The sequence below is a fragment of the Nansenia antarctica genome, assembly GCF_963989245.1.
Source record: "Nansenia antarctica genome assembly, chromosome: 8".
Classification (NCBI taxonomy): domain Eukaryota; kingdom Metazoa; phylum Chordata; class Actinopteri; order Argentiniformes; family Microstomatidae; genus Nansenia; species Nansenia antarctica.
In genome coordinates this window covers 33,094,435-33,166,523 of record NC_137678.1, presented here as the reverse complement: position 1 = coordinate 33,166,523, position 72,089 = coordinate 33,094,435, and the positions used below count along the sequence as shown (strand labels likewise).

The window sequence follows — 72,089 nt, the reverse complement described above, 5'->3', positions numbered from 1 at the left end:
TAGCTTCTGGGCTCTTGTCACATCATTGGATAGTATACTATTGGATTCGGATGTTTCTCAGATAATAGTTTATCATACGTCCATCATTACGTTTCCCAGTTCTGTACCGTGCCCTGCATGGATCATAACAGCAGATCAAAACAATATTATGCCAACAATGCAGCATCTGTGATGCATGAAACGCTCAAATAAAAGTGAAAAACATTCAAGACACAAGAACATAGTGTTATGGTAGTTTTGTGATGGCATGCTTATGTCTCTCGCTGTGTTACCGTGGCATTGTGACTTGATCGTTATCAAAAAAGTAAACCTCGAAGCAACTTACACAGAGAGCGTTGTACATAGGTTTTTAATAGATTACAGCTGTTTATCAGTTTAGAGACGTGCATGTGTGAGTTAAGTGAGTGTGTGTGTGTCACAGCATAGCTGTAGTAAGTCTGTCAGTGGTGTTCCTTTGTCTTTCTTTCAAGCATCCCAAGCTACTTGAGAAAGGTTTTTTCACATAGCCTGGTTAACCCTGTGTGTGTGTGGGTGTGTGTGTGTGTGTGTGTGTGTGTGTGTGTGTGTGCGTGTTTGTCTGTGTGTCTGTGTGTGCATGTGCGTGTGTGCATTTGCTAAGGACAGAACTTCTAGTAACAACTATGTAAAGATTGTGTTCATAAAGGTGCTTTCTGTGTCGGTTGATACTCTGTGATCAGGTTTTAATCAGCCAGGCAAGAGAACTTCTCTTTTTTTTCAAAACTGGATGGTTTAGTTTCTTCGCTGGCTTTCTTAAAGGTATGGTAGCTATACTGTTTATATTGTAGAAGAAAAGGCCTACTCTCAAAGTACTCCAATACCATAAATGTTGTATGTGTGTGTGTCCCAGCCAGGTGTGTATCCCAGGGGCCTTGTTGTCTTGACTGATTCAGTGACTCTGATCATTAAGGGCCATTCTCTTTTCTCCAAGCTGTCACTGTGTTTGTCTTGCTTAATGGCTAATCTTTCTCTCTCTCTCTCTCTCTCTCTCTCTCTCTCTCTCTCTCTCTCTCTCTCTCTCTCTCTCTCTCTCTCTCTCTCCCAGGTGTGTGCCTCCCTCCCCGCGCCCCACCACGGCCCTCACCTGTGTGCTGCGGTGCTTCCCCTGCGAGCCGTCCTGGGCTGGCAGCCCCTTCCTGCACCGCCCCCCCACCCCGCCCAGCAGCACCAACAGCGTGGCCCCGACAGTGACCGCTCCGTCTGCCCTCTCCGCCGCCGCCATGACGCGCTCCAAGACCTTCCAGGCCTACCTCCCCACCTGCCACCGCACCTACAGCTGCATCCACTGCCGAGCGCACATGGCCAATCACGACGAGCTCATTTCCAAGGTAAACTAAACAATCACAGACCTCTAATTCAGTGAGGTCTTCACCGTGGCGGTGGTTCCTGATAAAAAAGGACAAAGATGGCGGAAGTTGTGTGTGTGTGTGTGTGTGTGTGTGTGTGTGTGTCTGTGTGTGTGTGTGTGTGTCTGTGTGTGTGTGTATGTGTGTGTTTTGTTGGTGTGCACGAGTCCATTGTCAGACATCAGATAGGACACCATGCATGCCTTCTCCATAGTCAGACATCAGATAGGACACCATGCATGCCTTCTCCATAGTCAGACATCAGATAGGACATAGGACTATATCTAGGACTATATCTTTCCCAGGCAAATGCTACGAGCATAAACATTGACGCCATTGTCGACAAACCGGTTAGTTTGCCGGCAACAGCAGACATCCAGGATTCAGACGTGGCTAGCAAAACAATGGGTAGATATGCTAATAACATTACCCCCCCACCTATCTTCCACCAACTAGCCAGGGAACACAGAGGCCTCCCCCACCCGGTGACGAACCCCCCCCCACCACCCGGTGACGAACACAGAGGCCTCACCCACCCGGTGACGAACCCCCCCTCCCCCCTCCCTCCCCCACCCGACGACGACCCCCCCCTTCTCCACCCGGAGACTCTACGACGAAACCGTTGAACAATGGGCGCCCCCCCCCCACCCCCCAATCCTCAACGTGACGATGACCAAAATGGTGGTGACTATTTCCAAGTCAAAGACATAAACTCTCTATTTGGACACAGCAGTAAGGGCCTGCATATTGTTCACCTTAATGTGAACAGTCTTGTGCCTAAACTGGACCAAATCAGAGAAATGTTCCATGACAGCAAGGTTCATATTTTGAGCTTCTCTGAGACCAAGTTTGATGAATCCATCAAAGACCCAGAGATTGAAATAGTTAACTACACAGTCATCAGAAACGACAGGAACAGGTATGGGGGTGGTGTCTGCATGTACATTCACAACGATATTATCTTTAACACCCGTGATGACCTGAATCGTGACGAATTAGAATCTGTTTGGGTTGAAATTATCTTTAACAAAGCAAAACCGGTGCTGGTTGGTACTATCTACAGACCTCCCGATCAGAGTGATTTCTATGATATTCTTGAGGGGTGCTTGGATGACGTTGACTGTGTGGAAAAGATTCTTATTGGAGATTTGAACACGGACATGCTCAGAAATGAAGCATCCGTTTTCAAATCCTTCACTAGGTTTTCTGAATTACACGGTCTCCGTCAACAAATTACCAAACCCACTAGGGTGTGTATTTCTACTCAAACCACCATAGATCTCATTCTAACATCGGATGAGTCCAAAATCTCCAAGAGTGGGGTTATTGTATGTGGGCTAAGTGATCATTACATGATCTTTTGCACTCGTAAAAAACAAAAACCCAAGGCTGGCGGTCATAAAACTATAACCACTAGATCCCTTAAATCCTATTCTAGTGAGGCCTTAAACCATAAACTGGAGAATCAAGACTGGTTTGATGAACTAAAATGCACACAGGTTGAAGAGGCATGGCTAGGTTTCAAAACCAAATTCCTAAATATTATTGACAGTATAGCCCCCATGAGAACCACCAGGGTTAAAACCCGATCGGAACCATGGATGAATTCGGACATTCTAAATGCTATGAAAGTCAGAGACCTAAAATGCTCTGAAGTTCAAAAATGCAAATCAAAATTAGTGAAACACTTAAACGAAGATCACAAAACCCACTTTGAGAAAATTAAAAAACAATGCAACAAACTATGCAATCAGGTAATTACCATGACCAAATCTGCTAAGAAAGAATACCTCGATAACAAAATCGAAGAAAACTTAAACAAACCACGTGACCTTTGGAAGCTACTTAATAGCCAACTAGGTTGCAGTCAAAAACTCAAAACCAGGTCTACAAACATCAGCATCAAATCTGGTGATTCTCTCCTTACAGACAAGCTGGATGTGGCTAAGTGCTTAAACACTTTCTTTACAACCATAGCCACTAAATTAGTTAACAATCTACCACCCCACTCAGGGCGTTATGGTGTAGAGCACATCCGTGAGTTCTACAATAAACTGGGTGTACGCAATGATGATTTTAAACTCTCCATGGTGTCAAACGATGAGGTGTTTAAAAAGCTAGGCGCTCTACACTCAGAAAAGGCCACGGGCCATGACAATATTCCAGCCAGATTTCTAAAAGACTCAGCTGCCTCCATTACCCCAATCATCACCCACATAATAAACCTCTCCATCAAACAGGGACACGTCCCCCTTGACTTTAAAATAGCAAGGGTAACCCCACTGTATAAAAAAGGAAGCAAATTAGACCCAGGCAACTACCGACCTGTTTCTATTCTTAATTCCATCTCGAAACTTATGGAAAAAATAGTTTATGAACAGGTCGATAGGTACCTTACCGAAAAAAAGCTGATGTATGAATTTCAATCAGGATTCAGAACATCCCATTCCACTGACACATGCCTTCTCTATTTGAACGACCACATCAACCATGAGGTGGACTCGGGCAAGTACTGCGGCATGGTCATGCTGGACCTCCAGAAGGCCTTCGACACAGTAGATCACCACATATTGTTAGATAAACTGAAAGCAATTGGGTTCGATAGAACATCGGTGAGCTGGATGCAATCCTACTTAGAGGGGAGGGAACAGGTGGTTAGTGTGAACGGAACACTGTCCCCCCCCCTCCCAGTGACCTGCGGCGTTCCACAAGGAAGCATTTTGGGACCTTTACTGTTCCTAATATATGTGAATGACATGTCATCAGCATGTGATTGCAATTTGTTCCTGTTCGCGGATGACTCGGCTCTGCTGGTCTCTGACAGGGACATATTGCAGGTGGAAAAAGCGCTAAGCACTGAACTGAGTAGAATCTGCATCTGGCTAGCTGACAATAAACTATCAATACACCTAGGTAAAACTGAAACCATCCTATACGGATCCCCATCTAAACTCAGAAAGGCTGAAAATTTTAAAATAAAAGTGGGTAACATTAATATCACAAGAAAAGAGGATATTACATACCTGGGCTCCATCTTAGAGGCAAATCTTTCCGGAGATAAAATGGCAGCAAAAGTAATCAAAAAAGTGAACCATAGAACTAGATTCTTGTACAGGATATCCTCACTTGTCAGTAAAAACACACTGAGGACCCTATCAGGAGCTCTCATTCAATGTCACTTCGACTATGCCGTAACATCATGGTACTATAGAACCACAAAGGCCCATAAAACAAGACTCCAGACAGCCCAAAATAAACTGGTTAGGCTTCTGCTAGGCCTCAACCCTAGGACACATCTAACCGCTGCTCATTTTTTGAGCCTTGATTGGCTACGAGTAGTTGACAGAGTGCAGCAGCTTGCACTGGGCCTGGTCTTCAAGATACGCTACACCACAAAGACACCCAAGTACCTGTCAACATACTTCCAAAAAGTGAACAACGTCCACACATACAACACCAGAGGAAGCTCCACGAACCACGTTCAACCGCGTTGCACCACAAACAAGGGGTTAAACTCGTTTGCAAACTATGCAGTAAAAATGTGGAACGCCCTTCCTATAATCTTAAAGGAGTGCAAAACACTGCCCACCTTCAAAACCACTCTCAAAAAACATTTACAGGAGGCTGCAATCCGTAACTGGACCCTCTAAATCAAAAATCAGATTAAAAGACCCGAACTACCCACTGTACATACTTTGTGTTTTGTCCCCCGCCCCCACCTGTGGTGTATGTCCCCACCTGTCCTACCCGCTGTACATACCTTATGTTTTGTTGTATTGTTCTTCCCATGATGGATGTGTGTTTATCTTGTAGATAGTAATAGTTATTTGTCTGTATTATCTTGTAGATAGTACTAGCTTTTTTGTCTGTCTTACATGTAACGATGAATTGAGAATCAAGGACCCCAATTGAAATAAGCCAGTGGCTTTCTTGGGTTTTTATCCTGTTAGTTGACCTTGTATGTAATATGTACTTTCATGTACCTACTTCTGCAAATCTTCTAATAAAGTTTTCAATCAATCAAACATTGCACAAAGGTATGAAGGGATGGAAACAAATCTGCTCACCTGCAATTCAGATTCAGCACCAGAGGACAAGGAGTAGGTCTCATCCTCAGCCTCATGACTCACTGTTGTCTGATGCTGCCTCCCTTTCTCATCTTCAACCTAAAGAAGGGGAGAGACAGTACTCTCAAAAAGTTACAGTTTAACAGTGAACTGAAATAACGCATCTCAATAGTCTGTTATGGCTTCCTCTCCTTGTCCCCTAGATGCCCTATGATGTGAAAGCACAAGCCAACATATTAGTTGTTATCAGTGATGCCGGTAACGCGATACTAAGTATCGCGATACTCTAATCTGATTACTTTCCCCAGTAACGAGTATTCTATCGCGATACTATTTCCAAATCAGTAATCTGATTAAAGTTACTTATTCGAGTGACTGTGCGTTACTATTGCGTTACTACCTCATAACTTAGGCTAAATGCAGTATTTCTTTGTAATGTTCGATAGTAAACAAACATTTATTGCTTTTCTCGCGTCTTGGGGAGTGACGTCAGTGATCACGTTTTCAACACGAGGTGCAGCAGAATCGCTCACGTGTATCACCACGCTGATTGCACAGTGTAAACAGAAGCGTATAATGGAGCGAGAACAGAGATATGCGTTAAATAGCTGGAAATATAGGGATTATTTTGAGTTTGTGTCAGCAAAGGATGACAAGAACATAAATGTTCGTTGTACACTCTGTGCTGGAAAGAAAATATTGTCCTGTGGTAAAACCACAACATCAAATTTAAAGAAACATTTGGAATCTCTGCACAGCACAGTCAAGCTCGCGGAGAAAGTCCCAGAGACCGCGGCCTCGACTTCTGCGGGAGGTCCCACACCGCTCAAGCAACAAAAGCTGGACTTCAGTAGGCCTACAAAATCACAACCTGTAAGTGTGGGAGAGTTGAATAAATTGGTCGGGCGGTATGTTGTAGAGGAAATGCTGCCCATAAACACAGTTGACTCGCCCTCTTTCCGTGCCATCATTAACAAGATCCCCACTACTACCAATGCCGAGCTACCTCACAGAACATCTTTTTCTTCGTACTTGGAGAAGGAGTATGCAGAGATGGAAAAACATCTGAAGGCTGCGCTGAACGAGGTCGACTATGTGTCAACTACAGCGGACATTTGGACAGCTAACAATAGGAGCTATATGGGAGTAACGCTCCACTGGATTAGTAGATCCACATTAGACCGCAACAAGGCTGCATTGGCGTGTAGGAGAATCCGCGGTAGACACACGTATGATGTTATTGGTGCAGAAATCGAAAACATTCACTCTTCATATGGACTAATCAACAAAGTAGTAGCAACAGTGACAGATAATGGATCTAACTTTGTCAAGGCATTTCAAGTCTATCAGCCTGCTGTCACAGAGTCCGATGATGAGACGGTGGAGGAGGCCACGGATGATGTCACTTTTTTAGATGTGTCAGAAATCCTATCAGCTGAGGATGATAGTGATGGCCAGCTGATTCTTCCCCCGCACCAAAGGTGTGCTTCACATACCCTCAACCTTATTTCTACAAGTGATGTGGAGAAGTACATCACTTCCAAACCAGAGAGCAAGGCTGTGTATAGGAGCAGCACAGCAAAATGCACAGCTCTCTGGACGAAAGCAAGCCGATCTACCGTTGCGTCAGAAACGGTGGAGGAGGTTAACAAAAGAAAGCTCCTGGTACCGACATCCACAAGGTGGAATTCCTTTTACGAAGCCATAAAGAGAATCGCAGAAATCCCCATGAATGAGCTGACTACTCTGTGCAACAAGCTGGGAGTGAAGTGCTTCAAAGACCAGGAGTACCAGTACCTGCATGAGTACTGTACCGTCATGAAGCCTCTAACTATAGCACTGGATATCCTACAAGGTGACTGTCCGTATGGGACTTTACTGCCCACACTTGAAGTCCTGATGCAGAAGACCCTTGCTGTGAAAGACACCCTATCCAAGATGACTGCAGGCCTTCCAGATGCCATAGTGCAGGTATGCTATGTTGTTCCATCTTAAAGATAAATAAATACATTTTCATTGCACTATTCATGAACATGGAGCAGAGTCACACCATACTGCAGTATGTAGGTTGTCAGTTGCACAAACTAATTGCATACATAATTAGTAAATAAAGGTATAAATAATAGACCTTATAGGCTACAACTAGATAATAATAAACATATCAAATTATATCTTTCAGGCTATCCAGACTCGTTTTGCCAGTGTGCTGGACAACAAAGATGCCCTTCTCGCAGCTGCTAGTTGTCCAAAATTCAAACTCCGATGGCTGAGAGATGAAGGTAGGAGGGAGCAAGTAAAGGAGCTTCTCACAGCAGAATGTCGCAAAACTGCTCCTGCAGCACAGAGCCCTGCCAGTGTACCCACCACGACTGCCAACCAAGGCGAGATGGACTTTTTTGCTTTTGAGGCGGAGCCAGAGGAGACCTACTCGGCAGAAAAGGAAGTCATGGACTACTTGAGGTCAGGGCATGAGCTTCAGATTCTGAATCAGTATCCAAACATTAAGAACATTTTCTTGAAGTATAACACTCCAACCCCATCTAGCGCTCCTGTAGAGCGGCTCTTTAGTCTGGGAGGTTTGGTGCTCACGCCTAGAAGGAACAGACTTTCTGACAAGAGGTTTGAGAAGCTTCTGTTAATGAGATACAACCACTGGTTTACTCGCCCCTTTCCACTGTTTCACTCATAGTGTGTTCATGGCCTCCATAGCGTGTTCATGGCCTCCATAGCGTGTTCATGGCCTCCATAGCGTGTTCATGGCCTCCTTCCAGTCTTGACAGCTGAGTTCACTCTTCATTGATAAACTCAGACTCACCCAGTTTAGGATTAGGATTATATTAGGATCATATCTGAATGGTCAGGGTAGGTTTTAGGTTTTGTGAAACCACTCCTTGCTAGTTACTGTGTTAAATAAAGATTATATTTATTTTATTGTTTAAAAACAAGTATTTATGTTGGGTGAGGCAAAGAAAGACTCTTTATTTTGTTGTTTTAAGTTATTGTTTAAAGTTTAATTATGTAATTTAAGTTACTGTTAAAATAAAGTGAGTTTTGGCAAAACCAGTTTTCATTTTTATGTTGCGGGGGGGGGGGGGGGGGTCGGGTGCCTAGGCAGCTGCCAATAGTAACTAAAAAAGTAACTAGTAATCTAACTTAGTTACTTTTTAAATCAAGTAATCAGTAAAGTAACTAGATTACTTTTTAAAGGAGTAATCAGTAATCAGTAATCAGAATACTTTTTCAAAGTAACTGTGGCAACACTGGTTGTTATCTTGTTGTCCTGTGTGTTTTCAGTGCAGGTTAAGGCGAGGAGACTAGAAGGGGGAAACCACTTTGGTAGAATGAGATGAACCCTCTTAGTAGGGTCTGTCAGTGGTAGAATGAGATGAACCCTCTTAGTAGGGTCTGTCAGTGGTAGAATGAGATGAACCCTCTTAGTAGGGTCTGTCAGTGGCAGGGTCTGACCTGGGCAGGAGTCTCTGTGTTGGCTGTGGTGCGGACCCCGTCCCCAGAGGTCATGAACAATGATTCAGTGAATGTAATGTCCTCCTGAATGGGAGTCTGTGAAGTCATAGAAAATAGCTGCTTCAGAATTGCTGGTCACTGCATCTACTATTAGAATTGTTGAATTTCCGAAATTAATTTACCAGCCGTCTCTGGAACCTTGTTGTGTTGGGCCGCCTCTCACAATCCCTTCGTGGACCAGTATGAAGCTATAAATAGAGCACTCAATGTAATGTGAGGAGATACTGTATTGTATGCATAGTTAACGAAATAAACATTTAATTTCATTTTCTGTAGCTTGTCCTTTCCATACATTTGACATACATACAGAACCCAATTACATACTCCAAATATAAGTTAGTTGAGTAAACACAGAGTGTCAGAAAATGACATGATAATAATAATAATAATAATAATAATTATAATAATTATACTAATAATAATAACTTGTATTCGTATAGCACTTTTCCTGCAAACGTTGCAGCTCAAAGTGCTTTAATCATTAATATAATCATAATTTAATTATCATTAGTCATTTAAAGGCAATATTAAAATACGTACAGGGTAATGGCGAGTTTTCAGAAACCTTCTGCGCATTTCAGCCCTACTGACACGCTCCATTTTCAATCTCTTGGGAAAAACAGCGGAGTGACAAATTCATGTGAATGTCTCCTCCTCACCGTATCTGCTGTATATGCTGTAAAATCTCTGTGTTTTAATTTGAAGCCCACATCCGATACAGAATGACGTCACTGACGCTGATTGTGATGTTGTTGACCCGTTAAGAAGTTGTGACCAGTTATTTTCCACGTGAGAGAGCCGATTGTCCACCACGATGTAATCGGGGAGAGGACTATAGATCGGGTCTACGTCCCTTATGTCACACAATTCTGAAAAAGTCACATGCTTTGCATAGACGGATTATGAAAAATTGGCCCCTGGACGTGTAGAAAGTCCCCCACCCTCCTCCCCAGCGCACACACACACAACATTTTACCGCGCACATAAACATAATGCCAACAGCATATACCTAAGACATAGCCAACATTCACCTGCATCTCAACAGGATTTACGCAGGAACACTCAAAGCCAACAGCACAATAACTAGAAATTGAAGCCAACAGGCTTCCGGTTAACCGGGATTCAAAATGACATTGTTGAGCCGCCAATTTCAAATTATGAAGCCCTATTATACTATTACAATACATTAACACAACTAGAATACTTCATAGTTTCATAAATATAAGTGAATATGCAAACCGTATACCATCCATTAATACACAGTTTAATGCGCATACACAGGTAGCCTACCTGGCCTCTGTGATTGGCTTTGTTGACAGGTTCATTATCTCCGATGGTCACTTAGTTAATCTCCTTCCATATGATCCTTCATCCGATGTTATTGCGTGAGATTTCGGTCTTTCATAGACCTTCTTCAGGGATATGCGCTACCAAAAACAATTCATATTGGATCCTACAGACTGTAGCTTTCTGCAATGTACCCTATCACAGTGGGCATAAAAGTTGTATCAAGACTAGTCTATTTAGTCCGTAAGGCTATTCTAGTTGTTTTTTTTGCCAGATAAACAGGCTTGTTCTATATCGTGGAGCTCCGCCCCATAGGGGAGCTCTGCTCCTATTGGTTTACCCCGCTACCTAAAGTAGCCAATGACTGAATTTTTCAATGCCTGCACCCGCCTGGGGTGCTATATAAAGGGGCGTACTTCGCTCCATCATTCTCCCAAAAAAGTTCAGCACGGGTTTATATCTGAAGACTGAGAAGGACGACTACTAAGACTGGAGAACCCGCCAGACTTTTCCCTTCAAGATATGGATCGTCCGCCGCCTATGGAGAAGTTCCTCCGGGACGCCTGCCGCTGCGACTTCCAAGCAGCGGAGGACACTTTTCAGCGGAGGAGACTTTTCCCTTCAGCGATGGATCGTCCGCCGCCGACCACGAAGAAGTTCCTCCGGGACACCTGCCGCTGCAATTTCCTAGCAGCGGAGGACAAGCACGCGGCCCTGACATCACGCCGCCCTCACCCAGCTGAGTGGTCGGTGCCGGTGTCAGGGTCAGAAAGCTCTGATGAGAGCGAGCGGCAGGTAGAGGCTCACGAGCTCCCCGCCCTCGCCCCCCCATCACTCCACCACGACTTCCAGGGCCTCCTGGAAGCTGCGGCAGGCGTGTTGGCAATTCCCTGTCCCGCCTCCCCTCCCCCAACGGAGTCCTTCTGGGAGAAGGACCTGTTTTACGGGAAAAGGACGAAGCGACAGGACCAACCTCCTAACGCTGTCCTCCCGGGCTTAGATAAGTTCGTGGAGGACAAGTGGGGAGAACCACTCACAGGCAGGGCGCCAGTGAAGGCGTTCCTGCCCTTTACCAGAGTGGAGGGGCTCGCGGAGGGGATGACCGACGGCTCCCCGCCGCTCGAACCAGCACTAGCCGCCTACTTGGTACCGGGGTCCAGCGCCTGGTCGGTGCCTAAAAAACCTATGCTGCCCAACCAGCGTGACAGGTTTAACGCCACCCTGGTAGACAAGAGCTACGCTCTCGGTGCGCAGGCGGCGGCAGCGGCGAATAACATCGCTGTGTTTAACGCCGCCATTGCGAAAATCACCACAGACCGACCCAACGGTCTGTCTGCAGCGGAGGCGAAGCTTCTGAGCAAGCTCAGTGCCGCGACGATGTACCTGGCCCAGGGCGTCGCGGTTTGTGTGGGGTCGCCTGATGGCAAACACGGTGGTGCAGCAGCGACAGATGTGGCTGTCTCTCACCACCATGACCGGGGCGGACCGGATGGCCTTACTGAATGCTCCAATAGAGAGACAAGGGCTATTCGGTCCCGCCATGGACACCATGACGAAGCGCCTGGCCGCGATGGAGGAGGCTAAGAAGCACCTTGCCAGCCACCTCCCCCTCCAGCGACCCTCCACCTCTTCTTCTTCCGCCGTGGTGACGACTAGACCGTCAACGGCTGCGAAACTGAGGTTTCGGCATGATGCGGCACTGGCTCCACCTCTACCGACGGAGCCATGCCCCACTCGGCATCCCCAGCCCCGCCGCTGACCACTGGGAGGGCCCGCTACGGCCCCCCACGGCAGCGTGACCCGGTTTCACTGGCGGAGGGGTCGGTAATGACCCCACCACCGGTTTCCTCTTCATGGCTGCTACCTCATAAAGAGGCAAAAGAAGGAAAATCCCCACCTTACTTTTTCAGTAAAGGAGATTTTCCCATGTTATCTACCGGAGCGGAGACCCGCCTGCCTTGTCAGAGCGTGGTCCAATCGCTACCGGTTAGAAACAAAGCGGAGACTGGCCCAGCTTACCAGCGTGTGGCCAGCTCTCTGTCTAACAGACTTACCGCTATCACGACACAAACGGGGTTAAACACCCCTGTCTGTAGCCGTATAGAGGGACCGTTATCTACCAGAGCGGAGACCCGCCTGCCTTGTCGGAGCGTGGTCCAATCGCTACCGGTTAGAAACAAAGCGGAGACTGGCCTAGCTTACCAGCGTGTGGCCAGCTCTCTGCCTAACAGACTTACCCCTATCACGACACAAACGGGGTTAAACACCCCTGTCTGTAGCCGTATAGAGGGACCGTTATTTACATCAAAAACCCCTCCATGTCTATCAGGATCTGGCCCAGCTCGGCCGGTTCTTTGATTATCAGGCATAATAAACCTGCGTCAATAAAGGGCATTGTTACACATAACAAACACTCTTTACAGACGGCAGCCCATCCCTTTCGAAATGACCCCACCTTGGGCTGTGCCACCTCCTCGGTGTGCAGCGGCGGCTGGGGTCATACAGAAATTCAAGCTTTTTCTGTCGACTGCACCACAACAGACGGCCCAGCCGCTGTCGTTGCGTTATGCAGAATGGCTAGAAGGGGCAGGTATTCTGTCGGGCTGGCTGGACAGGACATTGAGGAGAGGATATGCACTGCAGTTCATTCAGCCTCCTCCGCCCTTCAGGGGCGTGAGAGAGACTGTTTTGTCCTGCCCGATAAAAACACGTGCGCTCCAGGAGGAGATTACGAATCTCCTAACAAAGGGCGCAGTGACAATGGTTCCGAGGGACCAGTGGGACATGGGGTGGTACTCCCCGTATTTCCTTGTCCCAAAGAAATCCGGAGGCATGAGACCCATACTAGATTTAAGGGTCCTCAACGAGAGAGTGGCGAAACGCCCCTTTCGTATGTTGACGACGAGGCGCCTTCTGTCTTGTATACAGAAGGGCGACTACGGAATCAGCATAGACCTGAGGGACGCGTATTTTCATGTGCCAATCACAGAGAGGCACAGGAAATTTCTACGTTTTGCCTTCCAAGGGAAGGTTTACGAGTACACGCGCCTGCCCTTCGGGTACGCGCTTGCTCCTCGAACTTTCTCCAAATGCGTGCAGACAGCACTCGAACCACTGAGGCGAAACGGGATACGCATATTAGCATATCTCGACGACCTACTGGTCTTGGCCCAATGCCCAAATCGAGCCATTCGGGACGCAACCTCACTGGTGCAGCACCTCACTCAGCTGGGGTTAGCTGTCAACTGGACGAAGAGTGCTCCGTGGCCGGCTCAACGGTTTTCCTATCTAGGCATTCAGTTGGATACTGCCAAGATGAGGGCCAGTTTATCGGCACCACGGAGAGCGACACTGACGTCAGCTCTCCGGGTGTGTCGAGTGACAAATACAATCACCGCTCTGTCAATGATGTCCTTACTAGGACTGATGTCTGCAGCCCATGTAGTGGTCCCCTTAGGCCTATTACACATGCGCAGACTGCAGAGGTGGTTCGCACGACTGCGACTGGATCCAGGACTGGATCCAGTGAGACACCGTCGCAAGTTGATTGTAATACCGAGATCGGTCAAAACCGACCTGAGCTACTGGAGAGACCCGCGCGGAGTCGCCATGGGCAGACCGGCATCCCACTACCCAGTCTTCACGGACGCGTCGTTGACTGGGTGGGGAGGAGTGTGTCAGGCAGGTTCGGTGGCAGGAAGATGGGGACCGTTGGAAACGCGTCACATCAACCTGCTGGAACTCGAGGCGGTGAAGTTAACGCTACTTCATTTTGCCCCGGTGTTAAAGGATCTGGACGTGTTAGTCAGATCCGACAACAGGACAACAGTAGCATACATCAATCGTCAAGGGGGAGTACGCTCAGCGTCACTTCATCGCCTAGCGACAGATGTATGGCTGTGGGCTGTCACACACCTGAGTTCGCTAAAAGCTCTCCACATTCCAGGTCTGCTCAACGAAGGAGCAGATCTGTTATCACGGGGAGGCCCGAGGGACGACGACTGGAGGTTAGCACCCTCCATTGTGTCTCTGATTTGGGCACGGTTCGGGCAAGCAGAAGTGGATCTGTTTGCGTCACGGACGAATGCGCAGTGTCGCCTTTGGTTCTCCCTGCGCGAACAGGACAACCCGCCATTGGGAGTCGATGCATTCGCACACCACCCATGGCCGAGGGTCCTGTTATACGCGTTCCCACCCCTGACATCTATCCTCCCACTGTTGGCACGAGTGAGGTCAGAGAGGCTAGAGTTAATTCTTGTAGCCCCGGACCGTCCCGGAGCCCCGTGGTTTCCGGAACTGATGGAGATGTTGGTAGAGGGCCCATGGCCCATACCTCATCGACAAGATGCACTCTCTCAAGCCAGAGGCTTGGTGAGGGGGCCGCCTATTCAAGATTCAAGATTCAAGATTCAAGATTCAAGAATGCTTTATTGTCTGTCACAGAGTGACAGAAATTCTCCTTTGACAGGCAGAAGTGCAGCTCAAGAATACAGTTTCCACATTAAAACACACATAGGTCACATACATTAATACATACAATAAAAACAGACAGATATAACAGTGTTTATGTAGTGCCTATTTAAAAAGTCTAGTCATTTAAAAATAATAGTAATAAAAACAGTATTATGATTTAAAATGCTAAAATGCAGTGTGCTTCCTATTTTAAAATGTTCAGGGCGGTGGTTGCAGTGGGAATGAATGATTTTTTATATGTGTTTTTCCGGGCCAGTGGAGTTCTATAACGGCGGCCTGATGGAAGTGGCTGAAATGATTGGTGGAGGGGGTGAGAGGGGTCCTGTGTGATTTGTGTGGCTTTTCTGATTAGTGACCGGTTGTAGATTTCAGACAGGGGGGTTTGAGGTGAGCCGATGATTTTACTTGCCTGATTGACTATACGGGAGAGTTTGGTTTTGTGTTTAACAGTGAGGGAGTTGTACCAGGATGTGTTATTGAAGGTGAGAATGGATTCAATGAGTGATTTGTAAACCAGGGTTAAAATGTCCTTGCTGACGTTAAAAGCCCTGAGCTTCCTCAGCAGGTGGAGGCGCTGCTGGGCCTTTTTATAGATTAAGTCAGTATGCTGGGAGAAGGACAGAGAGATGTCAATCTCTGTCCCCAGGTACTTGAAAGACTGTACCTGTTCAACCAGCTGGCCGTTGATGCTGAGGGGCTGGAAGAGGTGGTGACAGTCTGCCTTCTCCCTGTTCCCAAAGCACAGCTCCTTAGTTTTGCTGGTGTTGAGCTCCAGGGAGCTTTGCTGGAACACCAGGGCTAGGTCTTCTGCTGCCTGGTGGTACTTGGCCAGGGCGTCGGCCCCAGTCAGGTGGGCCACCAAGGCCATGTCGTCTGCATATTTCAGCAGCACCATCCCTTCTGTGCTGCAGGTGATGTGGTTGGTGTAGACAGCGAAGAGTTGGGGGGATGAGACGCAGCCTTGGGGGAGGCCTGTGTTTAAAATCATCTTGCTGGATGTGAAGCCGTTTACCTCCACCTGCTGTGGTCTGTCTGTTAAAAAGTTCTTAAACCATAAAATCAGTGTGGGGGGAAGGACCCGCCCTCTATGATGGGGGGCCCCCTCATGGCCTGGTTACTGAGAGGGATTTGTTAGAACGCAGGGGTCTGACAGACGCGGTCATTCAGACCATTCAGAGTGCGCGCGCGCAATCCACTGCAAAGGGATATGCGGCGCGCTGGCGAGTTTTACACAGTGGTGTGAGGGACAGGACGTTGACCCTGTCTGCTGTCGGGTCGAAACGTTCTTGTGCTTCTTACAGTCGCTGTTGACAAGGGATTGGCGGCGGGAACTATTAAAGTTTACGCGGCTGCCATCTCAGCTTGTCATGAGGGTTTTGCGACAACGACACTGTTTTCAGTCATTCGCTGGTTAAGCGTTTTTTGACTGAAGTGTGTAGGCTTAGACGCCCTCATAGGACTCTAATGCCAAAATGGGACCTGTCGATTGTGCTAGAGGCGCTGTGCGTGCCCCCATTCGAACCCATTGACACTGTGTCGTTGCGTTTATTGTCTCTCAAGACGAGTCTACTCCTCGCCTTGACTACGGCTAAGCGAGTGAGTGATTTGTGCGCTCTCTCGTCACGGGCAGATTGTTTGATCATATCTGATGACGAAACAAAAGCTGTATTACGCCCAGGGTTTCCGTTAACCAGTAATTACCGGTCTTTGTCCGGTAAAATTTGTTGAAGTCCGACAAATTGAAAACTCGTCGGACATAATGTCCGGTGAAAATAATTCCCTCTAAGCACAATTTGAATACAATTCGCTAAAGTTCACATTTTGTATTCAAATTTTCAGCTGAGCACCAAACACCCACACACTCACTCATACACACACAACACTGCCCGAGAGAGAAGGACCCGCCCCCTTATATAGGCTAACTAAAGGGGGCGGGTCCTTCTCTCTCGGGCAGTGCTATGAGTGTGTGTGTGTTTGGTGCTCAGCTGAAAATGGTGGCCCGAAGCGGAGCGCCTTAACTTTATCGCACAATAACAAGGATAACAAACGAAACGGACAACATTTACACTAAGATGGAGACAAACTTCAGCGATATGATCTAACAGCCGGTCTTCAGGTAGACATACAGACCCGTATGAGCTTACAGGGCTATCCCCTATCTATCTGAGAAAAGGCATAGGCCGGCTGTAACATCGAACGGAAATTAGCCTATACGCATTGCAAGTTAATTTAAAGCCTATTTATTTTCAAAGAGTTTTATTCTATTTTATTTTATCTGATAAAAGGCATATGAACGGAAATTAGGCTAGCCGTGTCACGCCAGAAGCCTACATGCTTGCACTGTTCAATAAAATGTTATACATCTAGACATTGTGGTATTTCTTTATATACGTATCCCAGCCTGCCTATCAATTGCTTCTCAATAAACAGTTATGTTCTCCTCATTGTCATACTCCCGAGTCCGATTAAGTATGATTTGACAGGCAGCTAAACGAAATGCCTTCCCAACCAGCGAGACCTGGGGGGTATTCCATCAACGTCGCTAAAGGAAAATCTAGGCTTATTTTGACAAGTCTCGCGAGATCTATCAAGATATGCCTGGATCTTTTTAGGAGTCTCGCGAGACTTAACGAAATAAGCCTAGATTTTCCTTTAGCGACGTTGATGGAACACCCCCCTGGTTATAGAAATGACGTTGTTAAAAAAAAGGGTAAAACTGGAAAGAGAAAATAGAAAACTCACATTAATCCCAAACAATTTAACAAACTTCAGTTAACGTAATGTGGAGTCCGTTCATTGATCGATGCTGTCTGTTCAGTTCCCAGTGAGGCGCCCGTTCAGCGCTGGACATAATGGCATAGCGCATGCGAATCATGTTATATTATTATATATTATATAGCTCGCATCTAATCGTATCGGATGAGAAATAGACATTAAATGGCATATATAGGCCGCTACACAACAGTAATCACCGCGACAAACAGCTATATTATATTTTAATATGATGACCGGAATATATCACGTTTGTCCGGTAAATCAAAATCTTCCCGGACACGGTGTCCGACGGCAATTTTTTCTAACGGAAACCCTGCCCTAACCCGGCTTTTATCCCTACGGTTAATCGTGGGTTTAGGGTTCAGAGCTGTGCTCTGAGCGCCTTTTTTTCCTCCTCCTCACGACGGAGAGAGGGAGAGGCGTTTACATTGTCTATGTCCGGTGCGCGCGTTGGCACAATGTGTGAAGCGCACGGCAGGACTGAGATCTTCTCCCCGGCTTCTGATCTGCTATGGCGGACAGAAAGCCGGGACTCCACTCTCGAAGCAGAGGCTGTCCCATTGGATTTGCGAGGCTATTAGCCTCGCATACGAATCGAAGGGGCAGCCCGTGCCGACTGGCATTCGGGCTCATTCCACCAGGGGCATGGCCACATCAGTGACCATTCTCAGGGGAGTTGGAGTGGAGGAGATATGTGAGGCGGCGTCTTGGTCGTCGCCATCACTTTTTGTACGGTATTACTTGAAAGATATTTCTTCCTCATCCTTTTCTCATTCTGTCCTCAGTTTTGCTGATGACTGATGTAGTGGGGAAGGCACTTGGATTACCCTGGTCATGGGGATTCTATTCAAGTGCTGTCAGGATGAATACGGATGTGCCTGGGGAGGGGACCCTCCTCCAGGACATGTTCCGTTAGATCAACAACCCTACGTGCTCACGTAAGGGTTAGGTCAGTGATATTCTTCTTCATCCTTTTCTCATTCTGTCCTCAGTTTTGCTGATGACTGATGTTGTGGGAAGGGCACTTGGATTACCCTGTGTAAGAGCCAAATATGGTCCTGTCGTATGTGTGGTAATTCACTGTGTGGGCATGGGGTGGCGCTGTCACAATACCTGAGGCAGGTCTTTATAAGGTAGTACAATTGTTGTTATCGTCAGGTGTTGACCCCGGAAGGGCAAATAGGTTTGACCGCAATGGCGCTGAGTTTGTTGTTGTTATCGTTTTATACCAGTGATTAAGCCAAATGGAATGTGGCACATTCGTAACGCAATAAAGGTTTTTTGTGCAGCAAACCAATGACTACGGATCGTGTATAACCAACAGAACACATCAAACTAGAACGCACGGCTCGTCAACCAGAGTCCGCGGGTTAGCATCTCAGTAGCACAGTATTAGACTGTGCTCCTTTAACATTGTCAAACCTTATGCATTATTGGAATAACGGAGGCGTTTGGATATCGTACGGGTTGGATACGTGTGCAGCCGCAGGAGCTGCGATTCTGGAGCCAGCTGTTTGGAGCATCGGACCGCGAGGCCACTACAACGGCGCCCACCGCACGGTATGAGTAGCGCTACATTGTTTAATGGCCATTTAATGTGTGCACACCGGTAGGGGACAATTATAGACGTTGCGTTGACTGTTGCGTGCTGCGAACTGTTGTGACTGACTACCGATCATTCGTCATGGAGATGTGTGACGTGGAATTGGACAATAATGGTGATGAGACACTATCTGGTAAACGTGTGGTTAAGCTTACTGCTAAAGCGTTTGCGTTGAAGTTGGACTTGTTGCAAACGAGCAGAAAAGCTAAACTAAGCAAAGCTACCAGCATTAGAGGTGGTTTACAAGGGTTGGTGTGTACTGATGATAAAACACAGGTACAGAATACTCTGATTGAATTGATAAAGGTGTGTGATGAAGCAAAAACCATGCATGAAAAAATACTTGATTTGTTGCCATGTGATGAAAAAGAAAAACATGAAACATGGTTTAAGGCAAAAATGTTGTTCAACAATGAATGTATTACAAATACAAAAATGTGGGTTTTATCATGCAAAGAAGGTTCTGTGCAGATGGGCAAACATGTTTATGAGGGGGATGGTATTCATCCACATGACAGTGCTTCCAATGTTAGCTACCACCCAAGTCATGGGAGTGGTAAAAGTGGTAGATCAAGTGCTATATCCACTGCACAGGTAAAAGCGGAGGCAGCTAGGGCTGCACTTATCGCTCGTGCTGCAGCTCTAAAGGAGAGTCATGCCTTGGAGGAGCAAGAGCAACAACTGAGGAGAAAAGAGAGTGGCTGGCTATGGAAACTGAAATAGCTGCATCCACTGCTCAACTGGCAGTGTTCAAGGCCACAGGCCAGAGAAGTGGTTCACAAGCTGCCTCAGATGGCATGAATTCTTATCTGGATAGGGGAAAAAGGGAAAGGGAGGCTGTCAGTGCTTTAAACCCTTTGGCAAAGGAATATGAAGCCAGCTTGTGGGAACCAACAGCACACAGCAACTTGATCAAATGGGCACTACCAACCCATAAACCCCCTTTCACGGATACACGACCCAAGGATACTGCACAGTGGGTTAAAGCTACTGGACAACACCATGTTAGCTGCAAAGGACAACAGCAGCAAAGCAGTATAGTGGGAATATCACAACAGTATCGACACCAATCAGGAATCTCTGCCGCTGGCAATACTGTATGATGGCAACCTCTGCTCCTAGTAAATCCTCTAGCATCAAACCGCGACTTGCGGACATTGCCGTGACCCCTTGTCCTTGCACCTTTCTCAGGTTACTGCGTTCCAACAACATGGCTTTTAGCCTGAGAAACCAGGCAACTGATGTTTTGAGCCTCCTCCAATCAGAAAAGTAGGCAATGAGATGGTCAGTAGTACTCGACACGTCACTTATGGCATTTACTGTTGCCTCCTTTCTGATTTCCTGGTCATTAGGGTCCACCGACACTTCCCCCACCATTTTGGGCCAGTCCTTCTCATGCTTCCAAAGAAACGCGGGCCCTTCAAGCCATCTGCTATTCCTCAAAAAGTCAGAGACCTTCAACCCTCTTGACGCATCATCAGCTGGATTGTCTTTGGAACCAACATGCCTCCATTGTGATGGTTCAGATGTTTCTCTGATTGCCGAGACTCTGTTGGCCACGAATGTATGAAAGCGCCTATCCTCATTGTTCAGGTATTTCAACACTGCAGTGCTGTCAGTCCAGTACATGGAGTCCTCCAACTGGAAGTTCAACTCTGCCTTCAGTAATGAGTCCACTCTGACAGCAAGGCCAGCTGCTGTTAACTCCAGTCTGGGGATAGTCACCGCCTTCAAAGGTGTCACCCTGGCTTTACCGAGCAAAAAGGAGACCTGGATCTTGCTCTCATGATTCAACATCCGGATGTATGTTACGGTTCCGTAGCCCCTTTCACTGGCATCGGCAAAGTGATGTAGTTGAGCCTGTTTGATCTCTCCAAAGTCCACTGGCTTGATGCACCTGCCCACATTGAATGCTGCCAGCACATCTAAGTCCTCCAACCACCTTTTCCATTGCTGTAAGATGTCCTGTGGCAATGCATCATCCCAACCATATCGTCTCCGACAGAGCACTTGCTGCATCATCTTAGCAGGCAAAGTGACTGGTGCCAGGAAACCTAAAGGGTCGTATACTGAACTGGTGATCGACAACATACCACGTCGGGTGAAAGGCTGTTGTTTTACTTCCATCTTGAATCTGAAAGAGTCGGTCTCCACACACCATTGTAGACCCAGCGCCCTCTCTACTGGGAGCTCATCTCGATCCAGATCCAATTCCTTTAGGTCCGTGGCCCTTTGCTCTTCTGTGACTGTTTGCAAGACCCTACGACTGTTACTAATCCATTTTTCCAAGATAAAGCTCCCCTTGCGACAGAGAGTGATAAGATCTTTGATCATCTGGACAGCTTCTCCTTCAGTGGCTGAGCTCTTCAAACAGTCGTCTACATAGAAATTCTGCTTGACAGACTGAAGGACCTCAGCTGAAAACCAGTTTGAGTTATCATCAGCAGTTCTTCTCAGTGCATAGCTTGCACAACTGGGAGATGACACTGCACCGAACAGATGCACCGTCATACGATACTCCACAAGATCCTTGGTGACATCCCCATCTGTCCACCAGAGAAAGCGAAGAAAATCCCTGTCCTCCTCCGCAACCTTCACCTGATGGAACATGGCTTGAATATCACCCATAAACGCCACCGGTTCCTGTCTGAAACGACTAAGGACTCCAAGGAGTGAGCTGGTGAGATTAGGACCCTGCAAGAGTTCACTGTTCAATGATGCACCTTGAAATGTGGCTCCACAGTCAAAAACCACACGAAGGGATCCTTTCCTAGGATGGTGGACACCATGGTGAGGGATGTACCACACTTTCCCGTTCTCACCATGCTGTTGCTGTTGTGTCACTTGCTCCGCATAGTTCTTACTGATGAGCTTGTTCATGTACTCTGTATACTCCCGGTGCACAAGCTTGTTATTGAGAAACCTTTTCCTCAGCCCTTGAATCCTTTGCTTTGCCACTACGAAGTTATTGGGCAGATGTACATCCTTGTTCTTAAAGGGCAATTTCAAACAATACTTCCCCTCCTGAAGTACTGCTGAATTCTCCATGATTTCCAGAAACTTGAGGTCTTGTCTGGACATTTCATTTTCCTTCACAGTCTTTTCATTGAATTCATGGTTGTATTGATTGGTCAGCATTTCCTCCAGCTTGCACACTGCGATCCTGTTTACCATAGCAGAGGGAACTTCTGCCTCCCAAGCACCACTGCTTCCATTCAACGGACCATTAACGGCCCATCCCAGCACTGTCCTAATGGCGTAGGGGCCATTACCGCAGCTGTTAAGGATCTCCCATGGTTCTAATACCTTGGGAGCATTGGTTCCTATCAAAAGGTCGACATTTGCCTTAATAGTCGGGATGTGTACCTTCGACAAGTATGGCCATTTAGCCAACTGTTCAGGAGTCACTATATGGTCCGGAGTGACTGGCATCCTTTTCTGTGTGAGAACTTCTGGGAGAGCATAAAAATCATTGCTGACCAAATCAGCTACCTCCAAGCCAGTCAAGGAATAGGCTAAAGCAACAGTTTCTTGCCCCATTGTGCTCAACCGGAAGGTGGTTCTTCTGCCTGTAATATTCAGTTTCTGCATTAGATCTTCTGAGCAGAATGTGGCTGAACTACCAGGATCCAGGAAGGCATATGTTTTTATTGTGCGATTTCCTTTTGTCACTTTCACCTGTACAGGGAGAATGGACAAACCACAGTGGTCCTTACCGGCCCCTGTATGTCCACACGTTTTGGGAGAGGTTGGCTGGTTACTAGACGTGTTTTTTGACCGCTCCAGAGCTACTGCTTGCTTTCTGATATGCAGCACAGTGGGATGCTTTTGACCACACACTTTGCATGTTGAGCGCCTTTCGCAATCCCGGCTCATGTGACCCACACATAAGCATGCAAAGCACACTCCATTGTCTCTCAAAAAGTAAACTTTGTCTTTGTGCCGCCTTCCAGTGAACTGTTTGCACTCCTCCAATGAGTGAGTACCAGCACAGCAAAGACATCCAGCCTCGTCCTCCATCCCAGGATCTGATGTTAGCTCCTCAGCTCCCTCCTGCACGTCCATAGATGTTAATGTGGTGGCAACAATGTTTCCCTGTACTCTGTTGCCGTAATGTAGTCTAGGATTCTTTACTCCAGCAACAGCAGGCATAGGGTCCTGTATGTCACCAAAGAGAGGGTCGGACAGAATTGCAACCCGACGCTCCACAAATGCGACCAAATCAGGGAAGCGAGCCCTTTGCTGTGTGGATTCCATTGTGCCATGAGCTATGGTCCTCCATTGATCTCTCATTTTGAATGGTAATTTTGCAATGATAGCCCTCATGTGTATCGGCATATCCAGCTCCTGCATGTACTCGAGCTCTTCCATTATATTACAACAGCCACGCAAGAACAAGGAGTAGGCTTGAAGTGCTTTCACGTCCTCCGACTTTATGGTTTGCCAGGCCAGAGCCCTTTGTATGTAAGCCGTTGCAATTTTGTACTGATTTCCAAAATGTTTTTCTAGAAGGCCCTTTGCCATCACGTAGCCACGCTCAGGAGCCATGTGCTGGCAGCTACGTACCAGTTCTTGTGGCTGTCCTCTAGTAAACTGTTCCAAATAGTACAAACAATCCCCTTTTCCTGCCTTTTTTTCCACTCCTTGTTCAAAGGCCTTGATAAATGAATTGTATTGGAGCGGGTCCCCTTCAAATATGGGAATATCTCGAGGTGGAAGAGACATGGACTGCTGTTGCTGCACCAGAGCAGTTGTTTGTCTCCTTTAACACCCTGGTCATGGGGATTCTATTCAAGTGCTGTCAGGATGAATACGGATGTGCCTGGGGAGGGGACCCTCCTCCAGGACATGTTCTGTTAGATCAACAACCCAACGTAAGGGTTAGGTAAGTGATATTTCTTCCTCATCCTTTTCTCATTCTGTCCTCAGTTTGCTGATGACTGATGTAGTGGGGAAGGCACTTGGATTACCCTGGTCATGGGGATTCTATTCAAGTGCTGTCAGGATGAATACGGATGTGCCTGGGGACGGGACCCTCCTCCAGGACATGTTCCGTTAGATCTACAACCCTACGTGCTCACCTGGGTTTCCGTTAACCGGTAATTGCCGGACTTTGTCCGGTAATTTTTTTTGAAGTCCGACAAATTGAAAAGTCGTCGGACATATTGTCCGGACATATTGTCCGGACATATTGTCCGGTGAAAATAATTCCCTTTGAATACAATTCGCTAAAGTTCACATTCTGATTCCTTCTATTTTAAAAAAGACGAATATATAGGCTATGTATTTCTTTTATTATGATATGATTTGACACCGGCATGATGATGACTCCTAATGTGTAGGCCGGCCTATGCGAAACAGTGCACAGGTGCCACATGGGATTGATGCCAGATGGGATTACATTTTAACCAGTCTATTACCGCTTAAACACAGTAGCCCATTCGGCGGTAACCCATGCCTATCTGGCAACCCTGCCAACCCGTCCACCATAGTAATACGCAAACGTTGCAGCTCAAAGTGCACCATAGCGAGCGATTACATTAATGGAAAGATGGCAAAACAAAGTAAGCTTAGGAATTATTTCATGAAGCCAAGCAACAATGAGTCTGAGCCTGAGGAGAAGTCTGACTCTGAAGAGACGGAGGCCGCGGCGTCCGTTCACAACAATTGTCGAAAACAACAATGATGATCACAACAATGATGAAAACAACAGGATAACATTTAAACCTTCCTACTTTTCAGTTAATCTGGCTGTTGATGTCATTTTGTCATAAAAAAAAATAGGCCATCACTGATTCATTATCACTCATTCCGTCCCCTCAGCGCTTGAAGAATATGCTAAACCGGCCATCCAGACCATCATTGGTCATTTTGGCCAAGAAATGACCAGCGATGATGACTCAGCACCAGCCACAGCCCCGGTCATCGATGCCACAAACGTGCAACGAGATGCCATCGGTGTCATGACAGCGCTTCGTGGTTATGGGGGCTTGCGTTTCTCAACAGCCTGCGAAGTCCTCATCCGAGACTTCAGCGAAATTTACCCAGAGTGGGCCACACTGGCCAAGATAGCCTGCTTGATTCCCGTCTCCAGTGTGCCTGCAGAGAGAGGATTCTCTCTGCAGAACCGAATTAAAACTGCGGACCGAAGTCGCCTTGGGGAGGGCAAGGTCACACGGCTAATGCGCATTGCAAGTTGCGGAGAGACACTTTGCAGCTTTGATTTAAAGTCCGCAGCTGCACGCTTCAATGCTGCCAAAAAGCGACGTAGGCCTAATAAGTACTAGCTGAATTATATGAGCAGCCATTGTTATTTTCAGAGTTTTTACTCTAGGCTATTTTATTTAAGGCTATCCCCTATCTATCTGAGAAAAGGCATAGGCGATAGGCCTAGGCTGTAACATCGAACGGAAATTAGCCTATACATACGCATTGCAAGTTAATTTAAAGCCTATTTATTTTCAAAGAGTTTTATTCTATTTTATTTTATCTGATAAAAGGCATATGAACGGAAATTAGGCTAGCCGTGTCACGCCAGAAGCCTACATGCTTGCACTGTTACTGTTCAATAAAATGTTATACATCTAGACATTGTGGTATTTCTTTATATACGTATCCCAGACTGCCTATCAATTGTTTCTCAATAAACAGTTATGTTCTCCCCATTGTCATACTCCCGAGCTAAACGAAATGCCTTCCCAAACAGCGAGACCTGGTTATAGAAATGACGTTGTTTTATTGATTTTAAAAAAAGGGTAAAACTGGAAAGAGAAAATAGAGAACTCACATTAATCCCAAACAATTTAACAAACTTCAGTTAACGTAATGTGGAGTCCGTTCATTGATCGATGCTGTCTGTTCAGTTCCCAGTGAGGCGCCCGTTCAGCGCTGGACCCGTTCAGCGCTGGATTTGACGCATGGCATAGCGCGCATCCGTCAAATCATGTTATATTATTATATAGCTCGCATCTAATCGTATCGGATGAGAAATAGACATTAAATGGCATATATAGGCCGCTACACAACAGTAATCACCGCGACAAACAGCTATATTAGATTTGGAGAGAAAAAATATGATTTTGATTTTTTTTTTTTTTATTATATTTTAATATGATGACCGGAATATATCACGTTTGTCCGGTAAATCGAATTCTTCCCGGACACGATGTCCGACGGCAAATTTTTCTAACGGAAACCCTGGTGCTCACGTAAGGGCTAGATCAGTGGAGCAGACTCGGTGTGGGTTGGGCCAACTTTTTAAGGTTGTCCTGAACCAACATCAGTGGTCAGCTCCGGGTGCCGCTGAGATTGTTTTCGGACTGTTAGTCTCAGTGGGGGTACATTTGGCCTCGCTCGCTCCGCCTAAACCAATAGGAGCAGAGCTCCCCTATGGGGCGGAGCTCCACGATATAGAACGATAGTTATGGAGATAGACTCCAGTTCTATGAGTGGAGCGGAGCCCCATAGGGCTGCTGGCCCACTTCGACTTGTTCAAACCCGGCTGTTTTGTATGTTTGGGAGAATGATGGAGCGAAGTACGCCCCTTTATATAGCACCCCAGGCGGGCGCAGGCATTGAAAAATTCAGTCATTGGCTACTTTAGGTAGCGGGGTAAACCAATAGGAGCAGAGCTCCCCTATGGGGCTCCGCTCCACTCATAGAACTGGAGTCTATCTCCATAACTATCGTTCACCTTTTCAGTCTTTAGAATGGCTCGTAACACGCGCTTTTTTTAAGGGAGCATCTCGCTTTCCTAACAGTGTTGCCAGATGGGATCAATTTCCAGCCTAACCACAGTCTAAAATCTGCCCAGTGTTATCATAAGTAGCCCAACTGGGCGGGAATACGCCTAATCTGGCAACACTGTCCTTATTCTCCGTTCTGAGGAGAAGCTTTCATGTGACACGTCTTTTTAGACAGTTCATTTATAGACAAATTACATTGTTTACAAAAATCTCTTTCTTAGCATCTTTACCCACACAATTTTATGCCGTTTATTAAATATAACAATGTATGACGTTGTGATTTAAATGTTAAAAATAATTATGAAAAAAAATAAAAAGTCAGTTTTCATGACGGTTTTGGTAAAAAAAACGTTGCTATTTTTAGAAACCCCGGTTTTCGGTTTAACCGTAAAACCATCCAACCCCAATGTAGCCCACACAAGCTTCACTCTTTGCAAGACGTGGGCCCCTATAAACTGTTAGTAATAGTTTTTTTATGTTCATATAAGGAATCTCATTTGTCCCAGTTACAGTAGGAGCATACAGTGATGTGTTTTAGGGGCTCCATTCAGACAGATCAGGGGTGGATAACAAGTTATAATGGGGTCTTCATGAACCACTTAAAAGAAATGCCATATAAACAGCTAAGTTCTGTGTGAGAAGAGCTTCTAATGCTATCATAAGGTCTAGTTATGGTGGGGCCCAATACTATTCTTTCATAGGGCCCAAAATTCGACCAGCGTCCCTGCAACAATAAATGCAAAGGGCCCCTTGAGCTCTTGGGCCCCTGGGCCTGGGCCCGGTAGGCCCGTTCGGTAATAATATTACGGGTCATATATTATATTATGTCTGTGTGCTTTATCTCTGACAACACTGGGAACATTTTTACAAAACGTTGGTCAATAATGCGTCTTAAAACTACACTGATTGGCCGAATTTTGAATAAACTTGGTTGAATCATCTTGCGTCTTGCCAGAGAGAAGTTGTGACCCTATCCCTTGACAAATAAAATAAATAAACAAATAAACAAGTAGAGGGCAGCCCACCTATTTGACGAAAAAGGCACTTCCACCTAGTCTGACTCTGTGCCAGTACCTGCCCCCTGTTTCTCATTTCCCAATCGTTTAAACACGTTTCCTGAAACTAAAGCCACAAAATTAATTAAATTGTCAAAACTCCAAAATCTCTTCTCAAAACGTATTCTTTCCAGCAAAACCAAATCCACCCTCAATAAAACCGGACCCATCGCACTCACCATTAATGACACTACCATCACCCCCTCCCCCCTAGCTTGCAACCTCGGCTTCATCCTGGACCCCACCCTCTCATTTGATCCCCACGTCAGCTCCATCGTCAAGACCTCCTACTTCCACCTCCGCAACATAGCAAAAATCAGACACTGCCTCTCCCCGCCCGCTGCTGAATCCCTCATCCACGCCTTCATCTCCTCCCGCCTTGACTACTGCAACTCCCTATTCACCGGCATCACCTCCCGCTCCCTCCATAGACTCCAGATGGTCCAAAACTCTGCTGCACGCCTCCTTTCAAACACCCGCTCCCGTGACCACATCACTCCTGTCCCCCACTCTCTCCACTGGCTCCCCATCAAAGAACGCATCCAATTCAAAATCCTCATCCTCACATACAAAGCCCTCCATAGCCTGGCCCCCCCTTACCTGACTGACCTCCTTCTCCCCCACCGCCCTACCCGTACCCTCCGATCCTCATCCATTGTTCCCCTCACTGTCCCACCCTCAAAACTCAAAGGCTTCGGTCACCGTGCCTTTTCACGAGCTGCACCCCGCCTCTGGAACTCTCCCCCAATCACTCAGAGACTCACCCTCACTCCTCACTTTTAAATCCCACCTCAAAACCTACCTGTTCTCCCATGCCTACAGCCTTCATCTCCTCCCGCCTTGACTACTGCAACTCCCTATTCACCGGCATCACCTCCCGCTCCCTCCATAGACTCCAGATGGTCCAAAACTCTGCTGCACGCCTCCTTTCAAACACCCGCTCCCGTGACCACATCACTCCTGTCCCCCACTCTCTCCACTGGCTCCCCATCAAAGAACGCATCCAATTCAAAATCCTCATCCTCACATACAAAGCCCTCCATAGCCTGGCCCCCCCTTACCTGACTGACCTCCTTCTCCCCCACCGCCCTACCCGTACCCTCCGATCCTCATCCATTGTTCCCCTCACTGTCCCACCCTCAAAACTCAAAGGCTTCGGTCACCGTGCCTTTTCACGAGCTGCACCCCGCCTCTGGAACTCTCCCCCAATCACTCAGAGACTCACCCTCACTCCTCACTTTTAAATCCCACCTCAAAACCTACCTGTTCTCCCATGCCTACAGCCTTCCCTACCCCTAGCCATCTCCCCCATCCCGGCGCCCCCGCCCCCCCCCCCCCCCCATGACACGCATACAACCTCCCCTACCCCTACCCATCTCCCCTAACCCTGCCACCCCCCTGATATGCATACAGCCTCCCCTACCCCTAACCACCTCCCCTGTCCCTACCACCCCCCCCCCCCTCCCCGTTCGCTGACCTAGAGATTGGATAGGGGCACACAAAGTCCCTGTACGGACAACAACCAGATTGATTTCCTCTGAGGACAAGATGGACTGAGAGTGATACTGGAGATATTCCCTGAATCTATTATGACTAATGGACAAAGTAACCTGTGACACAAAGCGAACTATTGAGGACACAAGTAAGAATGCGATACCCACGATGACCTGTCTGTTTTTTGTTCTTTGTTATTCATGTAAAAAAAGAAAAGAAAAATGAAGTATAAAAGTCTTCCTCCTCCTCTTTGTCTCTGTTCTCCATATATGTATTTAAACAGAGTAGTCTACAGAATGTATTTGAACATAGAGTAGCCTATTTCAGTGTCGCTTAACTACACTGACCAAGGAGCATGTGCTGTACCTACAGTATGACTGCACATTGAACGTCCTGTGATGTTGTAATGTACCTTTGATTAGTTCTACTGAAACTGCAACCATTGCCCCCCAAAAACCATGCTGTCTACAGGATCCTAGCTGGACTTAGTGGCACAGAGCAGGAACAATCAGACTACTTGAGTCTATTCAGAGGGATGTACAACATGGTCCTCATCATAGTGATTGTAGTGTACTGTGTCTTTTTCCCCAATCCATATTCTACACAACATAGTGGCTACACACAAAACTAAAGAACACAGGAGGGCAAAGCGCTAATTAATTTTATTATTTCAGTAAACAAAAAAACGTCAATTTAACGATGACGCAGTACAGAACAGGACTCTGCAGGGCTTCCTCCGCACTGGCGACAGCGATGACAGAGACGACTAGACACGGCGCAGCGTTGGAGGTCATAAATACACATGACTGGAGGGGTTCCCTCACAGTGATGACTTCTCAACCCCCTCCTCCTCCTCCTCCTCCTCCTCCTTCTTCTCTCTTCCGTTGGGCAGAACTAACAGGGGTGGTGGTCTGGTACACGCTTCCTGCAAGGGACATGGAGAAGAAAAATCAGGAGACGTTCAACTAAATACCCCCCATGGTTAGATTAGAAAGAACTAGAAAGAGGGACTACGGCAAATGCAGAAGGAGGGAGTGAGTGAAAGGGGGAAAGAGAGGGACACATACTGATAGAAATGGAGAGAAAGAAGAGAGAGAGAGAGAGAGCTAGTCAGTGTCCAGACCTGGGAGCAGCCTTGATGATGTTGTCAACGCGGAGGATCATCTCAGCGGCCTCGGCTGCGCTCAGCAGCACCTGTCTCTTCACCTGGAAGCTCTCTGTCACGCCCAGCTCCGCCATGTCCCCGATGGTGCCCTGGTTCATGTCTGGACACACAGGAAATGGTCATCACACAAAGGATATGGTCATCGCACACAGGATATGGGAGGAGAGACAGCTCTCAGAGAATGATAGAAGAGGAGAGAGGGAGTGATAGAGGGAGGGAGCGAGAGAGAGACAGAGAGAGGGAGGGAGTGAGAGAGAGAGGGAGGGAGAGAGAGGAAGACTCAGCCCGTAGGTAGTCTTGTTCTCCTGGTGAGCCGCCCTCAACTGAGCTACCAAGTCAGCGCTGTCATAGCCTGCGTTGTCTGCAATGGTGGTGGGCAGCTACACACACACACACACACACACACACACACACACACACACACACACACAGGTTAATGTACCGTTTAACAATGGCAGTAGAACACATGAAGAGGTCAGGAGAGGAAGAGAAGCCGTACCATTCTGAGAGCTTTGGCGAAGGACTCCATGGCAATGGCCTCCTTTCCTGGGGTCCTATTGGCCAGATCTGACACCACGCGGGCCATCAACATCTCTGAGCAGCCTGGGGGGAGGGGGTAGGATTGCAGCTGAGACTAAAGTACAGTGCGTGTGTGTGTGTATATACTTGTTCAAGCTGCAGTGTGTGTACACATGTACATGGGAGATAGTCTATCTGTGTGTTGAGGTGGTGAGTGTGTCTCGAGGTGTGTGTGTGTGTCGAGGTCTGTGCGTGCGTGTTGGTCTGTGTCGAGGTGAGTGTGTGTCGGTCGAGGTCTGTGCGTGCGTGTCGAGGTGTGTGTGTGTGTGTGTGTGTGTGTCAAGGTGAGTGTGTCGAGGTGTGTGTGTGTGTGCTCTCACCCCCTCCGTAGACGGTGCGCGTCTCCTTGACGGTCTGCGCCAGGACACAGAGGGCGTCGTGGAGGGAGCGCTCTGCCTCGTCCAGGATCTGCTGGGTGGCTCCGCGCAGCACAATGGTGCACGCCTCCCCTGAGACCCCCCCCCCACACACACACAGTCAGGAAGAGGATACCCAGTGAGTTTGTATAAGCCATACCAGTGTTGTTGTTTCCCGGCTGGACTACAGTTCCCAGCATGCCTCTCACCCAGGGCCACTCCAGAGAAGCGCAGTAGGGTGTCCTCCCCGATTATCACCTCCTCGATTAGCTTACAGTGTCCCAGCTTCACCAGCTCAGGGTGGTCGAACGTGGACGCAATCTCTCCACCTGAGAGAGAGAGAGAGAGAGAGTTCACACCCAGCCTCCTGTCTCACTCATCCTACCACCCCTATGACGCAGCAGCCCCCCCGTCCCCGTCCAATAACGAAGGCCAGCCCCTCCCGCTCCCCCAGGTAACCCACCTGTATCGAGGGCCAGCCCCCCAGCCCCTCCCTCCCTCCCTCCCCCTCCAGGTAACCCACCTGTATCGAAGGCCAGCCCCTCCCGCCCTCCCTCCCCCAGGTAACCCACCTGTATCAAGGGCCAGCCCCCCCGCCCCTCCCTCCCTCCCCTCCCTCCCTCCCTCCCCCAGGTAACCCACCTGTAACGAGGGCCAGCCCCACGGCCCTTCCCCTCCCTCCCTCCCTCCCCCAGGTAACCCACCTGTAACGAGGGCCAGCCCCCCGGCCCTTCCCCTCCCTCCCTCCCCCAGGTAACCCACCTGTAACGAGGGCCAGGCGCTCCACACCAGCGAAGTCGGCGTGTTCGATGGCCATGACTCCTGCCGCGGCGAACAGCTGCTCAGGGTAGTTATAGATCAGCTGCCTGTCAACCAACCAATCAGCACCATGGTCACACACTGTGGACACTGACACACGTCAGACCTTCTCAACCTGCAGAAACAGTCTGGCAGGGGGACTGACGGTAATGTTATCAGTTTACATAATTATATGTGAGAGAGAGTGTGTGTGTGTGTGTGTGTGTGTGTGTGTGTGTGTGTGTGTGTGTGTGAGAGAGAGAGAGAGATGGTGTGTGTGTGAGATAGAGAGTGTGAACCTGTTGATGAAGCAGTTGAGAGTGAGAGTGTGTGTGTGTGTGTGTGTGTATACCTGTTGATGAAGCAGTTGAGAGTGAGAGTGTGTGTGTGTGTGTGTGTATACCTGTTGATGAAGCAGTTGAGAGTGTGTGAGTGTGTGTGTGTGTGTGTGTACCTGTTGATGAAGCAGTTGATGCCGTGTTTGAGGATGCGTTCCACCTTCTCCTTCATCTTCTCCTTCTCCGCCATCTCGATCTCTGCTACCTTCGCTGTGGAGTCCACACGCACCCGGGAGCCAAACACCTGACACACACACACACACACACACACACACGTTACCTACAGGCATCTAACGCAAGGGGTGTTAGTTAGAATTAAAAAGGCGACTTGAATAACACCGGACCTCACCTTGATCTTGTCTGTGTCCATGCCTGTGTTGGCGATCAGGATTTTGACGTCCTCTAGCCTCTTGGGCTGGTTCACTCCAATCTTCTTGTCCAGCAGGAACCCTGGAGGAACGCAGAAGGAGAAACTGTCAGAAGCTCCAATCCTCACCTGGCCCCCCCATCTTCATCCAGGTAGGAGTCTGAGGCTGCACTCCCCCTGCCCCGCTCACACACACACACCTTCATCCAGGTAGGAGTTTATGAGGCTGCCCCCCCCTCACACACACACACATCCAGGTAGGAGTCTATGAGGCTGCCCCTCACTCACACACACACACACACACACACACACACCTTCGTCCAGGTAGGAGTCTAAGAGGCTGCACTCCCCCTGCCCCGCTCACACACACACACACACACACACACACACACCTTCGTCCAGGTAGGAGTTTATGAGGCTGCCCCCCGCTCACACACACACACACATCCAGGTAGGAGTCTATGAGGCTGCGCGCCCCACACACACACACACACACACACACACCTTCGTCCAGGTAGGAGTCTATGAGGCTGCCCCCCAGCTTCTTGATGACGTGGATGGCCTCCAGGTTCCCGGAGCCCTTCAGGCGGAGGACGGCGGACACGGCCAGCTTGGCGAAGTGGTCCTTGTGGTGCGTCAGCAGCTTGGAGGACAGCGTGGTGCGGGAGATGTTCAACAGGTCCATCTGGAACTTCTCCTGGTCATCACTGCGGAGGGGGGGAGGAGAGGAAGAGGGGAGAGGTTAGTTTACACATAAGATGCAACATTCAGCAATATTCATAGCATCAGTGGAGGTTTGGGCATCCTCATACTGCTATAATGTGTAAATAGACTGCCCTCCAGTGGCCAGAACAGGTACCATGCCTCATTGTTTTACTATCTGCTATTCCATAATAAGCTGAGGACCATCATTTCACTATCCGACCATCCCCATAATAGGTCAGTGGTAGAGCCGGAGGTCAGAGGTCATACCCGTGGTCCACGGCTGCCTCTTTCAGGGCCTCGCGGGCGGCCTGGGTCGCCTTCCTCCAGCCTGAGATGATGATCTGGGGGTGGATCTTCTTAGCAATGAGGAGCTCAGCTTCCTGGAATCCACCAAAATACACACCCAAGATCATATAACAAATAAGAGAACCACTATTCATCTCAGTTCCTTTGGACAAGGCCATCATGCATCCTCATAGATATTCTACTGATGGATACAGATAAGTCATGTGACCGGTGTGATGTCACAGCAGTCGCTACGGTTACCCTGAGCAGCTCAGCAGCCAGCACGGTCACGGAGGTGGTGCCGTCTCCAACCTCGTCATCCTGCACCTTGGACATGTCTGAGGAAGGAAGGGAGGGAGGGAGAGAGATCAGAGGTATTCTATCGAGCACAACACAGCAGAATATCAGGGTACCAATCCTAGGGGGAGGGAGGCAGAAATCAGAGGGCGAGCTCATTGATAACGGTTATCTTTATTATTCCATGCATTACAATGACCCTGTCGTCCGATTTCTACCTCTGGCCAGCCTCCCCCCGTCCTCTACAGCCAGAGCACCAGCCACTCACCAACCAGGATCTTGGCAGCGGGGTTGTCCACGCCGATGGCCTTGAGGATGGTGGCGCCGTCGTTGGTCACCGTGACGTTGGCCTCCCGCCCCCCGCCCAGGAGGATCTTGTCCTGCAGGGTGGGATGAGGACAACTCTCTCAGGAAAGACAACTCTGTGGCCTGGGGTAGTCCAGTGGTCTAGCACTGCGGTCTACAGTGCACACTTATGCCCATGCCCTGCTGACATGCCCTCTCTCCCCTCACTTCTTCTCCTTACTTTCCTGTCTGTCTTCACTATATCTGTCCATTAAAATGAAAAATATGAGTAAAAATTAAAAAAGAAAGACAACTCTCTCAGGGGGGGCAACTCTCGGGGTGGGGGGCAACTCTCTCAGGGGGGACGACAACGACAACTTTCTCAGCATCATGTTATGGGGCTAGCTGCTAGGCTACATTACAGCATCATGTTATGGGGCTAGCTGCTAGACTACATACAGTTTCACGTTGATTCAGAGTGTTTATTGATTAAACTCAAACTTCACATCGCAGTCCTTACATGGTGCGACTTAACATCCATTAAAAAACTCACTTTCATCTACGATCTGTAATGGGACGACAAGCCCAGGAAAATTAGGCCAACAGGAATTAAGAAAATGAAAATCAGAGGCAATACAAAGTGTCAATCAAATAACATGTGTTAAATTGCTGAGGTTTATACTATAGGATGTAAAACTTTTAATAATTATTGAATGAACTGCTGAATCATACTCACCACAACAGGTCCAGAGTCATAATTGGTGAGGTCCACAAATGAATTCTCACTGGTCAAATCAACAATTTCCGCTACTACAATCAATACGGCATCCATCAAAAGGTTACATCACACATCAACTCTGCATGTATAGATAAGCACATACATACATACATACATACATACATACATACATACAGTATATACATACATAATATCATATTGTCATTTTTAGATTACTCAATCTCGACCGGCATTTTTTGAAAAGTGAAAAACGTTTTCATGCAAACGTTGCAGCTCAAAGTGCTCCAATCATTATATAATCATAATTTAATTATTTTGTCATTTAAAGACAATGAATAATAAATACTTATGGAGGAAACGGTACATAGATGATAGAATTAGCCAAACTCCAAATATGAACTACATCAAATGGGAAAATCATCTGCCAAAAACAATTTCTGTATATTAAATAAATAAATCAGCAGCAAGATGCTCTCATAAAAGCCTCTCATACAGTAAATGTCTTAACACGCATTTCCACCGTCAGTCACAGTAACGTATATTGATAGTAAATAGTTAGGGTTAATAGTTTGGGTTACATTTTGCTATTTAATTGTGTCCAAACTTGTCCGGTATAGATCCGTTAGTCAATTTGAGATGGCAAGAGAAATGAAAAGAGAAATGGAGGAAGAACAGAGTAATAATTCACCTGTTGACCCGAAGTCCGATGGAGGAATGAGAATAATCTGCGTTATCTGTTTGAAGAAAAAAAAACGTAACAGCCACGCGCATCATTCGACTGATGCTTACGAGACGTTGCTATGGGACGTGTATGTATTCAATGTACAAAAACAATATGAAAATGAACGTTTTTTGTCCTAAAATTGTTTGCAGTTTTATGGTAGGCCTTCCTCCTCCTGAAGGAAGCAAACAGTCCTAACTGAGGAAGAATGGTTGAATGGTTCCTTATTATGTAAAATACAATCCACCACCTCTAGCTCTGGACAATGGAAAGAATTTTCATGGAAGAACATTATTAGGTTTTTTATTACCCCAAGAAGAAAATACTTACAGAATGGCACACAATGGCTGGAGATAGTGCAACAATTCAATGGCTGATTTCTATCACCTTTTTTGGGAATGCCCAGCAATTCAATCATATTGGCTAGAGATAATTTCAGAAATAAATGTGATAATGGGACTGGAGATTGAATGTAGATTCGATATTGTATATCTGGGTAATATACCGACCACACTTAGTACTCAGGATAAGTACCTCCTTAAAAAAAATAATGGTAGCTAGCAAAAAAGCAATAACCAAGAAATGGTTGAATAAGAATCCTCTTAACAAAAGGAGAGTGGATAACAATAATACAGGGAATGTTTGAGATGGAGTCTCACCTTCTCCTTGAGATTATGTGTTGATAAATTGTATAGATATTGGTCGAAATGGATACTATACAGAGGGGTGGATGCTGCGTCCTCTTCCCCCACATAGCTTTATATGGGGGGTTTGTGTGTTATCAAACACAAATGGTCTCTGTATGTTTTTGTTTTTATCATTTATCACAACCTGTTTAATTTTACTTTATTTTATTCTATTTTCTCAATTATTCCTTTTGTGACTGAGAGATTGGATAGGGGCACACAAAGTCCCTGTACGGACAACAACCAGATTGATTTCCTCTGAGGACAAGATGGACTGAGAGTGATACTGGAGATATTCCCTGAATCTGTTATGACTAATAGACAAAGTAACCTGTGACACAAAGCGAACTATTGAGGACACAAGTAAGAATGCGATACCCACGATGACCTGTCTGTTTTTTGTTCTTTGTTATTCATGTAAAAAAAAGAAAAGAAAAATGAAGTATAAGTCTTCCTCCTCCTCTTCGTCTCTGTTCTCCATATATGTATTTAAACAGTAGTCTACAGAATGTATTTGAACATAGAGTAGCCTATTTCAGTGTCGCTTAACTACACTGACCAAGGAGCATGTGCTGTACCTACAGTATGACTGCACATTGAACGTCCTGTGATGTTGTAATGTACCTTTGATTAGTTCTACTGAAACTGCAACCATTGCCCCCCAAAAACCATGCTGTCTACAGGATCCTAGCTGGACTTAGTGGCACAGAGCAGGAACAATCAGACTACTTGTCTATTCAGAGAGATGTACAACATGGTCCTCATCATAGTGATTGTAGTGTACTGTGTCATTAATGTCTTTTTCCCCAATCCATATTCTACACAACATAGTGGCTACACACAAAACTAAAGAACACAGGAGGGCAAAGCGCTAATTAATTTTATTATTTCAGTAAACAAAAAAACGTCAATTTAACGATGACGCAGTACAGAACAGGACTCTGCAGGGCTTCCTCCGCACTGGCGACAGCGATGACAGAGACGACTAGACACGGTGCAGCGTTGGAGGTCATAAATACACATGACTGGAGGGGTTCCCTCACAGTGATGACTTCTCAACCCCCTCCTCCTTCTCTCTTCCGTTGGGCAGAACTAACAGGGGTGGTGGTCTGGTACACGCTTCCTGCAAGGGACATGGAGAAGAAAAATCAGGAGACGTTCAACTAAATACCCCCCATGTTTAGATTAGAAAGAACTAGAAAGAGGGACTACGGCAAATGCAGAAGCAGGGAGTGAGTGAAAGGGGGAAAGAGAGGGACACATACTGATAGAAATGGAGAGAAAGAAGAGAGAGAGAGAGAGAGCTAGTCAGTGTCCAGACCTGGGAGCAGCCTTGATGATGTTGTCAACGCGGAGGATCATCTCAGCGGCCTCGGCTGCGCTCAGCAGCACCTGTCTCTTCACCTGGAAGCTCTCTGTCACGCCCAGCTCCGCCATGTCCCCGATGGTGCCCTGGTTCATGTCTGGACACACAGGAAATGGTCATCACACAAAGGATATGGTCATCGCACACAGGATATGGGAGGAGAGACAGCTCTCAGAGAATGATAGAAGAGGAGAGAGGGAGTGATAGAGGGAGGGAGCGAGAGAGAGACAGAGAGAGGGAGAGATCGAGGGAGGGAGTGAGAGAGAGAGGGAGGGAGAGAGAGGAAGACAGAAGACTCACTCAGCCCGTAGGTAGTCTTGTTCTCCTGGTGAGCCGCCCTCAACTGAGCTACCAAGTCAGCGCTGTCATAGCCTGCGTTGTCTGCAATGGTGGTGGGCAGCTACACACACACACACACACACAGGTTAATGTACCGTTTAACAATGGCAGTAGAACACATGAAGAGGTCAGGAGAGGAAGAGAAGCCGTACCATTCTGAGAGCTTTGGCGAAGGACTCCATGGCAACGGCCTCCTTTCCTGGGGTCCTATTGGCCAGATCTGACACCACGCGGGCCATCAACATCTCTGAGCAGCCTGGGGGGAGGGGGTAGGATTGCAGCTGAGACTAAAGTACAGTGTGTGTGTGTGTGTGTATATACTTGTTCAAGCTGCAGTGTGTGTACACATGTACATGGGAGATAGTCTATCTGTGTGTTGAGGTGGTGAGTGTGTCTCGAGGTGTGTGTGTGTGTGTGTGTGTCGAGGTCTGTGCGTGCGTGTTGGTCTGTGTCGAGGTGAGTGTGTGTCGGTCGAGGTCTGTGCGTGCGTGCGTGTCGAGGTGTGTGTGTGTGTGTGTGTGTGTGTTAAGGTGAGTGTGTCGAGGTGTGTGTGTGTGCTCTCACCCCCTCCGTAGACGGTGCGCGTCTCCTTGACGGTCTGCGCCAGGACACAGAGGGCGTCGTGGAGGGAGCGCTCTGCCTCGTCCAGGATCTGCTGGGTGGCTCCGCGCAGCACAATGGTGCACGCCTCCCCTGAGACCCCCCACACACACACACACAGTCAGGAAGAGGATACCCAGTGAGTTTGTATAAGCCATACCAGTGTTGTTTCCCAGCTGGACTACAGTTCCCAGCATGCCTCTCACCCAGGGCCACTCCAGAGAAGCGCAGTAGGGTGTCCTCCCCGATCATCACCTCCTCGATTAGCTTACAGTGTCCCAGCTTCACCAGCTCAGGGTGGTCGAACGTGGACGCAATCTCTCCACCTGAGAGAGAGAGAGAGATCACACCCAGCCTCCTGTCTCACTCATCCTACCACCCCTATGACACAGCAGCCCCCCCGTCCCCGTCCAATAACGAAGGCCAGCCCCTCCCGCTCCTCCAGGTAACCCACCTGTATCGAGGGCCAGCCCCCCAGCCCCTCCCTCCCTCCCCCTCCAGGTAACCCACCTGTATCGAAGGCCAGCCCCTCCCACCCTCCCTCCCCCAGGTAACCCACCTGTATCAAGGGCCAGCCCCCCCGCCCCTCCCTCCCTCCCCTCCCTCCCTCCCCCAGGTAACCCACCTGTAACGAGGGCCAGCCCCCCGGCCCTTCCCCTCCCTCCCTCCCCCAGGTAACCCACCTGTAACGAGGGCCAGGCGCTCCACACCAGCGAAGTCGGCGTGTTCGATGGCCATGACTCCTGCCGCGGCGAACAGCTGCTCAGGGTAGTTATAGATCAGCTGCCTGTCAACCAACCAATCAGCACCATGGTCACACACTGTGGACACTGACACACGTCAGACCTTCTCAACCTGCAGAAACAGTCTGGCAGGGGGACTGACGGTAATGTTATCAGTTTACATAATTATGTGTGAGAGAGAGTGTGTGTGTGTGTGTGTGTGTGAGAGAGAGAGAGAGATAGTGTGTGTGTGAGATAGAGAGTGTGAACCTGTTGATGAAGCAGTTGAGAGTGAGAGTGTGTGTGTGTGTGTGTGTATACCTGTTGATGAAGCAGTTGAGAGTGAGAGTGTGTGTGTGTGTGTGTATACCTGTTGATGAAGCAGTTGAGAGTGTGTGAGTGTGTGAGTGTGTGTGTGTGTGTGTGTGTGTGTGTACCTGTTGATGAAGCAGTTGATGCCGTGTTTGAGGATGCGTTCCACCTTCTCCTTCATCTTCTCCTTCTCCGCCATCTCGATCTCTGCTACCTTCGCTGTGGAGTCCACACGCACCCGGGAGCCAAACACCTGACACACACACACACGTTACCTACAGGCATCTAACGCAAGGGGTGTTAGTTACACCGCGTTCCAAATTATTATGCAAATGATATTTTTCTCAGATTTTCCTAAATAGTCGATGCAAATGACAATCAGTATAATTTTCAAGTCATCAACCGTTAGAGTATAATTCAAATTTTATTGAACAAACCTCCCAATGATAACAGTATTTTTTTTTTAAATAAAAAAACTCAAAATGCACTGTTCCAAATTATTATGCACAACAGAGTTTCAAAACATTTTATAGGTTGTAAAGAACTAAAAATGGTAATTTTATGAATTTAGGGTTAGGAGGTCATATTAGGAGGTCATATTTACTGAAATCAAAAGCTATTTCAAACAAAAACATCTTAACAGGTCAAGTTACATGTTAACATAGGACCCCTTCTTTGATATCACCTTCACAATTCTTGCATCCATTGAACTTGTGAGTTTTTGGACAGTTTCTGCTTGAATTTCTTTGCAGGATGCCAGAATAGCCTCCCAGAGCTGCTGTTTTGATGTGAACTGCCTCCCACCCTCATATATATTTTGCTTGAGGATGCTCCAAAGGTTCTCAATAGGGTTGAGGTCAGGGGAAGATGGGGGCCACACCACGAGTTTCTCTCCTTTTATGCCTATAGCAGCCAATGACACAGAGGTATTCTTTGCAGCATGACATGGTGCATTGTCATGCATGAAGATGATTTTGCTACGGAAGGCACGGTTCTTCTTTTTGTACCACGGAAGAAAGTGGTCAGTCAGAAACTCTACATACTTTGCCGAGGTCATTTTCACACCTTCAGGGACCTTAAAAGGGCCTACCAGCTCTCTCCCCATGATTCCGGCCCAAAACATGACTCCGCCACCTCCTTGCTGACGTCGCAGCCTTGTTGGGACATGGTGGCCATCCACCAACCATCCACTACTCCATCCATCTGGACCATCCAGGGTTGCACGGCACTCATCAGTAAACAAGACTGTTTGGAAATTAGTCTTCATGTATTTCTGAGCCCACTGTCATGCTGCAAAGAATACCTCTGTGTCATTGGCTGCTATAGGCATAAAAGGAGAGAAACTCATGGTGTGGCCCCCATCTTCCCCTGACCTCAACCCTATTGAGAACCTTTGGAGCATCCTCAAGCAAAATATATATGAGGGTGGGAGGCAGTTCACATCAAAACAGCAGCTCTGGGAGGCTATTCTGGCATCCTGCAAAGAAATTCAAGCAGAAACTGTCCAAAAACTCACAAGTTCAATGGATGCAAGAATTGTGAAGGTGATATCAAAGAAGGGGTCCTATGTTAACATGTAACTTGACCTGTTAAGATGTTTTTGTTCGAAATAGCTTTTGATTTCAGTAAATATGACCTCCTAATATGACCTCCTAACCCTAAATTCATCAAATTACCATTTTTAGTTCTTTACAACCTATAAAATGTTTTGAAACTCTGTTGTGCATAATAATTTGGAACAGTGCATTTTGAGTTTTTTATTTAAAAAAAAATACTGTTATCATTGGGAGGTTTGTTCAATAAAATTTGAATTATACTCTAACGGTTGATGACTTGAAAATTATACTGATTGTCATTTGCATCGACTATTTAGGAAAATCTGAGAAAAATATCATTTGCATAATAATTTGGAACGGGCTGTAGAATTAAAAGGGCGACTTGAATAACACCGGACCTCACCTTGATCTTGTCTGTGTCCATGCCTGTGTTGGCGATCAGGATTTTGACGTCCTCTAGCCTCTTGGGCTGGTTCACTCCAATCTTCTTGTCCAGCAGGAACCCTGGAGGAACGCAGAAGGAGAAACTGTCAGAAGCTCCAATCCTCACCTGGCCCCCCCATCTTCATCCAGGTAGGAGTCTGAGGCTGCACTCCCCCTGCCCCGCTCACACACACACACCTTCATCCAGGTAGGAGTTTATGAGGCTGCCCCCCCCCCCCCCAGGGATTAAAGCAAAAACAAAATCTCCTGACGGAAAAAAAAATTCTGGCCAAATCGGGACAAAGCGAAAAGCGCAAAGCACGCGTGCGATTTTCCGTTCTACGTTCTAATGCTTTGACTTTTCTTTCGAAAAATGTAAATACATTTCCGCGTTGTAGAAAATCAATGACACATCGCTAGTCAACTAACACAGCTTGTTTTGTGAGCCTGCTAAACAATGTACAGTAGTGTTCTAGTTAACTAGGTAGCAGTCCAATCCATTTTGTTGCAGTGTTTTGGACTTGAATAGCGAGTTTGTGTTGTGATTCTCAACAACGTTGAAACGTAGTTTCGCCCTTTTCCATATTTTTGAATAATAAATGTGTGGACTGACGATGTAGCGCAGCCTAACTTATTCAAATAATTATTTAACATACTTTTATTGTGCTAATTATTCCCCCCTCCTCCCAGACAAGGTCACATTATTATTGGATTGGTTGTTTGCGTGTCGGGTGAAGTTAGCTAAACATTTAACCTGCTAGCTAGCAAGAGAAACATAATGTCACTCTCCAAAGGTCTAAAGAGGAAAGTTGACGGTGAAAACAGGGCATTTAAACAGGAATGGACAGCGAACTATGCGTTCATCCTACCTGGTTTCATCAATGCAAAGCCGTTGTGAGACTCACATTTTCCGTGCTCACAATGAATGTTCCCTTCCACTAGGGGTGGGCATCAATGATCGATGATCGATTAATTGATCGATAAGGTCTTGGTCGATCACAAAATATTTTGATCGCTAATTTTTTTTTTTTTTTTATTATAATAATAATGGAAATTAGTTTGTCCACGTGTCACCAGATTGCGTTCGTCTCTCACCCCTGAACATGTTAACATGATCATCTTTCTGAACAAGAACCAGTAGGCCTGCCGCCTACAGTCTCTCGCTGGAGTTTAAATTTAAGTTAAGCTGGACGCTCTTAAGGACACTAACGTTTTCAGTCATCCTCCTATTTGTGAGTAACTGTTTTTTTACTGCTCCTATGGTGAGTTACTTATTTTTTATATTTTTATTTATAACGTAAAATGTGTTTTTAAGTTAAACAATTTAGGCTACTCACTGCCTTGTTTAAGAGGATTGTTATCTGACTGTAGTGTCTAGTTTGGATGTGAATGAATGAATGTGTGCAATAGCAACACAAATGAAGTTTTTTCGGGCCCTGCAGGAAACCTCTCCCCCTGCAGGAAATGTTTGGGGTTGGGTGGGGGGGTGGGCAGAAATGTATAAAAAAAAAAAATATGTAAAATGTTTAATCATATTGTACTGTGTAACTTTTGAATAAAAATACTTGAAAAAAAAAAAAAAAAGTTTTTTCCCCAAGGAAAACATGCTTGTTATTTCTGCCATATTTTTTTCCCTATTTTTTTGGGGATTTAAAAAAATACAAAAAATACAAAAAAAGCTTATTGATTAATCGATAATTGATCGTTAATTCGTTACGATTATCGGAAAAAAAATGTTGATCGTTTGCCCAGCCCTACCTTCCACCTATACATGCGAGTCGTCCTTTTCATCAATGAATGCGATAAAGACGGACTAGAGGAATCGATTGGTGCATAAAAACCCCTGAGAACTGCCGGATTAAAGTGACGTCCATAATAATAATAAAAAATAATAATACATTAGACTTATAGCGCTTTTCTAGACACTCAAAGACGTCCATATCACCAGATAACATAGTGACCGATGGGAGATGCCAGTTTTCTCATTAAGTGAGATTTAATAGCCTAATATTATTTTTTCTATTTTTAATGAATGGCTCATTGTAATTATTATCCCTAGTAAGGTAGTGTGTTTGCTCTGTCGTTTCAGGAGCATATAGGCTAATAAGCCTATGCACCACCACCCCTCGCCCTCCATGATAAAGCGGATTCAGCTTTTCTTGTCAATGTTTTTCATCAAATTAAACTGCATTTGCTTTGTTACTGTTCGCATGTGTGGTGCAGTCACATTCACATAGCCTATAAGTAAACATTAAGTTTGAATGATTTACTGAGCTGGCGTTACTTTTTTCAAACTACACCGCATGTCGGCTATTTCAGAACCACGCGTTGTCCACCTACTTATCACTATGAGGGGTTCAGCGTCAGTGCACCCCGCTGCAAGTTACTGTCGCATAGTTGTAGCCAATAAAGGCCTATACTGTATGTAGGCTATATAGGCTATTATATATAATTTATATACCTAATACCGACATCAAAATAGATTGTATGCCTCTACAAATCATATTACACCAGGTAAAATCCGTCACAACTTGGAATAAATCCGTCGCAACTTGGAATAAATTGACGGAAATCCGTCGTAGCGACGGAGAACTTTAATCCCTGCCCCCCCCCCTCACACACACACACACATCCAGGTAGGAGTCTATGAGGCTGCCCCTCACTCACACACACACACACACACCTTCGTCCAGGTAGGAGTTTATGAGGCTGCCCCCCCTCACACACACACACACATCCAGGTAGGAGTCTATGAGGCTGCGCCCCACACACACACACACACACACACACACACACACACACACACCTTCGTCCAGGTAGGAGTCTATGAGGCTGCCCCCCAGCTTCTTGATGACGTGGATGGCCTCCAGGTTCCCGGAGCCCTTCAGGCGGAGGACGGCGGACACGGCCAGCTTGGCGAAGTGGTCCTTGTGGTGCGTCAGCAGCTTGGAGGACAGCGTGGTGCGGGAGATGTTCAACAGGTCCATCTGGAACTTCTCCTGGTCATCACTGCGGAGGGGGGGAGGAGAGGAAGAGGGGAGAGGTTAGTTTACACATAAGATGCAACATTCAGCAATATTCATAGCATCAGTGGAGGTTTGGCTATCCTCATACTGCTATAATGTGTAAATAGACTGCCCTCCAGTGGCCAGAACAGGTACCATGCCTCATTGTTTTACTATCTGCTATTCCATAATAAGCTGAGGACCATCATTTCACTATCCGACCATCCCCATAATAGGTCAGTGGTAGAGCCGGAGGTCAGAGGTCATACCCGTGGTCCACGGCTGCCTCTTTCAGGGCCTCGCGGGCGGCCTGGGTCGCCTTCCTCCAGCCTGAGATGATGATCTGGGGGTGGATCTTCTTAGCAATGAGGAGCTCAGCTTCCTGGAATCCACCAAAATACACACCCAAGATCATATAACAAATAAGAGAACCACTATTCATCTCAGTTCCTTTGGACAAGGCCATCATGCATCCTCATAGATATTCTACTGATGGATACAGATAAGTCATGTGACCGGTGTGATGTCACAGCAGTCGCTACGGTTACCCTGAGCAGCTCAGCAGCCAGCACGGTCACGGAGGTGGTGCCGTCTCCAACCTCGTCATCCTGCACCTTGGACATGTCTGAGGAAGGAAGGGAGGGAGGGAGAGATCAGAGGTATTCTATCGAGCACAACACAGCAGAATATCAGGGTACCAATCCTAGGGGGAGGGAGGCAGAAATCAGAGGGCGAGCTCATTGATAACGGTTATCTTTATTATTCCATGCATTACAATGACCCTGTCGTCCGATTTCTACCTCTGGCCAGCCTCCCCCCGTCCTCTACAGCCAGAGCACCAGCCACTCACCAACCAGGATCTTGGCAGCGGGGTTGTCCACGCCGATGGCCTTGAGGATGGTGGCGCCGTCGTTGGTCACCGTGACGTTGGCCTCCCGCCCCCCGCCCAGGAGGATCTTGTCCTGCAGGGTGGGATGAGGACAACTCTCTCAGGAAAGACAACTCTGTGGCCTGGGGTAGTCCAGTGGTCTAGCACTGCGGTCTACAGTGCACACTTATGCCCATGCCCTGCTGACATGCCCTCTCTCCCCTCACTTCTTCTCCTTACTTTCCTGTCTGTCTTCACTATATCTGTCCATTAAAATGAAAAATATGAGTAAAAATTAAAAAAGAAAGACAACTCTCTCAGGGGGGGCAACTCTCGGGGTGGGGGGCAACTCTCTCAGGGGGGACGACAACGACAACTTTCTCAGCATCATGTTATGGGGCTAGCTGCTAGACTACATACAGTTTCATGTTATGGGGGTAGCTGCTAGGCTACATACAGCATGATGTTATGGGGCTAGCCGCTAGGCTACATACAGCAACATGTTATGGGCTAGACAACATTACAGCATTACAGCATCATGTTATGGGGCTAGCCGCTAGGCTACATTACAGCATCATGTTATGGGGCTAGCTGCTAGACTACATACAGTTTCATGTTATGGGGGTAGCTGCTAGGCTACGTACCATTCCTTTGGGTCCGAGGGTGCTCTTCACCAGGTCGCCGATGGCGATGGCACCAATGAAGGAGGACTGAGGGAAAAGAACAGACGTTGATTATGAGATTGGAAAACTTTTTTTGAGGAGTTTAGTAGGATAGTGTAAATAGTAGGATATAGTATAAATAGTAGGATATAGTGTAAATAGTAAAATATAATATAAATAGTAGTATATAATGTAATTAGTAGGGATGCACCGAACATTCGGCCACCGAATGTATTCGGCCGAATATCGCAAAATAAAGCACATTCGGTATTCGGCCGAATGTGTGAAAACACCGAATGTTTACCACCGAATAGTGGGCGTGTTTTGATGACGCAATCAAACAGTGTAAGCATCCCATGCTGCTCAGCGAATGAGACGAGCATTGACTGCATGCTGCTACATCTTATAATTATGACAGCCTTGCCAGTGGCCACTATATATTATATATATATATATATGTGTGTGTGTTTACCCACAATCGTTATTACCGACCTCTTCCCTTGTGTGCTATAGCATAGGCTACAATTGACTTCGGAATAAAAGCGGACACGCGCTTTCTCATTTTGGCTGCGTTCGTAAATTCGCATCGAGAGCGCCGGAGCGCACACTGGGTTCGACGTCATTAAGGGACCAAGTAATTTGATTGGACAAGAGGCCTTCCATGAGTGCTGATCAGATTTCCAAAGCGAATTGACGAACGCACCCTTCCGTTCCACATTGCAGCCTGTACTGTAGCACATAGGCTGACGTCACAATTTCGTCAGTGTTGAAGCAAATGGTTATATATAATATAACTAATGTTAAATATGGTCTTTTACGAAAAGAAGTAGCCTAGTAAAAAGTAGGCTCAAAGCACTTTTATCCCAATGCACTTTTTTGTTGTAGGCCTACAAAGATTTTCTTTCAGCAGCTATTCAGGGAAAACAAAAACATTTAATTTGACTGATTTATTTTATTTATTGTGCTTTGTTGGTATAGACTGATGTCTGCTGGAATGTTCAATAAAAGTTTTTTTTTTTCAATCTCAATTTCTTTCTTTGAGAAGCATGAATAAAAAGCAAAATGTATTTAGTTTATGCAATGATAAAATTAAAAACTGCCGATACACATTCGGTATTCGGCCAAGTGTTTCCTTAAATTCGGCTTCGGCCAAGAATTTTCATTTCGGTGCATCCCTAGTAATTAGTGTATAACAGTAGAACTCACCAGGCGGGCGGTCTCAGCCTTCTCCTCGTCAGCTCCATGCTTGAAGATGTTCACGGGGGCCATCGATAGGGACGCCTGCGTGGCACAGCAAACACATGGAGATGTTAACCCAAAGTACACACACACAGGGACACACCCACTGGCAGGACACTAAACACACACACGTTGTTCCATCTGGTGCAGCTTCAGTAGCAGCATCCTTCCTGTCAGAGGGTCAGGAGGATTCTGTTCATATTAACATGTGGTTCATGAGAGGGTGTGTGTGTGTGTGTGGGGGGGGGGGGCTAGGCTGGAAGCAGCTGGGGGTGGACCATCAGAGAGGTGGGATGACCCTCACAGACAGGAAGGATGCTACTGCTCAAACGCCCTGTTCGCTGACAGGTGGGATTAAAAACAAATCTCAAGAACTAGGTCTATAGTAATTAGACAATTATTTTAGCATGTACACCTGGAATAACACCAAATATACCATAATCGACATAAATAAAAAATAATTGTCGACAGTCAGCGAACATTTTCTTAGGAACACTACACTAACACTAGGTAGGCCTTCCTTTGCCCTCAAAACAGCCTCAATTCTTCGCGGCATTGATTCCACAAGATGCTTCGTGAGTGTATATACAAACATATAAAACAAAAAGTGCCTAGTAGATAAGCTGTGTGAGATAACTGTTAAAAATAAATAACAAACAAAATACGTAGGTCCTCCGATTGGGGGGGGGGGGGCAAATGCAACAACATCCACATGTAAAGCTAGTCACAGGACTGTGATTGTCATGAGGCTGTTGGCTGGTTTACTGACAGGTGAGACTGAGACGCATTGAACAGGTTCAGTAAGCAAGTAGAAATAAAGCGCAAGTGTTTCGTTGATTCAGTGTGTTTATTGATTAAACTCAAACTTCACATCGCAGTCCTTACATGGTGCGACTTAACATCCATTGAGGAGAGGAAGCTTGTGAGGCTGGACGAGTCCCCCCCCCCTCCCTACTCCGTACTCCCTCCTAAGAAACTGCTAGAAGCTTCCACAGCCGGAGGGGATTATCTACATCATTCTGTCAAATCACCGCTAGAAAGTAGTTTGATGAAGGCTTCGTCAATAACATGTTTAAAAACCAATGAATAACTTGTAGGACGTCAATTATGTGTCTAAACTGTTGTACATCATCACGCTAATGTACAGCGATGCTAACAGAACAATGCACCAGCATCAGACCGCAGCACCACCCCTCGCCTAGGCATGCTAGCTAACCGGCATGCTAACGTTAAGAACTGCACATCATCGGCGGAAAATGGCGTAGTCGTTGTGATCCACACACCGTCTGCCATTTTTCCATTAATCTGCGGCCCAGTTGGTAGTGTCATGGTGCACAAGTTACTAGTTTGTCAGTGATTCGTAATCACATATACACATTATTGGCATTAATTGAGCTAGACGCGTCTATTAATCGTTGAACATAAGGGCTAGTTATGATAGCTAGCCTGTTAGCACCGCCCATGAGGCCCATGTGCTGGCTCACTGTCGCTAAGGAATAGAAAAAGGCAAGTCAACCGCTCTCATTTTAACGTCAAATAGTTTGTTTTATATTAGAGTCAATCGTAAGCTTGGTTGTTTTGCCGAATGCGGACTAATTCTCAACCGTAATGAAATGTTTAGACATTAGAGTCCACTTACCATGGTTTCAGACCAGATGAAAGAGCAGAGGAACCAGTTGAGGAAACAGGCGGAGCGCACAGATGAAGAAGCAGGCGGGGCGGGATGACGCAGCTACGTGATGACGCAGTTACGTAAGGACTCGCCCAAAGACCCGCGAATTTGGAGAAGGGTCCAGCTGCATCCTACGTTTGGCATCACCCGGACGCTTGAAGACCATATTTGGTTCGAGCGCGTCATCACAGAAGTAACCGCGAGAAACCGCGAGATTTTGAAGGATCTTAAAGCACTGCGAGATTTTAAAGGACTTTTAACACGAACAAGAATTTGAACACCGTATTACGGAGCCCCTCTGGGATCACCTAGGAGAAAGGGAAAAAAAAAGAGTAAACTGTGCGCACAGTTTAGTAAACTGTGGCCTCAGATTCATAAACTGTGCGCACAGTTTAGTAAACTGTGGCCTCAGATTCATAAACTGTGCGCACAGTTTAGTAAACTGTGGCCTCAGATTCATAAACTGTGCGCACAGTTTAGTAAACTGTGGCCTCAGATTCATAAACTGTGCATCTCAGCATCCCTCTTTCCCAAAATTCACGTTGTTGTAACTGGTAAGTAGACTAATGTTATAACCTACATAAATAACACGTATTTACATTCATCCAGGATTCTATTACTGTAACCGAATACCGAAATCTGAAGCAAGCCTACACTGACATTTCGGGGACATTTTCCTGTTCCTTTGAAGTCTGTTCAGTGCTGTAAAAATGTATTGACTTATACTAATCAGTCAATTAATTGACTAATGGGTGGCATCCATACCATTTTGTGTTGTCTTTAATAGGTGCAGACCTCCTGGTTGCCGAGGAAATCCACATCCGATTTGTTGAGCCTATAGAGTACCTTTACAAGAAGCCCCCAGTCCCACACATGTGGGTGTGTGTTAGAAGTGTGTGTTAGAAGTCCCAAACAACTATGGATCATACCTTGAATTGGCAGAAGAGTTCACCAGCTTCCTTGATGCAAACGTGTGGGTGATGGACATTATTTAGTGGTAAGTGTCAGGTGTGTGAGTTCAATGTACATGATTGGGTATGTACATCTACAACTGCATGTAGCTCATGTTATGCTTCTCTATTCTACTGTAGGTAATTCACCATCTCTCTGGAGGTCCCCAGGAAACGGTGTTGTTGTGGCAGAATGGCACCTTCATTCTCTCTCTTTCCGTAATTCTGCTTACCCTGAGTTTCTTTTATGTTATGTTATTAACAGTATATCAGGGTCCTCAAACAGCATGCACATTCGTCAATTATTCAACAAAAAAGGGGACTTTATTTATTTTTTGTACATTCATTTTATTATTTCCACTGCCAGGGTTCAGTTTACCCTGGGTTAGTTTCATGTTTAACAGCATATCAGGGTTCTGATTAACAGTATATCAGGGTGCTCAAACATGCACAAGTCAATTATTCAACAAAAACGTGGCATTATTCTTTGTCATTTATTTGATTATTTCCAGTGCTAAGGTTCAGCTTACCCTGAGTTTCTTTCATGTTATGATATTAACAGTATATCAGAGTTCTCAAATAACATGCACATTAGTCAATTTATTAAACAAAAATGTTTTGACTTTAATTTTGTTTTGCCATTTATTTGATAATATCCACTGCTAAGGTAAATGCATTCTATTCTGTAGTTTTACTCAAGATACTGACATCCCAGGTTTGTCCATCACCCTTTCAAAATAATAAGAGTCTGAGTCTATGAAGAGGTTGCTTGGAGCTGGCCCATGTGAATGTATTCCAGAGCCTGGTGATGGTCCTCATATGAATCTCACTCACTCAACATTTACAAGTGCAGACAATTCTTCCCTTAAGGAAATGTAGAGGTCAATTGCCATGAATGCATCCACAGGAACATGGAGATTGTTTTGTGCCATTATGTGGGTGCACAGGGTGAAAACGTCCTCATCACAAGCTATGTCATGGCGGTGGATACAGTCACCTTCACAGTTGGTACGATTTTCCTCCGACACTTGACACAGATAATCGCCTGTGCCATACAATTCAGGTATGGTATACATGACATCCGGGCGACCGTGGGGAACAAGCTCATTCCTTGATGGACGAATCAGATGGCTGTTCCAGGTCTCCTTAACTGAATCCAATTCATCCTGCGGACATGATCAGAGTAATACCAAATCAAATTACAAAATTGATTACTGGGAAAAGTTTAGGCCTTTTATTAAAGTATAATCAGGCCTGTTGGTTAGAGTATTTTAGGCTATACATGTCTACACCATCCATTGTTGATGCCACTTACCTGAATCAAACCAAGGAAGCAGAATAAGATAAGGTTCTTGTCCAAGAAGTCACCATCAAACTGACCTTCATCTTTGAGTCAGTGAAGATGTTGGAGCCATAAAAATATAAAATAAAAATAAAAATAGGTATAGCCATGAAAATATCTAGCCCAGTCTAAGTAGCTGTTGTGTCCTGTTTATACCGCCAGTGGGCGCTAGTATGCAAGTGATGTATGCAGTGACGGAAGTGATGTATGCACTTCCGGAGGTGAAGAACGGGAGTTGAATAAATGGCGAATTGAACAGCAGCAGCGTGTCTCCCGGTCTCATTCTTTTACTAACTACTTGCTTACTACAGAATACCACATTTTTGGCGACGAGGATGGCTATTTCCGTACCCTTACCTACACCGTTCATGCCTGTGCCAGGCGAACCTGCTATTTCTTTTCCTACTTGGTTGAGAATGTTTGAAAATTACATGCTCGTAATTGATGCTAACGGAGAAAAATGGCCGGAGGAAAGAAAGCGCGCGATTCTTCTACATGCACTTGGGACCGAAGGACAAAGACTGTTCTACACTCTAAAGGATACGGGTGTTACCTACACTTCTGCCGTGGATGGACTGAAAAAGTACTTTGTTCCTAAGGTGAATGTGATTGCTGAACGTCACAAATTTCGACAGAGAGCTCAGGGTCCTGACGAGACGGTTAATCAGTTCCTTGCTTCATTACGCGAGCTAGCTGCAGCTTGTGAATTTGGTGCCATGGAGGAACAAATGATTCGTGATCAACTGATTGAGCGTGTTGCTAATACACGCATACGAGACAGACTTTTGCTTGAATCGGACTTGTCTCTGGACAAAGCTACTTCAATGGCCTTACAAATCGAGGCTGGACTACGGAACTCCAACGTTCTCTCTGGAGCTACAGCTTCGGTGAGAGCCATCGAGAAACAGCCGACGAGGAGGAGGTTCGACAAGGGCAAGAAGAAAGATCCGACGACGACTGCACATGCCACGGTCTACAGCCAGCCAGCTACAACTGGGAATCAGCGCGCCTGCTTCCGATGCGGATCCACAGGACACTTAGCTAACAAGCCTACATGCCCCGCGGTTAAGGTGACTTGCAATACATGCGGAAAAGTTGGACATTTTTCCAAGGTGTGTAGATCGGCTCAAAAAGAGGTGCGTGAGGTAGTGGTGAATGACGTTACTGTGCTTTACATGCAGGGGGCCGTCGTGAATGATCAAATTATGTGTACTGTACGAGTTGATGCAAATTATCATTCCCATGATGTTGAGCTGATAGTGGATACAGGCTCATCTGTTTCTATTATTCCAGAGAGTACTTACCAGACACTTTTCCATACATGTGTCCTTGCTGAGCCTACAGTGAATCTGCTTACTTACTCCAGAGAGAAAATTCCTGTTAAAGGTTGCATGCATGCTACAGTTGTTCATAATGGACATTCAGTTACAGGTTCATTGATAGTGGTTGAATCAGGAAATGCATTGCTGGGACTAGATTTATTTGTAGCATTGCAGATGTGCATTGAGGGTAACAAAATTATTACTGTTAGCCCTGCTAGCTCTCCTACTGTGCTCCGAGCACCTACTGTACAGAGTACCACTCCACAGACAGAACCAGAGGTTCTAGTACAGGAGTTAGGGTGTGCAAAAGGTTTTATGCACAAAATACAGGTTAAACCAGATGCTATGCCAGTACAGCAGAAACTGAGGAGGCTTCCGTTCTCAGTGAGGCAGGCTGTGACCGATGAGCTCGCAGATCTACAGGAAAAAGGCGTTATAGAACGTATAGACGCATCTCCATGGGTTTCCCCTATAGTTGTGACCCAGAGAAAGGGGGGAGGAAAGCCTCGCCTGTGTGTTGACCTCAGAGAACCTAATAAGGCAATCATCAGTGACTGTCATCCCTTACCGCACATGGATGAACTGTTCGCTGAGCTCCGTGGAGCCACAGTCTTTTCTACTATAGACTTAGCCTCTGCTTATCACCAGTTGCCATTGCATCCAGATAGCCGTGATTTAACTGCGTTTATCACGCATGAGGGTCTCTTTCGTTTCTGCCGAGTGCCATTTGGCCTCGCTTCTGCTCCTTCAGCTTTTCAGAAAATGATGTCGACTGTACTGACAGGCCTGCCAGGCGTACAGGCCTACCTGGATGATGTGATTTGCTACGGCATCACACAGCAGGATCACGATGTCAGCCTACGGAGAGTGCTACATGCTCTAAATGAAGTGGGACTTAAGCTGAACATGCACAAGTGTAAGTTCAACCAGAAAGCTCTGCGCTTCCTGGGCCACACTGTGTCCAAAGATGGTCTTCATCCTGACCAAGACGGGGTCAGTGCTGTGGCGAACGCGCCTGCCCCGCACGACACATCCTCCCTGCGGTCCTTCCTAGGACTTGCATCGTGGTATAGTAAATTCATACCTGACTTCTCTACTGTGGTGGAACCGCTACGTGCTACACTCAGGGAATCTACTGACACTAAGTTTGAATGGACAGCGGATGCAGAGTCCAGTTTTACTGAGGTTAAGAGACTGATTACTGAGAGTCCTACCTTAGCATTATATGATCCTGAGTTACCTACTTATGTCACTACCGATGCTTCTAACAATGACAAAACAGCCAAAACTGCGCCTGCACCACTTACCCCAGTGGAACTGCCAGGTGGACCATGGGAGAAGGTGGCCATTGACATTGTTGGTCCCTTTGACTGTGCGACATGGGACTGCCGTTATGCTATTACACTCACAGACTATTACAGTAAGTGGCCAGAGGTGGCGTTTGTCTCTACTGTAACTACAGAGGCGGTTATTAGCTTCTTGACTACAGTGTTTAGTCGTGAAGGTAACCCTTCCTTCCTGGTCTCTGACAACGGATGTCAGTTTACCTCCCATGCTTTTGCAAGCTTTCTGGGAGAGAGAGAGATAAAGCACCTGCGTTCCAGTGTTTATTATCCAAGAGCCAACGGGGCTATTGAGAGATTTAATCGAGTTCTCAAAGAGTGTATTCAGACGGCTGAGAGAATGCACAAGCCATGGAAACATGTAGTAACAGAGTTCTTACTGAACTATCGCGCTACGCCGCATGCTACTACAGGAGCTACTCCCTTTGAGTTGCTGAGGAACCGAAAGATGCGTACTAAACTAAATGTCCTCCCTGTCTCACAACAAATTAAGTCACATGAGAAAGTGCAGGAGACAGTGAGACGCAAGCAACAGGAGAGTAAGGAGTACACAGACAGAATGAGGGGAGCGAAAGTGCCCATGTTCCAAGTGAATGACACCGTACGTGTCCGCAGACCGGAGCATGTAAAAAAGGGATCATCAAGATTCACAGAACCGCTGACAGTAGTTAGTAAAGCAGGACAGAATACATACCTGCTCAGTGATGGTCGAAAATGGAATGCATCCAAGGTTACACGCTTCCCCAAGGATGCTCTGTCTGGCACCAGTGGTGAAAAGGAGATTGAGCTAGAGGAGTTCATGGTGCCCGAGACAGAGAATGTGTTTAATGAACCAGGTCCAAGAAGGAACCTGAGAGTCAGAAACCCACCTAGGTGGCTGGTAGACTTTGTGCCGTAGAGAACGTACTAAAAGGGTAGGATAGAACACGGTTCTAACTTAGTAAAAAAAGGTCCTACAATGCAATGACAAAAGTGAATGTTCATTTCATGTTTCACTGTCATAAACTGTTTATTGTTGTTATTCATTATGCTGATTCATTCATTTTCATTTCCTTCGTTTTCATTTTATTTCAATTGTACTGACACCAGTCGACAGAATATTGCATTCGTTGAGGACTGTAATCCCTTTAAGAAAGGGGGAAATGTTGTGTCCTGTTTATACCGCCAGTGGGCGCTAGTATGCAAGTGATGTATGCAGTGACGGAAGTGATGTATGCACTTCCGGAGGTGAAGAACGGGAGTTGAATAAATGGCGAATTGAACAGCAGCAGCGTGTCTCCCGGTCTCATTCTTTTACTAACTACTTGCTTACTACAGAATACCACAGTAGCCTACATGAAATAAACATCTGTGTAGCCTAATGCAATATATTGGTAAAAATGTCTACAGAATTTCAAAATCTCATCTATAAACGTTGCTGCTTGGGAGCTGGTAGCTAGCCAGACAATTATTCAACAACCTAACACTCAATGTTCTAATTGGAACGTTTGAATATCCTGAGTGAATGCAAATAAGCCTGTACTTAGGTATAACCATAGCGGGAGGTGCGTTGGCAGGCTGTCGGCTAACATTATCCTAGGCTAGGCTATCAACACTGCTAAAATGTCAGTGTAGGCTTGCTTCAGATTTCGGTATTCGGTTACAGTAATATAATCCTGGATGAATGTAAATACGTGTAATTTATGTAGGTTATAACATTAGTCTACTTACCAGTAACAACAACGTGAATTTTGGGAAAGTGGGATGCTGACTGTATGAACCTGCCGAACATGCGCCGCGGACGGGCAGGAGTAGGGAGCCCTCAGTTTACGTCAGGTGCGGAGTGATTTGCGGAGTGATTTGCGGGCGGAGTGATTTGCGGAGTGAGTTTACTAAACTGTGCGCACAGTTTATGAATCTGAGGCCACAGTTTACTAAACTGTGCGCATAGTTTATGAATCTGAGGCCACAGTTTACTAAACTGTGCGCACAGTTTATGAATCTGAGGCCACAGTTTACTAAACTGTGCGCACAGTTTATGAATCTGAGGCCACAGTTTACTAAACTGTGCGCACAGTTTACTCTTTTTTTTTTTCTTCTCCTAGGTGACCCCAGAGGGGCTCCGTACGCAATTGATAAGAAGAAGAAGAAGAATTACAAATACAATGGCAAATGCAGCTCAGGTGAGAATTTCGAAACATTATTAATGAACATGTTATAGTTTTCAGATATGTATTTATTATTTAGGTTGTTGCATGTGTTACTCATTTGCATGGGCGTCAGCAGCTTTTTGAATGTGGGGGGGACACTTTTTTTTCGTGGGGTCTGGGGGTCCCCCCCCCGAAATTTTTTAAATAGTAGATTCAATTTCCTGCATTCTGGTGCGTTTTACACCCAAAATAATCTCCCTCTTTCTTTGTTTTTCCTTGGAGCTGGCATGGTCTGCAATTACTGACTACTATTATGTTTTGGTTTAACTCACAGAGGCCTGACACTGACACGTGGCACTTTTTAGGTACTTTATTAAATATGAAGATTCAAAAAGAATCAAAGAGTGAATTAGAAAAGAATGAGGTAACTTTGAGTCAACAAATTGAATAAAAAGTTATGAGGAAACATAAAATATGTACCTAGGCTACTCAGAGCCTATTACAATCAAACTTAGCCCTCTTCAGTGCATTGCAGAACATACAACTATAACAAACAAACAAAATCAAAGAGTGAATTAGAGCTGTCTCCACTGCCCCTGCCTGCTGCCCCTGCCTCTGACTCACTCTCATTCTCAACCACCTATATCAGGAGAAATGGGGATGCATTGAGCACTTGTTCATATTGTTTTTCTCTAATAGAACATTTGACATAGAAATACAATCATCAATACAAAAAATACAATCACAAGCATTTTAGAAATAGAAAAATAAATGGAACAGGTGTTTTCTTCTTATTTTTTAACCCTAGCTCAAGCAATCAGATGCAAAATTGATTCTTTGGGTGGGTGCAATGGCCAAATTAAATTGTGCAAATGCTCAGGGCAATGAACACGGGCAGGAGATGCAATAATGACAGGACAGGTAAGCACTGTGAGGTGTTTGTCGCCATTCTGTGCTTTTTATGACATTTCGCCTGTGTCTGTTCTGCATTTAAACATGTCTAACCGCACTAGTAATGCCTAACAAAACTGCTAGTGCCATATAGCTGATCTAGCTCGTATTTGGTTGCTAGTAGGCTATGCTACTTCTATTGCTAATACAGAGAATGTCTCATAAGGTGCTAACATTCTTATCAGAAAAGCTGGCTGTGTTTGACCTTGGGAGAACGCAATGTTGCTGTTTGGCCACTCACGGGAAAACTTGGATGACTTTGACTTACTTTTCTCTTCTTAGAATTTTTTTTCCTTATATCCATCTTGGTGGATGATCTAAATATCATCTTGCCTCAGTCTGAATGTTTTGAATCTGCGTGCGTGTCTGATTCTGCTGCTGCCGTGTTAAAAACAGAAGTAAAACGCGGAGTGGACTTCTGGATATCGGCAATCCCCTACTCATAAAGTGGAACGGATTTGATTGTGAAGCAATGAAAATAACGCTGACCAGTCATGCAACATATTTTTGATGGCAAATGTGGGGGGGTCCAAACGACCTTGTTTCAAAGGTGGGGGGGACACGTCCCCCCCCAAATATATGGTGGTGACGCCCATGCGCATTTGGCTGTTTCGCTGCTGGTTAGCAGTGATTGGGGACTGGGAGTGACACTGTTCCCCTTTGCTCTCTATTCAAGGCACCAGCAAACAGTAGGAGGGGAGAGTGGTTTGGGAACGAGGGTTACGACGAGGGAGTACAACGAGACAGAGAGCGACAACAAGACAGAGAGCGACAACTAGACGACCACCAGACGAAAACCTGCCGAGTACCAGAGGGACCTGCGACGTTGGAACGAGAGAACACCTGATACACGCCAGGCGCCGAGCTGTGGTCCCGAGCAGAGGGAAGACTGGCCACCAACGGAGCTGTCCGTGTCTGACCACTGGGGGTTGTGATTCCAGAGGCCTGTTGGGAAACTTGGGAGGGTGCAGCCAGCGCCCTTCCCAAAGTTAAGTGACTTTTTGTTTGCTTACTTTGGAGGTTGAGGGCTAACCCTACTGTCTAGCATAGCTGAGAGCCAGTTGATGGACTGTGGACTGTGTGGTTGCCTGTCACTCGTGCAACCTGCTGAGTCACTCTTTTCTGTCCTCAGCTAAGTGATTGGAGCCACGCTGGGTCGTGAGGATGCGCCGGACCTCCCCATAGGCGACGGGGTACAGTCTGGAGTCAACCCTGGGCGGAGCCCCGGTCAAGAGTTTATCGTACTATCCTATCCCATCGGACCCTGCTGTTTTTAAAGAGCCTTTTATACTGTTCCTGGTCTCTAACATCACTTATAAGATACACACCGGCTAGACCCCTACGGTCTAGTGGCACTTTTCCTGGAGGCGCTGTGTACAGGTTTTTCGCCCCTGCTTGCCTGCCGTGCGCCGGGCTCCTTGGGCCTCTCCTCGGGGCCCCCGGCCGGCCTGCGTGCTTGGTCTGTTCTGCCGCTGGGGCACCTGACCCGGCTAGCCTCGTGCAGGGCTATGATAGTCTGAGCCTGGTGGCCTGGGCCGGGTGCGCCGGTGGTGGGGCGGGTCGGGCGTGTGGGGTCCCCCCGAGGGGCTTGTGGGGGGCCGTGGCTTTGCACTGGTGGGCAAACTCGTAAGTAGTCGCTCTACCACTAGAGGGCTGCAGGGGAATTTTCCTTGATGCACAGTGCACTGGTTTTTTACCCTTGCGTCCTTTTGACGAAGCTATCACTGGAACCTGGACACTGGACACAACACTGAACACTACACTACACTGGACACTGAACATCTGTCATTGCGTGAAGCGCATTGAGTCGCATCTTGTGAGAAATGCGCTATACAAATAAAACTTGAATTGATTTGATCCCTTGTACACTTTTTTGGGCATTTGTGCAACACACCTGTACATTGTGCACTCTACCCTAGGCCCTTATTTAACTCTAGACAGAAGGGTCGTAACACTTGTTATTAATTCCATTTGAACTTTGAAACTTTCTTGCATTTCTGGTGTTTGCATTTTACATATTCTAAATATATGCTATCTACATGTCGCACTGGATGGGGTTAGTGCTGTTGACTCATCAGAAAGTAAAGACTAATTCACAGAGTGTATGAAGATTCCAGTAAGGGTTTTGTGAAGGAGCCCTAGTGCTGTTGACTCATCAGAAATATAATGTTTTATTTAGCTCATCAGTGGGCACTCAGCACCATGGACACCTCCAGCCCAGCACCTTGCACCACGGTTCCTGCCCTGCTCCATGGATTACAACGATGATCGCCTGACCCTTGTCTGACTCCACCAAGTCCTTTGCCTGACCCCTCAAACCTGTTTGACCTAATAAAGTCCCACACCTGGGGTCATTGACATTCATTTATTTATATACAGTTAGGTCTGGAAGTATTTGGACAGTGACACAATTTCCACAATTTGGGCTCTGTATGCCACCACAAAGGATTTGAAATGAAACAACCAAGATGTAATTGAAGTGCATACTTTCAGCTTTAATTCAAGGGGTTGAACAAAAATATTGTATGAAACATTTAGGAATTGCAACCATTTTTATACACAGTCCCCTATTTTCAGGAGCTCAAAAGTAATTGGACAAATTAACAATCATAAATAAAATGTTCATTTTTAATACTTTGTCGAGAATCCTTTGCAGGCAATGACTGCCTGAAGTCTGGAACACATGGACATCACCAAATGCTGGGTTTCCTCCTTTGTGATGCTTTGTCAGGCCTTTACTGCAGCAGTCTTCAGTTGTTGTTTGTTCGTGGGTCTTTCTGTCTTTAGTTTTGTCTTCAGCAAGTGAAATGCATGCTTGATTGGGTTGAGATCAGGTGATTGACTCTGGCCATTGCAGAATATTGCACTTCTTTGCCTTAAAAAAAGTCCTGGGTTGCTTACACACTATATTTTGGGTCATTGTCCATCTGTATTGTGAAGCACCATCCAATCAACTTTGCTGAATTTGTCTGAATCTGAGCAGACAGAATATCCCTAAACACTTCAGAATTCATCTGTCTGCTTCTGTCTTCTGTCACATCATCAATAAACACTAGTGACCCAGTGCCATTAGAAGCCATGCATGTCCATGTCATCACACTGCCGCCACGTTTTTTCACAGATGATGTGGTATGCGTCGGATCATGAGCCGTTCCAAGCCTTCTCCATACTTTTTTCTTCCCATCATTCTGGTACAGGTTGATCTTAGTTCCATCGGTCCAAAGAATGCTGTTCCAGAACAGGGCTGGCTTTTTTAGATGTTTTTTGTCAAAGTCTAATCTGGCCTTTCTATTCTTGAGGCTTATGAATGGCTTGCACCTTGTGGTGAACCCTCTGTATTTGCTTGTGTGAAGTCTTTCTTTTATGGTACACATGGATAATGATATGCCTACCTCCTGGAGACTGTTCTTCACTTGGCTGGATGTTTTGATGGGGTTTTTCTTTACCATGTAAAGGATCCTGTGATCATCCACCATTCTTGTCTTCCATGGACGTCCAGACCTTTTTGTGGTGCCGAGCTCACCAGTGCATTCTTTTTTTTCTCAGAATGTACCAAACAGTTAATTTGGCCACTATTAATGTTCCCACTATCTCTCTGATGGATTTTTGTTTTGTTTTTACAGCCTAAGGATGGCCTGTTTCACTTGCATTGAGAGCTCTGTTGACTGCATGTTGTGCGTGTACAGCAACAGCTTCCAAATGCAAATGCCACACTTGGAATCAACTCAGACCTTTTACCTGCTTAATTGATAAAGAAATAATGAAGGAATAAATAGCCCACACTGGCCCATGAAACAGCCTTTGAGCCAATTGTCTAATTACTTTTGGTTATTATATATAAAAGAGCTATAATTCATAAACCCTTCCTTCAAATTGGATGTGAATACCCTTAACCTAAAGCTGAGAGTCTGCACTTTAAGCTCAGTAAATTCTGTTGGAAATCTCATATAAGATACGTTAGATCCAAAGTATCAAGGAGTATTGCAGTATTGTGTAGGGCAGGGGTGCCCAATACGTCGATCGCGATCGACCGGTCGATCGCAAAGGTAGTATGGGTAGATCGCATGGCATTGAACAACAACAAAAAAAAAGTTCAAAAAAAATTCCATCCTAACTATGGCTTTTGCCACTTGATTGACGTACAGGTAAGCCAGTCTGCGATCTGATCTTTTCACCTAACACACGGTTCACCACGCATGCACAGTCAACAGCGCCAACTACAAAATACAAAATACCGGCGAGGCTAATTAACTAGTTAGCCTTCCAATTTCTACTATTTACTACTAAAGAAAGGGTATACAAATGAGTGGGGAAGCTGGACCAAGTAAGAAACCAATAAATTATAACTTCCATCCAGAATGGGAGGAGGACTTTTACACGGAATTGGAAGTGCGTCTGTCTGATCTGCAGATCTACGATGGCTGTTAGAAGGGAAATGTGGCAAAAGAGCGAAAACGTACAGCTGTAACGATAGCTTCTTATCGCGTCAGTCACGTTCTTGTTAAACACAAGAAGTCATTCAAAGACGGCGAAATTGTGAAAAAAGCGTTTCTCGAGGCTGCAGATTGCCTTTTCGATGACAGATCCACAGTGGCTGATGACACCTTGCAGCCTGCCTACACCTTGCAACCAGCTCCTACAGCCCTGACTACTAGAAACTAGCTGCCTCCTCCCAGTGCCAGGTCTCCCACTAAGGTAGAGAAATGCATTTATTTCCTCCTTTCAAACTAGGGAATTACCTGTTTTGTATCTGGTTTACTTTTCTGTTTGTTGGATCAGTAGTTGGCTATGGTACTGCAGACTGGCTGTCAGTGTGTGAGTGAGAGAAAGTGAGTGTGTGTGTGTGTGTGTGTGTGTGTGTGTGTGTGTCTGGGTTTCCGTTAACCGGCAATTACCGGTCTTTGTCCGGTAACATTTGGTGAAGTCCGACAAATTGAAAAGTCGTCGGACATATTGTCCGGTGAAAATAATTCCCTTTGAATACAATTCGCTAAAGCTGGCTGGGTGCGTTCGTAAACACGCTCTGGAAATCCGATCAGCACTCGCGGAACGCCTCTCGTCCAATCGAACGACTCGGTCGCTCTGTGACATCGAAGCCAGCGTGCGCTCCGGCGCTCTCAGAGCGTGTTTACGAACGCACCCCTAGAAGTTTCCAGCCAGCTAGCTGAAGCTGCTACACACACCAGAGCCATGGCGACCGAACGGCAAGTTAAACAACATACAATAAAAGTGACATTGTTTTACTCATTACTCATACGTTTGTTGTCATTCGGCGGTGCTAATAGTCGCTTTCTTTTTTAATTTATTTAATTTATTTTATTTTAGCAGTTTCCCCGAAAGTTAAGTGTTTGTTTTTATATCACTATTTGCACTTCTGGTTAGATGCTAAACTGCATTTTGTTGTCTGGTACTTGTACTCTGCAATGACAATAAAGTTGAATCTCACCTAATCTAATCTAATCTAATCTAATCTAAAATAATCTAAAATAATCCCATCACTATTACTCCCTATTTTCATCAGTGTTTCAATCCTTGAATCTGTGATGGAAATCAAGCAAAGCCACTTCAAGTCTCCCCACCACTGACAGCGCTGGGTGTGCCTTTCCTTACACTCTCGGTTATTCCCTGTGGATTTAAAAAACGGTGTTTTGGTTTCTATAATGTGGTCTATTCTCAGTGTTGACGAGCAGCTCAGGGGGCTTTGAGATGGCTAACAGCTAATTAAAGGAGTAATTCCACTCAAAAGGGTAGAAGTAAGCTGACTGTCTGTCTGTCTGTCTGTCTGTCTGTCTATCTGTCTGTCTGTCTGTCTGTCTGTCTGTCTGTCTGTCTCTCTGTCAGTGTGCTGGACTACCTATGACTTCCATGGTACCTGGGAACGCGTTGTCGGAGAGAAACGCCCTCTGTACAAAGGACCTACTGACCAAAATCCCTGTTCCCCGTAGCCTACATGCTTGCACTGTTACTGTTCAATAAAATGTTATACATCTAGACATTGTGGTATTTCTTTATATACGTATCCCAGACTGCCTATCAATTGTTTCTCAATAAACAGTTATGTTCTTCCCATTGTCATACTCCCGAGCTAAACGAAATGCCTTCCCAACCAGCGAGACTTATAGAAATGATGTTGTTTTATTGATTTTAAAAAAAAAAGGGTAAAACTGTAAAGAGAAAATAGAAAACTCACATTAATCCCAAACAATTTAACAAACTTCAGTTAACGTAATGTGGAGTCCGTTCATTGATCGATGCTGTCTGTTCAGTTCCCAGTGAGGCGCCCGTTCAGCGCTGGACCCGTTCAGCGCTGGATTTGACGCATGGCATAGCGCGCATGCGTCAAATCATGTTATATTATTATATATTATATAGCTCGCATCTAATCGTATCGGATGAGAAATAGACATTAAATGGCATATATAGGCCGCTACACAACAGTAATCACCGCGACAAACAGCTATATTAGATTTGGAGAAAAAAAATATATGATTTTGAATTTTTTTTTTTATTATATTTTAATATGATGACCGGAATATATCACGTTTGTCCGGTAAATCGAATTCTTCCCGGACACGATGTCCGACGGCAAATTTTTCTAACGGAAACCCTGGTGTGTGTGTGTGTAAGAGAGTGAGAGAGAGAGAGGGAGAGAGAGGGGGAGAGAGAGGGAGGGTTTGTGCTATGGCTCCCTATGCAGACTGGCAAATGTGTGTGTGTGTGTGTGTGTGTGTGTGTGTGTGTGTGTGTGTGTGTGTGTGTGTGTGTGTGTGTGTGTGTGAATGTGTGTGAGCGAGAATAGCAAAGAGGGAGGGTTTGTGATGGTCTTCTCCTGTGGCTGTGTGACAGAGAGAGGGAAAGTGTATTGTGAGTTTACTATGCAGGCTGGGAACTGTGTGTGTGTGTGTGTGTGTGTGTGTGTGTGTGTGTGTGTGTGTCTTTGTAGTACGTGCATGTACGTTTGCGATGTTGAAACTAGACTGGTAGATCTTGGCAGACTGGCTACTTGAAAAGTAGATCTTGGTTCCAAAAAGTGTGAGCACCCCTGGTGTAGGGCAAAACATATTCTGGAACAGAGGATGTTGTATACTCTATATTGTTGTCTTGTCTTACCCTATTTGAGTTACTGTGTGGAGATATGGGGAAATGCATATAAAAGCACTTTAAACCCATTGATTACACTACAGAAAAAAGCTATGAGGTACATAAGGTCGGATATCGTGATCACACAAATAACTTGTTCCTAATGTCAAATGCCTTAAAGCTCATGGACTTATTCAAATTTAAATTGGCACAGTTAATGTATAAAGCAAAGACTCAAGAACTCCCAGGTAACATTAACAAATGATTTATAGAGAGGGATAAGGGATATCATTTGAGAGGTAACCACAACTAACCTGTTAGGATCCAACGGACCCACAGGTGGATCCGAAGTGATATAAAGAGTTTACCTCGATCAATTCTCTTCATCGATATCAAATTTTTTTCACAATTTTGCATGCTATAAGATGCCACAATTTTTTTCCCGAGACGGTAAACACGGCCTAAGTCACATCCAGTTTTCTCCAACTGGAGAATGTGTCATGTCCGGTTTCAACGCCGAATTTCCATACCATTGGTCGGCCAACCCAAAAAAATCCCCCAAAAAAGAAAAGAAATCTGATACATGAGAAAGGTCAAAGGTCAAAGATGGTGCCAAAATATCTCCAAATGGCCTAAACATATAGGTGTCCGCCTAAACATACCTGTACTAAAACAGGTACAAAGTTGCATTTGTTCACATTACTAGCATCAACTTTGGCACAAGTACTAATAAGACCCTGGAGTACTGATTCCTAGATGATTTTGGCTTCGTTATCAGGTTTCCAAGGTGTTATTCACTGTAAAAGCTGTTGTTTTTTTAGGCGGAGACTGAATTTGAGATGTTTTATAATGTTCTAGCTCTATTTGCTCTGACACAGTAACATAGATTTTGATTCTGACACTTCTACAGCCACCCCACAGGTGTTAGCTTTCATTTGATAACAATATCATTATGAAGGCCCTTGTGATTGTGGAGATATTCTATATTCACTGTGGGCATGTAATTTCGAGCAGAAAACCAGAAAAATTAGGTGGATAAGAAGAGGTTTTAACAAGGTTTATGCTCGCACCCATCTCAGGAGCAGGTGCATATCATTCTACGGAGTTACCATATGGAATGGGCTAGAGGAAAATAGGAAGGAAAGCAGAAATATTGCTCTATTTTAAAAAAGGTTTAAATAAATTATTTTTGTTAAATACCAAAATGAGGAAAGGGAAGGTTGTTAATCTTCTGGAAACTAAGGTGTGGTTTTCTGTGTCTTTTTCTTCTGTATTACATTGTGGATACTGATGTTTGTTATTTATTTATTTTGTGTTGTTTCAGTATTAAGAATGGAAAAATTATGTTTATTTATTTATTTTGTGTCAATATTAAGAATGAAAAAGTATTAGAACGGATGATACTGAAATATATGTATTAATTAATTGGATTATATAATGTAAGCATAATTGTTAAGTATAAACAGGGGTAGGACAGGCTTCTTCCTATTCCTTTTCGAACAATTGATAGGACTGTACTCTACATATTAGTTATTAGTTATTTATTATTTTTATTTTTAAATCATGTTCGAAATAAAGATTCATTCATTCATTCATATTCATTATATGACTGTAACTTGTGTATGACTGTAACTAAGATGTTTTGGTAAACAGCTAAAATAACACAAATTCTTTCTGTGACCAAATATATATGGGCCTAACTGTAGAATCCATTGCTGGAAATATTTGGTTTGTTTTTAAAAAAACTAAGCATTAAGTGAATAGGACGAAAATTATCTGTCATATCCATAAATACTTGAAATACAAAAATGCATCTATCTCATATCGAAATGCATAGTAAGCGAATGATCTGTCATATCCATAAATACTTGAAATATGAACTTGAAATCGTCCTCAGCCACCGTAGTAAGGCGATGACGTAGTCCGAACCAAATATGCAAATATGCAGGCGCGGTATGATGACGCGCTCGAACCAAATATGGTGTCCATGCGTCCGGGTGTTGCGCGTGTAGGGTGCAGCTGGATATACTTGCCTCCAGCAGACGTTGTTGCTACAGCAAGCAAACTAATTATGTCCACTGTGCACTAGAGGTGTGAATGGCTGAAACGGCTCCTGTCAAGGGAGTTGGTATAATCAGACAGTGAAACGATACATTGAATGCTGGGATAGTGGTAAAAAAACAGCTAGTAGGTAAAACCTGAACATCATTGATTGAATAGGTGTCAAACCCTAATGCAAATAACATTGACCTAACAGAAAAGCTAGGTAAGCCACACATTTATATTTGTATTAAATAATTGTATTTTTATTTGATCAAAGACAAATGATAGATAGTGAAGTTTTTACAAGATGGCCGCGCGCTTAGACGCTGCAGCTGGGGGGGCTACCACACTGGTGTTTCATTGTGTTTTTAAGTACATTTGTATGTTCACTTTTTTTTAGTACTTATAGGGAACAGTTGTGTATATAGTACCTACAGCAGGCTCGACTTATTAGAAGTCGGCACGCAAAACGACAAGATAGTTACGGCGGAGTTCCTGGAGCAATACAGGATTAACAAGGACATCGCCCGGCTACCGGGAGAGCCCTGGTTCACAGTCCCCTCCCTGAGGCGGAAACGCCGGCGCCGAGACCGTAGGAAACGACGTGGCCGCCGGGGAGGCCTGCTAGCAAGATTAAGACGCAGCCCAAACAAACCAGCTTTGCCAAGCATTTTCCTCTCCAACGTCAGATCCCTGACGAACAAGATGGATGAACTGAGACTACAGGTTGCTAAAAACAACATCGTAGGGGATAGCTGTGTGATTATTCTGACCGAAACCTGGCTAAATGACAACATTGTGGACGCATCTGTTAGCTTGGAGGGGCGCACGCTACACCGCGCTGACCGAACGGAGCTTAGCGGGAAGTCAAGAGGAGGTGGGATCATAATATCGACGAAGGATAGCTGGTGCTTAAACACGAAAACTGTAAGTAGCCACTGCTCCCCAGACCTGGAATACTTGACTGTTAAATGCCGACCCACATACCTCCCGAGGGAGTTTAACGCGGTGCTAATAACATGTGTGTATATAGCGCCTAGCGCAGACAGCAGCGTAGCATTGGCGCGACTATATGAAGTCATCAGTGGCCAACAAAGCACTGATCCACAGGCTATTCACATCATAGCGGGGGACTTCAATCATGTCGACCTGAAGGCAGTACTACCCAAGTTCTATCAGCATGTGAAATGTGCAACGAGAGGAGAAAAAACACTGGCAACATCAAACGTGCTTACAAGGCTAGTCCGCTAGCTCATCTAGGCATGTCTGACCATGTGTCAATCCTCCTGATTCCTGCATACACTACAATGGGGAAAAGTGCTCCCATAACCACTAAGACTGTCAGAACCTGGCCAGAAGGGTCCGCTCCACTGCAGATCTGCCTAAATGACACCTTATGGCAGGAATATGAGCATGAGGACCTGGAACAGTACACGTCGTCGGTTCTGAACCACATAGTGAACTGCACCAACTCAGTCACCGTGGACAAACGGGTCCGGGTCTACCCCAACACGAAGCCATGGATGACTAGGAAGGTCCAAAAACTGATCAACGAGAGGGACAACGCCTTCTTCGCAGGGAAGAGCACACCGCTGTACAGCTCCACCAGGGCCAACCTAAAGCGCGGCATCAAAGCGGCCAAGGCAGAGCACAGAGAGAAGATTGAGGAATGCCTCCTGAGCAACGACTCCAGGCGGATGTGGCAGGGGGTTCAGCAGATGACAAACTTCAGAGCCAACAGGCTCACAGCCGCAGAGGACGACCCCCTGCTGGCGGGAAAGCTGAACACCTTCTACGCCCGGTTCGACGAGGGGCGAACGGAGGTAACCGCAACACAAACACCACTCTCTCCAGCTCTCAGCAGCCTCACCCTCACAGAGCATGAAGTGAGACGCGTACTGAAGGCAGTGGACCCCAGGAAAGCCTCGGGGCCGGATGGCGTTCTGGGACGGGTGCTGAGAGACTGCGCCGACCAGCTGGCCGGGGTTTTCACCAACATCTTTAACCAGTCCCTGTCCCAGGCCACCGTCCCACCCTGCCTGAAAACCTCAACTATCATCCCAGTCCCGAAGAAAAGCACGGTGAGCTGCCTAAACGACTACCGCCCGGTGGCACTCACACCAATCATCATGAAGTGCTTCGAGAAACTAGTCCGGGCCCACATACTCACACGCCTCCCGCCCAACCTGGATCCATACCAGTTCGCCTACAGAGCCCACAGGTCCACAGAGGACGCCATCGCGACGACTCTCCACGCCACTCTATCCCACCTGGAGAGGGGAAACAGCTACGCGAGACTGCTCTTCGTGGACTTCAGCTCCGCCTTCAACACCATCCTTCCAGACAGGCTAGTGACCAAACTACTAGACCTGGGTCTATCACACTCTATATGTGCGTGGATCAAGGACTTCCTGACCGACCGCCCCCAGAGGGTGCGGGTGGGCCCCCACACCTCCACAGCCCTCAGCCTCAGCACTGGGTCCCCCCAGGGCTGCGTGCTAAGCCCCATCCTCTACAACCTCTACACCCACGACTTCACCCCCGTCCACCCCAGCAACTACATCGTAAAGTTTGCAGACGACACCACCGTGGTGGGATGTATCTCGGGGGGGGACGAGGCGGCGTACAGGGATGAGGTAGAGCAACTGAGCAAGCTGTGCAAGGTTAACAACCTGCTGCTGAACAAGTCAAAGACCCAGGAATTCATCGTAGACTTCAGGAGGAAAAAGTCCGAGATCCAGCCCCTGCTCATCGACGGAGAGAGCGTGGAGAGAGTCTCAACCCTCCGATTCCTGGGACATCACATGCGGGATGACCTGACCTGGAAGGACAACACAAAAGGCACCATCAAGAGGGCACAACAGCGGCTATACACCCTGAGATGCCTCAGGAAAGAACACAACAAGCAGGAGATACTGGTGGCCTTCTACCGCGGCGCAGTGGAGAGCATCCTCACCTACGGCATCTGCAACTGGTTCTACAGCTGCACAACAGCGGAGAGAAATGCGCTACAGAGAGTCGTGAGAACAGCACAGAAGATCACCGGCGCCCCCCTCCCCTCTCTGGAAGAGCTGTACAACACACGCTGTCTCAGGAAGGCCTCCAAGATCTCCAGGGACCCGACCCACCCTGGGCACGTTCACTTTATCAGGCTGCCCTCGAAAAGGAGGTACAGGACCCCGGCCGCTAAGACAAACAGACTGAAGAACTGCTTCTACCACAGGGCCGTCAAGGCCCTGAACACAGCAAAGACCTAAGTTCTGGGCCCAGGACAGTCTGGACGGATTGTATGGCAGCTGCTGGACTGAAAAAATTTGGTGTAGTGCTGAGGCACAAACATGTACATTTCAAGCCTGCAAACTGTGACACTTTAAATAACGTGAAAAAATACTATTGTGCAATATGACAACCCTAGTTGACTATCTGTGCAGTATAGTACAGTGGATTGTGTACATAGCCTTTATTTATGTAAACCAGCTCCTTACCTTCTTGTGATTTTATTCTTTTTCTAAAAGTTTTTTTTTTTTTTTTTCCTAACACCAGGGGAGCCACCCCTCCTAAATTTCGTTGTTTGGTACCTGTACTGTAGCAATGACAATAAAGTCCATTCATTCATTCATTCATTCATTCATTCATTATTGATCCCAGAGGGAAAATTAAGGCGTTACAGCAGCTCACAAACAAAAACAACAAAATAAAGTAATAATAGAATTAAAAATAGAGGGACAACCCTACTCTAAACACTAACCCTAACCCTAATACTAACACTAACTCTAATATGTACACTAACCCTAACCCTAATACGTACACTAACCCTAATACTAACCCTAATCCGTACTCTAACCCTAATATGTACACTAATGACGCTTTTCCACTACCGGGCCGACCCGACCCGACCCGGGCCGCATTTATATCCTACCCATGCCGTACTTTCAGAAACTCTTCTCCATTATACACAACATACCTGGAGCGACCCGGGACTGTAGGAGGAGTTACGTGTCATAAGTGCACTTCACTTTAATAAGTGCCGATACAGCTCAACGGGGGGAAATGCGATAAGAATTATGTCAAAATGCAGCACTATCATGCACAGATCAGCCTTAAAACATGTAACGTTACATGCCTGTTACTTGCTGCTTTCAGTTCGAGTAGATCTAGTAGTTCTAGTTCTAGAGAAAATTAGTTTTTATGGTGTTCATGGCATTAGTCAACTACATGCTCACATCCAGTCATCCGCTCACTGCTCTCCATCAAAAATGGCACATCCATCAATAATATTACATAATAACAACTGCTCGGATTAGATTGCGGGTTGTTTTCGTTTCATCAACGGGGGGAAATGCGAGATGAACTCTACGCGAGTATCATGCTCATGCGTTCCATAAATTCCTCCGTTCAACGGAAAGTCCTATCTATTCCATTCAAAGTGTTTTAGCCTCCCCCCTTTCCACTGGTAATAAGGAATTGGCAAGAATAGATCGATATAAATAGATCAACATAATGCAGCACTATCATGCACAGATCAGCCTTAAAACATACGTGAGGCTGGACGAGTCCCCCCCCTCCTTACTCCGTACTCCCTCCTAAGAAACTGCTAGATATATAACGTTAGACAGGGAGCAATGTATTTCTACGGAAAGGCTGTGCTAGACGCTCTCATTGGACTGACGCGGGGCTCATACAATCTCCGCGTTTGTTATAGATACGAGTGCTCCGGTGTTTTGCTGGTAGTCAAATATATTTATTTATATATACAGCATATGGATGTTACGTGCCTGTTACTTGCCGCGTTCAGTTCTAGTAGATCTAGTAGTTTAGATCTCGCAACCAGGGAAACGCCGACATGTGTTAAAGGGAGCAAGACGCGAATCTACGGCATTTGGCTCATGAGTGAACGGCGAAAATGCCTGGACGGCACAGCTTGGCAGCCATTGAAGTTACAGGGAACTATGTGTGAAAGAGGCTTGAATGTTGAAATAACAGTATACCATTGTTACCACGCTTGCCTGGCTCTTGACAAGGTGACAAAAAGGGAGACGACACATGGTTAACAAATAATAGGAGATTTATTAAAGAATATAATGTTAAATAGAAATAATGATAAAGAAAATAGTAACGACAACCAAAAACGGCTGCTGGTCGACAAGGAAGAGACGCGAGTCCATCAATTTGACCCACTCTTAAAGTTCCTGGGACAATTAGGATGATCACCCCCACCTGTGCCCATCTGGAACCAAGAGAGAAGGTCAACAGGACAACAGATGTATAGCGCCCACTATTGGTTCAAGTGTGGATCGTCACACCCCCCCCCTTAAAACAGAGGCCTACTAAAAAGGTCTCTGCAAATTCTGTTTCCCAGATTACAACCTAACTTAAAAACTAGATTAATCAAAAATACAAATCATAACAATAATTTATGCCAATCTGACCAACCGGCACAAAGAAAACGGTGATCT

At 46.1% G+C, this 72,089-nt stretch overlaps 2 protein-coding genes across 2 annotated transcripts; both read right to left on the bottom strand.

Annotated features, from left to right (window-relative positions):
- Nucleotides 1-30,259: 30,259 nt before the first annotated feature.
- LOC308164138 (T-complex protein 1 subunit beta-like) lies at nt 30,260-35,122 on the bottom strand (the record flags this gene model as incomplete). Its single annotated transcript, XM_080538286.1, has 14 exons — nt 30,260-30,313; nt 30,512-30,653; nt 30,834-30,933; nt 31,053-31,156; nt 31,453-31,581; nt 31,698-31,817; nt 32,251-32,354; nt 32,741-32,868; nt 32,974-33,074; nt 33,496-33,698; nt 33,964-34,076; nt 34,243-34,319; nt 34,547-34,658; nt 35,117-35,122. The coding sequence occupies 14 exons, from the start codon at nt 35,120-35,122 to the stop codon at nt 30,283-30,285; spliced, it is 1,470 nt and encodes a 489-aa protein (XP_080394412.1). The 3' UTR covers nt 30,260-30,282.
- Nucleotides 35,123-37,571: 2,449 nt separating this feature from the next.
- LOC308163614 (T-complex protein 1 subunit beta) lies at nt 37,572-49,501 on the bottom strand. Its single transcript, XM_080537783.1, has 16 exons — nt 49,441-49,501; nt 47,769-47,843; nt 46,545-46,610; nt 45,883-45,994; nt 45,581-45,657; nt 45,302-45,414; nt 44,834-45,036; nt 42,008-42,108; nt 40,174-40,301; nt 39,698-39,801; nt 39,221-39,340; nt 38,979-39,107; nt 38,567-38,670; nt 38,376-38,475; nt 38,031-38,172; nt 37,572-37,832 (listed from the first exon to the last, which is right to left on the bottom strand). The coding sequence occupies exons 1-16, from the start codon at nt 49,441-49,443 to the stop codon at nt 37,802-37,804; spliced, it is 1,608 nt and encodes a 535-aa protein (XP_080393909.1). The 5' UTR covers nt 49,444-49,501; the 3' UTR covers nt 37,572-37,801.
- Between the last annotated feature and the right edge of the window lie 22,588 nt (nt 49,502-72,089).

What these genes read in the sequence shown, in the direction of transcription:
- LOC308163614 (XM_080537783.1), bottom strand. An exon ending in AGACTCCTACCTGGACGAAG is followed by an intron (nt 42,109 to 44,833) that starts GTGTGTGTGTGT and finishes GCGTTCCTCCAG; the next exon opens with GGTTCCTGCTGGACAAGAAG. An exon ending in ATCAACTGCTTCATCAACAG is followed by an intron (nt 39,802 to 40,173) that starts GTACACACACAC and finishes GTTGGTTGACAG; the next exon opens with GCAGCTGATCTATAACTACC.